At 52.0% G+C, this 69,769-nt stretch overlaps 4 protein-coding genes and 1 long non-coding RNA gene across 6 annotated transcripts in view; 2 read left to right on the top strand and 3 right to left on the bottom strand.

Moving 5' to 3' along the window:
• Window positions 1–2,092, top strand: part of LOC117639969 (gastrula zinc finger protein XlCGF57.1-like) — a 2,552-nt gene extending 460 nt beyond the window's left edge. The window contains exon 3 of the mRNA XM_034376088.1: window positions 483–2,092. Within this exon, the coding sequence (XP_034231979.1) occupies window positions 511–1,917 (1,407 nt within the window). The 5' untranslated portion in view covers window positions 483–510 and the 3' untranslated portion in view covers window positions 1,918–2,092. The remainder of the gene's footprint in view (window positions 1–482) is intronic.
• A 9,143-nt stretch (window positions 2,093–11,235) lies between these two features.
• Window positions 11,236–51,899, bottom strand: LOC117640889 (secretin receptor-like). 2 transcript variants are annotated; one of them, XM_034379112.1, is made up of 12 exons: window positions 51,812–51,899; window positions 31,063–31,171; window positions 26,211–26,338; window positions 25,902–26,024; window positions 25,108–25,214; window positions 22,877–23,042; window positions 18,564–18,720; window positions 17,564–17,694; window positions 17,150–17,241; window positions 13,899–14,043; window positions 13,081–13,290; window positions 11,236–12,835 (listed from the first exon to the last, which is right to left on the bottom strand). In XM_034379112.1, exons 2-12 carry the CDS (start codon window positions 31,166–31,168, stop codon window positions 12,644–12,646), a joined length of 1,557 nt encoding a protein of 518 aa, XP_034235003.1. In that variant the 5' UTR covers window positions 31,169–31,171; window positions 51,812–51,899; the 3' UTR covers window positions 11,236–12,643. The 2 variants fall into 2 exon arrangements, with proteins under 2 accessions (XP_034235003.1, XP_034234168.1); XM_034378277.1 differs by lacking the exon at window positions 51,812–51,899 and adding an exon at window positions 45,603–45,725.
• A 1,398-nt stretch (window positions 51,900–53,297) lies between these two features.
• Window positions 53,298–55,091, bottom strand: LOC117643483. The gene is made up of 3 exons (XR_004587643.1): window positions 54,739–55,091; window positions 53,589–53,705; window positions 53,298–53,499 (listed from the first exon to the last, which is right to left on the bottom strand). It is a non-coding gene; the product is annotated as an uncharacterized LOC117643483 (long non-coding RNA).
• A 2,354-nt stretch (window positions 55,092–57,445) lies between these two features.
• LOC117642091 (arf-GAP with dual PH domain-containing protein 1-like) lies at window positions 57,446–62,699 on the top strand. The gene is made up of 7 exons (XM_034380364.1): window positions 57,446–58,042; window positions 58,390–58,615; window positions 58,703–58,892; window positions 58,978–59,208; window positions 59,547–59,681; window positions 59,770–59,992; window positions 60,070–62,699. Exons 1-7 carry the CDS (start codon window positions 57,961–57,963, stop codon window positions 60,132–60,134), a joined length of 1,152 nt encoding a protein of 383 aa, XP_034236255.1. The 5' UTR covers window positions 57,446–57,960; the 3' UTR covers window positions 60,135–62,699.
• Window positions 62,700–65,284: 2,585 nt separating this feature from the next.
• Window positions 65,285–69,769, bottom strand: part of LOC117642728 (zinc finger protein rotund-like) — an 11,838-nt gene continuing 7,353 nt past the window's right edge. Inside the window, exons 2-4 of the mRNA XM_034381613.1 lie at window positions 67,634–67,714; window positions 66,761–67,309; window positions 65,285–66,604 (exon numbers count right to left, since the gene is read on the bottom strand). Of these exons, the coding sequence (XP_034237504.1) occupies window positions 65,831–66,604; window positions 66,761–67,309; window positions 67,634–67,714 (1,404 nt within the window). The 3' untranslated portion in view covers window positions 65,285–65,830. The remainder of the gene's footprint in view (window positions 66,605–66,760; window positions 67,310–67,633; window positions 67,715–69,769) is intronic.

Genomic DNA, 69,769 nt, shown 5'->3' with positions numbered 1-69,769 from the left:
CTTAATTCAAGACCTGGACCTCGCAGGTGAATTCTGAATTTTCGCATTGTTTTCCCGATGAGCTAAGCAATTCTTAGAACATACGACCGGCTGGTACCGGTAACACAATTGTAACACCGGCTGGTACCGGTAACATAATTGTAACACCTACCTTATGGGACCAAAATGCCACATAACAAAGTGTATAAGCCGTGAAACTCTATTCTGTTTTCAAATACGTTCGTGGATTGAACCGATTGATGACATAGCTTGTTTGTTTATTGATGGTTTTAGTTGTTCGTCAAAGTAGTAGACATTCCTGGAAGCGATGAATTCACATTCGATGAACCCTGAAAAAGAGAGCAGAAAAAAAAACTGTTCATGCCTGTTTTGTCAACAAAGCTTTCACCCCAGGAATCGAAGCTTTCACCCCAGGAATCGTTCCGAATCTTGTGTCCTTTAGATTTTTCGAAAACTGATTGATTTATCTGTGTGTATTGCAGGAACTTCTGCCGACTTTCGCAGTGCATCATGAGTGACATAATTTGCACAGTTTGTAAAAAAGAGCTGGCATCGGCATCGGCGTTAAGGGTTCATCTCCGAACGCACACAGGGGAACGGCCTTATGCGTGCACCGTTTGTGGTATGAAGTTCAGAGATTCAGGCACCCTGCAATCTCACATGTGGACCCATGCAGAGGAAAAGCCTTATAAGTGTACAGTTTGCAACAAAACGTTCGCTCAAGCTAACTGCCTTAGAAGGCACCTGCGAACTCACACAGGAGAAAAGCCATTCGAGTGTGCAGTATGTAACAGGAAGTTTGCAGGTTGCAACAACCTACGCAAACACATTCGCATCCACACAGGGGAGGAGAGACCCTTTGAGTGTACGGTCTGTAAGAAGAGGTTTCTAACTAAGTATTGCCTGCAAAATCACAGTCGGGTACACACAGGGGAGAAACCTTTCCAATGCACAGTTTGCGACAAAAAGTTCGGTTCAGAACAACAGCTCGTAAAGCATGTGTGGACACACGTGGAAGCGCGCTTTGGTTGTACAGTCTGCGGCAAGAAGTATAGAACGAGTTACTGCCTGAGAAGACATGTCAAGAGCCATTTAGGAGAGGAATTACTTAAGTGTGAAATTTGCGAGGAGAATTTTGTCAATAGGGATGATTTAAAAGCACATGCTATTCGTCCTCACACAGGTGAAACCTGCTTAAAGTGTGGTGTCTGTAATGAAACATATCCGACCTGTACCGACTTCAGAAACCACCTCCTCGTCCATGTTCGCGAGAAAAGCTTGAAGTGTGCAGTTTGCGAGAAACAGTTTACGAGTTTAGCGTCCCTCCTGAAGCACGTGCTATGCCATTCAAAGGAAGTCAAGGACTTTAATTCAAAAGATCCAATCACAAAAAATTCTGAAGGCAATCCGGAGGATAAGCCTTTCGAATGCGCTCTTTGCCAGCAAACGTTCGCCCAAAGTAGTGGCCTTCAAGAACACCTTCAAAGTCATACAGGAGAAGATTCATTCATGTGTGATTTCTGCAACAAGAAGTTTGCACAGAGAAGCACTCTGCAGGAACACATGCGTAGCCACACAAAGCCACATGAGCGCTTAGTCAAAGGGGTCAGGGGCTTGGGTGACCTGGAGGCCCACGTCTGGACCACTTCAGAGAAAAAGCGCCTCACGTGTTCCTTTTGCGATAAAACGTTCGCCCAAAGCTGTTCTCTGAGACAGCACCTTCCAACTCATACAGGAGAAAAGCCGTTCGAGTGTGAAGTCTGCAACCAGAAGTTTGCACGCGCTATCAATCTACAGACCCACATGCGCGTACACACTGGAGAGAAGCCCTATGAGTGTACCGTCTGCAGCAAGAGGTTTGCTCGCAGTGACAATTTGCGAACCCACTGTCGCAAACAACACCTCAAAGCAAAATAAATGACAGCTTTGGCACAATGACGCTGAATAATTGTGCGATTCTATGGGAGAAATAAATATTGGCGTTGTTACAAATCTTCCTGTTTTAACCCATGAACAAATTTTATCATTTGGTTTTTATATTATTTTGTTATATTCTGCGAATAGAGCCTTCGGTGTCGCGCCTTAACTTCATACAACGTTATCACTTGTAAAAAAACCGTTACTTTGTGTTTCAGTGCTAAACTTTCATATTTGTAAAAAATAAATACAATCAAAGAAAACAAAGAATTTTTTTATTGACGTTTTGCCCCAACTTGAAAATCACAGACAATTGCATCAATCCATACAATCATGATTGAGCAAAGTCGTAAACACCGTATACCATTCGATACCCCCTGATATTGAGACAGCTTCGCTGCTCATGTTGAACAGGGTCGTTGCGAGCATGGTCGATATCTCACAAAGTTCCGAGCAAATGTAATGCACAAAGAATTAGTTTTTTTAATTCCGAAAAATTTAAATTACAAGCTTCTGTTTGCTCAAAATCGTTCTATACGGCAAACTACCTTTGTTTGAAAGGCTTAAAATAGTTTGTAAGATTTTGAGAGTGAGGGGGCGGCCTCATGACGGCATTTTGACGCCTCCGTATACAATGATCCTGAGTGCCATAGCGGATCAATGACAATCCTTACTGCCAGATTCAAGAAGTCATGGGCCACGATGTTCTGCACAGGCTGATTTCATGTCCTCCGTGTCTCTCCTTTTCTCGTGGGTTGCCCCGCCAGGAGTATGAAAGAGGCAGAGACCAAGCTTTGAAATGACCCAGCCGCACTGAAAAGTCAAAGGTCAGAATTCATTCCAACCTAGGGGAAAGAAAAAAAGTCTCGCCAATTTTTGGCGAGAAACAAAAGTCTCACCATTTTTTTGGCGAGAAACTAAAGTCTCGCCATTTTTTGGCGAGAAACAAATGTCTCGCCAAAATATGGCAATAATTGCAACCCCACTCTATTTGATACTGGGAAATATATCCCAGTCAAGATCACTCCGGTAAACACATCACTAACTACAGTCTTTCAATTACTCAAGTTGAAAATAATACAGGAAGCTATCACTTTCAGTTATTAAAATATTAATGTAAGGTTATATTATGTGAATTTGGTTTGCGTCAGCAAAGCGTTGCCCAACTATTTACTTTTTTTGTAATCGTTTAAAAAGACATTGGTCCAGTGAGTCAGATCCTAAAAGGTCTCTTTCAGTGTCCATGTAGTTAAAGATAATGTCTTTAATAAGAGGCCTAAACAAAGCGACATCCATGATGACACAAGTTCTTACTCACTCCTTTGACTTATTCCAATCCCCAGCTAACCTTGCTGCACTTGGGCATTGTTGGAGGTTCCATGGACGGACAGAACTCGGTTAAGGGGAGGTTCTACTGAAAATCTTACTTTCTTCAAATTGAGTCCCATTATCAATATTCATTGTAAATTTAAAGTATTTCATAGTAAATAGTTAAATTTGAAGTTTGGAGAGCAATACCTAGCCCCCAACCCAGTCGAAGAGGAATTTTCTGCTATTTCCAGTCGTAACTTGAAAAACTCTCCTACGCAAAGTATTTCAACGTAAACTGATGTTCTGGGCATTTTTCACTTCTTTGGTTCATAATTGATAAACCGTGGCATTAGTAAGATACTGGGACCATTACAAAACCGTAAGCTGTGTTTTTAAGACAGCATGTCAATAAAATTTCAAGAAAATGTTAAAATTTCTGATATTTTAGTGACTTTTTTTCTGAAAAGCAGCGACAAAATAAATTTGTTGGGTCCCATGTCTTGGTGATGCCATGCTTTATTGCATATGAGCCAAAGAAGTGAAAAATGTCGAGAACATCAGTTTACGTTGAAATGCTTTGCGTAGGAGAATTTTTTAAGATATTGCTACAACAGGCTGAAAAAACCTCTTCGACTGGATTTGGAGGGAGGTATTGGGCTCTGAATTTCATGTTTGACCATTAACTATGTATTACTATACATCTGCAACAAATTTTTACACTGGGTCTCAATTTGAAAAATGCAATATTTTCAGTAGAACCTCCCCTTAATAAACTCGAGTTAAGAAAGTTCTGTGCACTATCTAGCACTCTCCGTTTCGCCGTCTCCACTGGACAAAATGCCAAAGTACAGCAGCAGCACTTTAAATCGCCAACACAGATATAATAAAGAAAACATTTTAGTGTACAGACAAGCAACACAGCAACAGGACCAAACAGGACTGCCATGTTGTGTCGTCTGCTACAGTAGCATTTGTTTTGCGGTAGTGCCAACCTGCACTGCCTTCCAAAAGTAATTTTACAAGTAACGAAAAAAATGTATAGGTTGGCACTACCGCAAAACAAATGCTACTGTAGCAGACGACACAACATGGCAGTCCTGTTTGGTCCTGTTGCTGTGTTGCTTGTCTGTACACTAAAATGTTTTCTTTATTATATCTGTGTTGGCGATTTAAAGTGCTGCTGCTGTACTTTGGCATTTTGTCCAGTGGAGACGGCGAAACGGAGAGTGCTAGATAGTGCACAGAACTTTCTTAACTCGAGTTTATTAACCGAGTTCTGTCCATGGAACCTCCAACAATGCCCAAGTGCAGCAAGGTTAAGCTGGGGATTGGAATAAGTCAAAGGAGAGAGTAAGAACTTGTGTCATCATGGATGTCGCTTTGTTTAGGCCTCTTATTAAAGACATTATCTCTAACTACATGGACACTGAAAGAGACCTCCCACTGGACCAATGTCTTTTTAAACGATGACAAAAAAAAGTAAATAGTTGGGCAACGCTTTGCTGACGCAAACCAAATTCACATCATATAACCTAACATTAATATTTTCATATCTGAAAGTGATAGCTTCCTGTATTATTTTCAACTTGAGTAATTGAAAGACTGTAGTTAGTGATGTGTTTACCAGAGTGATCTTGATTGGGATATATTTCCCAGTATCAAATAGAGTGGGGTTGCAATTATTGCCATATTTTGGCGAGACATTTGTTTCTCGCCAAAAAATGGCGAGACTTTAGTTTCTCGCCAAAAAAATGGCGAGACTTTTGTTTCTCGCCAAAAAATGGCGAGACTTTTTTGTCTCACCAAATTTTGGCCATCAGTCTTGCCATTCAATTTTCAGTGCGGGGCCGGGGCCCTGGGCGGCCTGGGCCAGACGAGACGGGTGGTGGTGACCTTTCAGGGCCCAGACACAACCCCCAGGCCCGCGCCGCCCGCGCCCCGTCCTCAGGGTCACTCCATTCTAAGGTGAGATTCGCTGGTTCTGGCGAAAGGCGAGGCGCCCCGGTGTGCTTGGCGCGGCAATCCTGTTCCGCGGATTACCCGCCCCACCCCGCCCCGCCCCACCCCGCCCCGCCTTGCCGTACCGTCTCCGGTGCGTGAGTACGACTAGGTACCCGGCGAGCCGTGCAAGTGTGGATGGAGCCTCCTCTCTAATGAGCGACTTAAGTTTCCACATTACTCCGCTAACGAACAGAAACACGGCAGCAGACCCATTCCGAGAGTCTTTTTCGTCGCTCCGTCTCTCTCGCACTCACAGGGCGTCCCGCATGGGGGCGAGAGGGACGGAGTGACGAGAGCGACTGAGTCTGCTGCAGTGCCGCGCTATGAGAGTCTTGCCTGTCGCGCTCCGCTGCCGCTCCGCTGCCGCACGGTGCCGCGGCCCGTTAAATTCCGCTGCTCTGGGCTTTGGGACAAAGTAGCCACACACTGGCAATCTTTCTTCGAAAAGAGTGTCCGTTCAGAAAATAATTAGGAAAAACGCGTCGACGGCCGCCTGCAGCGGAGCGGAGCGCCGCGCGTTATTTAATGGGATATTATTATTGCCCGTGAGGCCCTCCTACACTATGAAAACAACAGCAGCAACAACAACAAGTTTTTGTGACCCGAACTCCATTGACACCGCGGCGTTCGCTCTGTCTCTCTCGCACCCCAGCGCCACGAGTGCGAGAGAGACAGAGCGATGGCGGCGAGGCGTGGCGCAACCGAAGTGCAACCTTCGAGCCCTTCCCTTCGGAATGCAATTTATTCTCATCCAGTCGCAAGGCGAGGGCGGGGCGGGAAGTGGGTCAAGTCTCGGTGGACGCGAGCGACGCGAGGCACACCGGAAATTAGCGCGTTGCAGCCGTGGCGCCCCCCGGCGGTCACTTTCGGCGGAAATGCACCGCGGCAGTGACGTCAAAGTCGGCGCACATAGTGGGCCGCAGAAAACCGGCGCCGGTGTAGGAGGCGAACACTGAGAAAACCTTACAAACTATTTTGGGCCTTACAAAGAAAAGTAGTTTGTATAACAAAGTATTTTGAGCATACGTAAGCTTACAAAGAAAATACTTCGTAATTTACGAACTATTTCTTTGTATAACAAAGTATTTTAGTTTGTTATATGTATGCTCAAAATACTTTGTAAGGTTTTAAGAGTGAACTGTACCCATCGGCGCAGACTACCCCCGGGTACACAACGCCCAGGGCCAAAGTACCCTGGGGTACATGACGACTAGGTTCAATGTACCCAGGGGTACAGTGCGCCTAGGTGCCAGGCGAATTGTACCCCGGGTACAATGCGGCTAGGCGAAATGTACCCCGGGGTACATTTTGCCGAGGCTTATTGCATCCCCCGCCGGCCGGAGGAGGATGCACGTCGCCTAGGCGCAATGCATCCCCCCGGATGCAAAGAACCTAGGCGAGGGGTATCCCCTCGGCCGGCCGGAGGGGGATACAAAAAGCCTAGGCGCAATGCATCCCCCCCCCCCGGGATACAAATATCGAAAAAAAAAGAAGAAAAAAGGGGGGCCCTTCTCCCACCTCCGCACACAGGTCGGAGGGCCGCCTGCAACTTCGGTGGATCGGGGGAACCGGTGCTTTACAGGCGGCGACCCCAGGGGTTCTCATCTGTATATGGGCCGGGCTTGAAGGGCGGGTTTGACAGTCTCTCTCTGCCTTGAGAGCCTTTGCTTTTCGCGGGGTGGTCTGTACCAAGTGTACACCCGCTGTCCGGCGCTCTCTACCAAACATACAGCTTGTTTAAGGGCCAGCTTCAAAGGACTTATCATCTCCTCCCGACGAATCAGGAGGACCCACCCGCGACCAATTACGGGTGGCTGGATTGACGGATCAAATACTCCGTCACTCCAGTGCCGAGGCCAACCCGCCGAAGCGCAGTTGCTTTTTAGACACCCCAGCGGAGTGGCCAGGTGAATGTGACTCTGACCACTACGCTATCAAGCTTGTACGTCTGGCGTCGTGTTGGACGACGGGTTTGAGTTGCAGTGGACGGAAGCCAGTCGAAAAATGTAATGAAATGATGGGAGTCGATCCCAGGACCCTACTGCCGGGACCGCACGACTTTTGCCGCTCGGCCACCACGGCCCATGACGAATGGAGCGGCGTGAGGCGGGCTCTTGACGCGACAGGAATGGACCGACCCGGTCAAAATTTAACAAGAAGTTTGGGGAGTCGAACCGCCGACCTCAGCACGGAGAAGCGACGCCTCTACTCCCTAGACCACCACGGCACGTGCAGTTCGTTGGCTGAAGTCACGGTTTTCAACCACACTGGGCGAGGCAGTAAAATTAAATGTTAATGTTTGTTAGGAATCGAACCCCCGACGTGTGGGACTGTTCTACACGGCTCCGCTCTGATGGCCCCGAACCGTTCCACAAAAGAAAGGAAATCGAAAAAAAAATTGAGATGCCGGTATTCGAACACCGCACTGTGCAAATGCGATCGAACGTCTGTAACATTTGCACAGTGCGGTCGCGTCAAGAGCCCGCCTCACGCCGCGCCATTCGTCATGGGCCGTGGTGGCCGAGCGGCAAAAGTCGTGCGGTCCCGGCAGTAGGGTCCCGGGATCGACTCCCATCATTTCATTACATTTTTCGACTGGCTTCCTTCCACTGCAACTCAAACCCGTCGTCCAACACGACGCCAGACGTACAAGCTTGATAGCGTAGTGGTCAGAGTCACATTCACCTGGCCACTCCGCTGGGGTGTCTAAAAAGCAACTGCGCTTCGGCGGGTTGGCCTCGGCACTGGAGTGACGGAGTATTTGATCCGTCAATCCAGCCACCCGTAATTGGTCGCGGGTGGGTCCTCCTGATTCGTCGGGAGGAGATGATAAGTCCTTTGAAGCTGGCCCTTAAACAAGCTGTATGTTTGGTAGAGAGCGCCGGACAGCGGGTGTACACTTGGTACAGACCACCCCGCGAAAAGCAAAGGCTCTCAAGGCAGAGAGAGACTGTCAAACCCGCCCTTCAAGCCCGGCCCATATACAGATGAGAACCCCTGGGGTCGCCGCCTGTAAAGCACCGGTTCCCCCGATCCACCGAAGTTGCAGGCGGCCCTCCGACCTGTGTGCGGAGGTGGGAGAAGGGCCCCCCTTTTTTCTTCTTTTTTTTTCGATATTTGTATCCCGGGGGGGGGGGATGCATTGCGCCTAGGCTTTTTGTATCCCCCTCCGGCCGGCCGAGGGGATACCCCTCGCCTAGGTTCTTTGCATCCGGGGGGATGCATTGCGCCTAGGCGACGTGCATCCTCCTCCGGCCGGCGGGGGATACAATAAGCCTCGGCAAAATGTACCCCGGGGTACATTTCGCCTAGCCGCATTGTACCCGGGGTACAATTCGCCTGGCACCTAGGCGCACTGTACCCCTGGGTACATTGAACCTAGTCGTCATGTACCCCAGGGTACTTTGGCCCTGGGCGTTGTGTACCCGGGGGTACTCTGGGCCGGGGGGGGGGGGGGGGGGGGGGGTACACTTACACGCCGCACCGGCGGCCAAAACTCTAAACGCGTCTACAGTTTGAACCGCCACGGACCGCGCGGCGCTACCCCGGCACAGCGCAGCGAGTATCGCCGGGCTCCGCGGCGTGACGTCAACCGGAGCTCCAGCAAACAGCTGTGCCGTCGTCGCTCCGTCTCTCTCACTCGCGGGGCGAAAGGGTGCGAGACAGACCGAGCGACGGCGCGCTGCGACGAGAGTCTCATTCTGCGTCACGGCGGTGGCGAATGGGAAACGCGGAGAGGTAACTCACCACCGAGAGAAAATCGGCCACACTCGTAAACCGCCTTTCGTTTCCGGAGGTCATTCCCTTCGCTTGTTCGTAGAGCCGCCGATCTTGATTCGCCGTTTATTCCGGTTTATCTTAATTCCGATTTGCCGATTTTTCAGCGTCGGTAATTATACGAGTGACGCACGTCCCGTCCGGGAAGACTCATTTCGAGAGCTGTTCTCGTCCGTCGCTCTGTCTCTCTCGCACCTACACGGGTCGCCCCGCGAGTGCGAGAGAGACAGAGCGAGACTGTGCTGCACGCGTGCATCCGCGGCTCGCCTCATTACTGCCTTCCAAATGCGGTTCCGGTCATGTTTTTCGGCTGTCTTTATACGCTTCTCGCTGTCAGCAGACGGATTCCGAGAGACGCTCTGATCGCTCTGGCACTCTCGCACTCGCGAGTGCCCCCGTTTGGGCGCGAGAGAGGCAGAGCGACGAAGGCGGGACTTTCGAATTCTGTCTCCAGGCCGTCTGGAAGAAAGCACCGCTGCGCTGCGCTCCGGGCGGGACAGGCCCATGTGCTCGACGCACACCTCCGTGCGTCACACACGCCAGCTTATTGCCCCTCCCCTTTTTCTTTTTAGGCACGAAGTAGCCTTATAGTATACCCAGGATTCAGCCGGCCCGAGATTCAATTTGTGTGGCCCTTTATGCATTTCGGAAATTTTCTATACGATTTTAATGAGACTTTGCAGACTTGTAGAACTTTGAACGCTGATTCTCATGCTGAAATCTGGTTAAAAAGTTGGTGGCCAATTTTGAGAAATTTGCTGTCAAAATCGCCGTTTCCATGGCAAAACTCGACTCGTCAAAGGAAAAAAAAGGGAGTGGGGGGAGCCGAGCCGGGGCGGACCAATAGCTTCTTTTTGGGTCTGTACAGCTTACTCCAAAAGCTGAAATCAGCACGTTCGAAATGAAAAATTTCTTTGACTGCAGGTAGACAAGATGCAACAATAGAATTGGTGTCGGTTCGAACGCAGTTTTTCGGGTAGAACTATCCAATAATACTTCTTGATTGGAGTGTTTTTGGACATGCGCAGTAGGTTTGCAACCTGTTAACAGTTTCACCAACTGTAGCATTTGAAATCTGTATTAATTTTGCTCTCTTTCTTGTTTTTTCTTTGTTTCCTGCTCATGAAAATTCATATTAAACAAATTTTCAATTTTTGTGTGATGACTTTCTAAAAAAATATTCACAGAAAATTAGCAAAACAAAAGTTCTTTTTTTCTGACATACAGTTTCTCAAATATTCCTTTTTTTTCTGTCAATAAAACAATTTTGTTGTTGTTGTGATTCAGTTAGCACTAGGACCACTTCGCTCCACCTCGCGACTTGCAGTGCCCATGTTCCTCGAACAAGACTCACCCGCGTTTCGAAACCATCCCTCCCGAGTTTATGAAGTTTGTCAAACCAACCGTCGTGGTGTTGATACGTTGTAAGGGAGAACTATTACACAGAATTGAAGAAAACATGACTAGAGAACCATAGACTTTTGAAACAAGCCAAACAATTCAACGTCAGCAACAATGGATGGGCAGTTTTAATGCGCGACTGCTGGTGCTTTCAGCTTCGCGATTTTCGCAAGGGCGCAGACGCCGAGAAACTAGTTGCCAACCCGTGAAAATTAATTTACTGCCTTCTTTCTGCAAAGAACATTTTAATAATGATGGACTTAAAGATGTTCCATTGTCAGAACACTGCGGAATACATGAGCATTGGAATTTTTTGAATTTACCAGCATTTTGATTTCTATTTTGTCAAGTTTAAATTTCGACGGGTGGCACATCGACCACATTGGTACCACTGCCATTGGTAGTCGCCTGAGCCACAACTACACAACACCACTTCTTTTCTTTCTCCACACTCTTTCACAATAATCAAATTGACTTCGTGACTCCTAGGATTCCTTGAAATCGTATTTTTTACGTCTCACACGTAGACACGCACACTGGAACGCATTCGCCCCGTTGGCAACCGTGACCATCCCGTGGCAGACTGAAGGGACAGCCGCTTTAGATTCGGGCACACAAGATTTCTGCACACGGCAGGCGCTCAAGGAGACACCAGATTTGGTGAATGGCTCTTTTCTTACACCAGACTCGGCTGGGCTCCTTGATGCCTCTCTCTCTTAATTGTAACAAAAAAACCCCAATAAATACTTTAAAAAACTTAAAAACCCTGTGTGAGCAATTAGTGTGTGGTATGTATAGGAATTCGAAAAAAAAAATGAAGAGGGGGGAAAACGATGAAATACTGTATTGAGCGACGCAAGTACAACACCACATCGAACGGGAAACACGAAATGAACTATGACAATGAACAAATAGGTCAGGAATGGCAATCTTCAGTTGTCGTGATCAAATACAAAAATACGCATATCATCTGCTAGCAATTAGACCTCTTTTTAAAACATGATTCAGAGTTATAGATAGAGGGTTGTCAAAAGGTAAAAACAGAGGAAAAAAATAAAATGGACCCAGAAATAGCTGGGTGCGATAAATTGCGATACTAACTGTGAAAATTTTAGTTGTCACTTGATGACCATTTAAAGGAAAATTTTCCTGACGAGGCTATCTATCATCAAACCATTAGCTAACATAGTTGTCACACCCATGCAATAAGTAAAGTAATGACACTGTCATCGTTTACATGTGATGAAAATGTCATCCACGAAAATTTGCCATAAAGTGACAACAAATTTTTACAGTGCACGCAGACAAACATGGAACATCAATCAGGCACACATCTATAAAGAAGAGAAGAGGGTCCCTGAGAACGGCCTCCCCGCGAAATCTCACATGAGAGAGTATTACTTTAAAGAAACGCACACACCATAAATAATTTAACATCATAACAATATTGGGTAGAGAATACATATAACACGGAAATCACCACACTCTAAAGTCAGTCATAACTGTGAGATCTGTGTCCCGCCTTCCAGGGACTCGGAACTTGCGCCCGAACGACGGCGTTACACTAGGATAACCACTGGGGTGAAGGCATTCACGTAGGAAACGTTCAATGAAAGGCTCTTGCCTTCTTCTGCGACGACGTCCACCCTCCTAACACACACACACAAAAAAATGAACGAACTTGAAACTGAGAGCTTGTTTTAGAGGAGGCCACGACAGCATACGCGTCCTTCCTCGCAGAAATGAATCGAATATCTAATAACACGCAAACAATCTCTACAGGAAGAGAGCTTTGCATTGTCGCACTGAGTGTTCCGATTGCCTGGAATAGAGGATTTTCACTCTAAAAACCTTTCTTACTCTTTTAGTCTTTACACAGAAAAGTGACCAGTTCAATTTCACCAGGACCAATTCCTTTACACACAGGAAGACTCAGCACTTGGGCACCAAGCGCGGATGCAGCAAGGGAAGGGGACAAAAGGACAATTGCCCCTCCCTTGAACGCTAGATTGTCGCCTGAAAGGTAGGGAAAAAAGCAACACTTAGCCCCTGCAAGAAGTGCTACTTTGACCCCCCTCGGGCCGTCGCTGGATCCGCCTCTGTTGACACCCTTCTGGCGCTGCGTGAGGCGCTCGGAGTGCGACGCGGGCCGGCGATACCCCACGCCAGCAGGGAAGGCGGCACTCCTCGCGCTGCAGATACTCCACGCGCCGGCGGCGCTGGCGGCGCGGGGTATTCACACCCAGCTCTGCGCGTCGCCCGCCTTGGTCCTGGACGCAACGGTGAGCCCGGCCAGCCCCATGGAGGCCATGGACTGCACCTCCACCTCCACGTCCCTGCTCTTGGCCTTGTCGTCCAGCACCACGTCGATGAGGGCGTCGTCGATCACGTCGTCGGGCAGGCGGTTCAGCTCCAGGCGCCCCGAGATCTGCGGACAGGAAGACGCGTTCACGAGGGTACACTGTGAGAAAAAAGTACGGAAAAAGTACGGAACATGTCAGCGGTCGTTGGGCATAAGAACGTAAGTCACATGGGAAACCCATTGAAAATAGGTTGTTCCGTGCAAATTTGGCTGTAGTTATTTCCCCTTGAGCCCATCAACCTCAGTGCCACACATCTCAAGGCTCATGCTTGACGGAGCCGTTGTAGACAGACCCTCTTGAACGGGCTTACCTGGCACGGCAGGTCGCTGGGCCGGTGGTAGGGCGGCCCCGACTGCTGCCCGGGTCTGGACAGCGAGGGTGCGGACTGCAGCAGCGACCCCGGGCGCCGCGAGGACCCGTGGTGGCGGTCGCCCCACATGAAGCCTCGCTGCCAGCGGCGACGCACCTCCACCCGGACCTCCTTGGTGAGCAGGCAGTAGAGCAGGGCCACCAGGCAGCCCTGCGGCAGCAACACAAAGCACTCACTTTTGAAGCTGGCAAAGAACAGAAGTTCGCAGGGATTGGGGGGGGGGGGGGGGGGAGCACGCGACACTAGCAACAGGTGGCGCAGACTGGCCGGCAGGCTCAATCCGAACGGAAACAACGTCGCCTTCTCTCTCACGGACTCGTGGGGCTCCCCGGGCAAAGCGAGGGAGAAAGGGCGACAAAGCACTCCGTGAAATCATATAGCCAGCCACGCAGCCCTGTGATTTAGAAGAAAGGCTGTCTGGCTAGGATCGATGCGGCTCTCACAGCGACTTGACGAGTTTGCCCGCCGCAAACGGGCGAAACGGGCGTCCGCAGCGAGGCTGGGCAAAGAAGGAGGAGTTCGCGGCTCTAATTTCCCCAGGGCCCTGGGGGGCTCGCACCCATTCAGTCATTGGACCCAGGAAGGGGCGAAAAGGGCGTATCTTGGCTGACGAGTCAAGATGGGAGGTAAGTAACCAAATTGAGTTTAAATCTTAACTGGTCCCACGGTCTAAATTTTAGCGGAAAATGGACTATACACGACTCCGTTGTCAAAATTTGTGACGCGATTTACCAGTGAGTGCGTTCCAAGAGACTGACCTGGAAAGAGGCGAATGTCTGGTCCAGCATGATCCACACCACCTCGAGCGCACCGTGCTGCTTGATGCTGGCCGAGAAGACGAGCGACAGCGCGTACTGCGTACCGAACAGCGGCACCAGCACCATGGTGGACCGCGCCCAGCGCCTGCGCGAGGGGAAAATGCCTTTCAATTACAGTGTACACGTTTAAAATTTCCACATGGATTTCGAATGAATTTCAATGAACTGCAGACAAATTTCCAAATATTTTCCTATAAACTTCGCTGATATGTTCAGAACTTTACTTATATAGGACTAAATTTCACGACTTTTGAAGAAATTTGACTAAAATTTAAGAATTTCGTGGCTAATTATTGGTTTACAAAGTTTATTGACGATGATTCCCCTTCCGATTGTCTAGTGAAAAAATTATGGTTGTCACTTTAGGACATTTACCAGGATACTTTTCCTTACAAGAAAACTATAAAACTTGCTGATTAAATTGTTATCACGCCCATGCGATAAGCACAGGAGCAACTGTGACGAAACTGTCGTCATTCTAAAAATGAAGAAAATATCGTCTACGGTTTTTCCATCAAGTGACAACAACCTTTTACAGTGTCGCCAGGCAGGCGCGGAATGAAATGCAAATACGTCGCAAATCCCCGACATTTTTCCGCCGGCGGTGCCAAGAAAACAAAAGTAAACCCGGCAGTAAGCGCGCCCTTGCCGGCGGGGTTACGACCCTGGGAATTGTGTCAGCGGGGAAGTCCACTGTTGCGGCGCTGTGGCGAAAGGCCCGAGAGCCCTCCCTCGGTTTTTCGTCAGATTCGTTCAGGAAGACGCCTACAAGGGAGAGCAGGGGGTGGGGCGACAGTTGGGGCAGAGGGGAGGGAAGGAACCAATCATTTCTCACTAAAGGTGGCTTAACTGGGAAAGACGTGAAAATTTACGGACTTTGTTTTTACCGCTGGGCACACTTCCTCCCATCCGGGCAGCAGAGGAAACAGCGTAATAAAAATACATAAAATAAAGAAGAAAACGAACGAGAAACAACAGAGGGACGTCTTGTAAAGAAAAGAACCGTTGTTGTAGTAGCTCAAATCCAGGAAAACATTGACCAGTCTTCGAAAGCTTTTATTTACGAAAAAGTAAAGATTTTAGAGCTTTCCTTTTTAAAATAAAACTCAAGGCTTTTAATCCTTCGAAGTGCAATCTGCACCTAGCGAGCAAGTCCCACCAGCCCCTTACAACGGGGTTTGTCTCCCATGCCTCGAGGCGGTGGTGTTGGCAGCACATCGCGATACGGAGCTCGGGACTGCTTCCTCATTTCACCAAGTAGGGGGAGGTTTGTTGTCTGGCTTGTGAGAGAAAGGGGGTGGGGAGAGGGGGGAGAGGGGGGAGAGGGGGGAAAGAAGGGACGGGAGGGGACTTGAATGTCAACCACAGAGAGGCGCGGCCCAACGGGGAAACAATTAAATTCCTCCCAATACTGGCGGGGCGCTTGCAGTGTACTTGTAGTGTGCTGGGGCGGCAAGGGCCAGGGGCGGCGCGACCAATAATTGTTGTTAAGCCTCCCAGTAGACTGATTCCGAGAGTCGTTTTCGCCACTCTCTGTCTTTCTCCCACTCAGGGAGGCTCCCTATGGACGCGAGAGAGACAGAGCGTCGCAACCGGCTCTCGGAATCAAACTCCCAGGGCCCTGCGGAGAGCGAGGGGATCCCCTTTCACGTCACCGGGCAGACGCGGCCCGGCCACATGCCGGGCCACCGTCAAAAGCGATTCAAGAAGAGGAAGAGGCATTTCAAAAACACAACAAAAGTCAATCACTTACGTTTATTTTGGAATCTCGTCCCCTTCACGAATTTCATCGAACTGAAAATTTCCCTCTTGTATTCGACCCACGGTAAGCCAATTTCCAACCAAAAATAAACAATAATTAAAATTTGGTTGGTAAAAAACTTTTTTTTTGCGGAAGCAACCTATGCAGGTCCAGCAATCGAAGCTTTTTCACTGTCCCCTTTTAATACAAGTAAAATCAAAATGCACCTTGCAGGCCTGAGTGCCCGACCCGTCTACAGCCACCTTTTTGATTGGATTTTTCTTTCACGGGGAACAAAGAAAGGGATGGGGTCCTCCGAGTGCGAGAGAGAAATGTGATGAAAGTGCAGGAGGTGGCTGCGAGCAGGGAAGGCAGCACACTGAGAGCCGTTTCCATGACTCTGTCTCTCTCGCACTCACGGAGCGTTCCGTACAAGTGCGAGGGAGACAGAGCGAGACTCTCAGTGTGGCGCTGCAGGCAGCAATATGCGACCTGTTTTGCTGCTGATTAGGTCGTATTCAGTCGACACATGTGGCGCCATGCCTCGCTGCCTCGGTCGCGGCTCGGGGCCTCCGCTGGTAAAAACGCTGCCGAAATTAGATTCCACCCGGAAAGCAGGGGAGGGAAATGTACCCGAGGGCCACACTGGAAAGGGTTAGTGGAAGTGTCACCCGTCGTCCCGAATAATTAACATGCTGCAGTGCATTTCTCAAAAATCGAAGTCGCATTTTACAAGGTATTTCTAGGAATTCCTATAGTCCTACTAGTCTGAGAAATGCGACGAGAACTCATGAGTAACTATGGGATGTTCTTTAAACTGAATTTCTGGGAGTCGTCATTTGAGCATCTTTCTTTGCAAAGTAGTGTAACAGTGAGCGAGGCGGGGGCGTTGGAGGGCGTGTAGTGAAGTGGGGGTGTCGGCGTGAACTGGACCGCGAAGGTGAAGGCCATTCAGGTGGAACGGAGAATCGCCGAGTTGTGCTGCCCTGCAAACTGATTCCGAGAGTCGTGTGGGTGCGCGACGGACAGCGACCAAACCGAGGCTCGGAATCATGCCGCCGACCGTGCCACCCTGGCGCACCTGGCGACACGCCGAGTTCGGACTGAGCGACCACTCGGAGTTTATTGGTCGCGCGTCCTTTTCGGGGAAAGTGTGTATGGCGGAAGGTTTTACTTTTTTATGTCGCTCGTGTTGTTTTAAATAATTCCAGCCTGGACCAAAAGAAAAACAATACTTCAGCGAAGAGTGTTGTTTTGAAAGCTAGTCCCCGGCGTCCCTCGTTCGGTCGGAGAGCAATTCATTGGTGAGCATACACGTTGGAAACGAATGCCGAGCTCAAGAAAAGCGACTCTGGAGCTCAAAACCCGCCTGGGCTTTTTGACCACCCCAACCGGTCACCGGGCCTTGAACTAACAGTGCCCACGGAGCTTTTTCTTACAGTGGGCTTACTTGTAGCGGTAGCTGCGTCGCTGCACCTGCACCGAGGACTGCATCTTGACGAGCAGCACCCTGGCTATGTTGACAAACAGGGCGAAGCTGATCTGCAACACCAGAGCGATGCGTTCAGAGTAGAACACTCCACAACGCAAGCATTCTCCAACTGTGAAGAAGAACTCCTACACTTCACGGCTTCCACAAATAATGCACTTCGGAAACCGTAAAAACTTTTTTTTGAGTTTTACTAAGAGAAGTATGCTTCAGTATTTTGCACACAAACTTCAGTATGCACAAAAACGGCCATAGTTATGGACATTAAGTCCATAAGCATTTAGTGTGTGGCAAGCTTCTTTTGTCTGCGAGGCTAAAAAATCGATTGCAAGGTTTTGATAAGGCAGGGTGCGGGTATTCGAACCCCGGACTCACGGTGACTGTGAGGATGGTGGGGATGCGGACGAGGTAGTACACTGCGTCGTGGGTGTGGACAGTCCAGCAGTAGTCGTCGTCCAGGTAGCGGCGCCCGATGGCCCAGGGCAGCACCACACTGGCAGGGAGCCCTGAACAACACAGTCGTTCAGTGAGGCCACGGCGCCTGCGAGCCCCACGGTAGGCCAGCCCGCGAGACACGCATGCATGGTTGCATCAAAATTGCCTACCTAGCAGGCGCTCTTCGTTGGGACTGCCTACCAATTTTCAGGCGACCAGACGATACAAATTATGAAGTGAAAGAACATCTTGCAGAGGGCGAAACAAAAGTGCATCACGGTCGGATGCGCTTGGAAGGACCGAAACTGTCCCATGACAGTTCGGAAGCCGTTGGGCGTGAAGGCATACAATCAGCACGTTACTGACTTTTTGGTCAGTACTTCAGCAAGTAGTTTGTGCGACCATAATACGTACTTTTCGTTTCTCAAAGAACTACTTAGAAATTACGAAATAATGTACCAACAATTTGTTTTCATACATAATTCTACCAAGAAAATTAGTCAAAAACAATACGTATTCTCCTTGCTTAAACGAACACGTACACAGTAAACTTCTTACGGATACATCCTATCTGTATTACGGACATTTTTGTGCAATTGCAATTACGGATAGATTTTGCTTGTAATACGGATGAAATCATCCGTATTACAAAGAGTTTTACGTCCGTAACATACAGACGAAAATATCCGTATGGTACGGACGTAAAACTCTTTGTAATACGGATGATTTCATCCGTATTACAAGCAAAATCTATCCGTAATTGCAATTGCACAAAAATGTCCGTAATACAGATAGGATGTATCCGTAAGAAGTTTACTGTGTACTAAATGATTACAAAATGGTTAGAAAGTCAGTAACGTGCAGCGAATTGGGACACCGGACACACACTGAAAATACGTGGCTCTGTCCAATACGAGCTCGTTTCATGCTGGAGACTCACCCCATCCGAGCGCCACGTACAGGGTGATGGCGCTGTTGTCGCTGAAGAGTGCGAGGAAGATGAGGTTGTGCAGGTAGAGCCCCTCCATGAGGATCCAGGAGTAGTTGGCCATGATGGAGTACTGCCACAAGCTGATAATGAGTTTGCACTCCCAGTTCTGCAAGGAGAGCACCCAGGGAACGATTTACTTGCATCGATGCTCGATTTTGTCTCACCTGACTTTTGATAATATTTGATTCGAATCAAACATTTTATTCTCAAATTGAGCATTTTTCTCACGCCTTTTGTCTCATGGATGAGACAAATGTTTGCTCAGGTTTCGAGAGAACTGACACAAAACGCTTGCATGTGGCAAGGTTCGAACTCGGAACCTCTGACGTGGGGTGCAGTAGCCTTGCCCACTTCGCCACGAAGGTGGAACGACGAAGGAAAGTGACTGGGCGCGCGGCTTTCTTAGTTTCGCGATGTAGGCACTCCCTGCCACTCAACTCCAAAGAAGTGCCGCCTTTGCGTGCCAAGCTGCCAACCCGTTCCATAGAGCAACGGATACGGTTCCCGCGTTTGACTCCGAAGGATCCGGGTTCGACTCTCAGCTAGCTAGTAGTTCATTTTTTTAATGGTGTCGAGTGTCGAGCCTCCAAATCGATACCACTGTGTCCGAGATGCTCAGGCGGCGTTCCACGGCAAGCCTCGAGCCGCGAACCAGCTTCGAGTCCCGGCACCGCGGTAATTTTTTCCCGTGTTTTGAGCGGCGATGGTGACTACATTAATCGTATACCTCAATACAACACGCGCCCGCCTCGTCGACAGCCATTCACGCCGGGAACAAGTTGCCTCTGCTAGGATTCGAAGCAAGTGCTTGTGTTATGTGCAGTGCGTGAGGCAGCACGTTTCCGCATGTCCGGCAGTCTTGGGGGTTAAGGCCCACGTTGGAAAGTCACAGGTCCCGGGTTTGGTTCCGCCAGCCTTATCTTTTGCCAGTGCCCCTTCTCCCCCACCAAAAAAACTAAAAAAAAACTGCTCCCCCTCCTTTTCGGAAATCTTGACACTCCCGTCCATTCTCTGGGTGGCTACGTGATAAATTGGCCAGTGAAAACTGGTGGCGCTTCGGTGGGAACCGAACCCGGGTTACTATCCAGGAGGGCTGGCACTTTACCACTGTGCTACGAGAGCAGTTGCTGCTCCGACGCGTTTGAGAGAGAGCCATGGAACGCGCCGCTCCTCTTCAGTATGGCAGGCCACAGCCAATCAGGGACCGGGTTACCGTTCGAAGCAGTTCCCGCTCTGCTTGTCATTGGTCGAAGAGATCAGAAGTGCGCAGGCGCAGCAGAAACAAGAATGTTAGTCTCAGACTGAGAAAATGTTCTTTTCTCACTACTTGATGCAAAAAGCAGCATTGTGCCGAGCAAAATTCAGAGACAAAAATAGCAAGAAAATATTGCTGCCTGACGTCACATCGCTGATGCTGGGTCTGAATCAAATTGATTAAAAACCTCTTGAGACAACGTAATTTTGTCTCGAACAGAGATAAATTTTGCATAGCAGGGAGACAGAGAACATACTTTTAACAATCACAACACCTGCATTGCCCAGCCGTGAGACAAATTTTGTCTTGTGCTGATGCAATTTTTTTTGTAACAAGTAAATCATTCCCTGGGTGAGCGAGAGAGAGCGCGTGACGTGAGGCGACACCGTTTGTAAAGCCATGTACCATCTCATTAATTACGTATTCATATAAGCAACAATCAAGAACCTATAAAGCCCCAATCCGACTGACTCACTCACTCACTGACTCACTCATAGAAATGTTTGGGGTCAAGGAGTGGTCGTAGAGACTTGCGGTTTTTTCCATTCGATTCCAAATTTTATGGGAAAATTGGGAAAAATCCCAAAAGTTGAAAAGTCCTCACCGTTTCCGAGCAAACCTACTTTATCTTCAAAAAAGGGGAACAAATTCCTCACCGTTTCCGAGCAAACCTACTCAATCTTCAAAAAAGGGGACCGACCGACTAAAAATTTTTATTCGTCCCATCGGTAGGTCTGGTCGAGACATTTCCGAAACTGTGCCGCAATCGGGTCCTCGTCACCGGCAACATCCCCAAAAACGATTAAATAGGCCTAAATTTAACAAAATCCACTCTATCTTCAAAAAAGGGGACCGACCGACTAAAAATTTTTATTCGCCCCATCGGTAGGTCTAGTCGAGACATTTCCGAAACTGTGCCGCAATCGGGTCCTCGTCACCGGCAACATCCTCAAAAACGATTAAATAGGCCTAAATTTAACAAAATCCACTCTATCTTCAAAAAAGGGGACCGACCGACTAAAAATTTTTATTCGCCCCATCGGTAGGTCTGGTCGAGACATTTCCGAAACTGTGCCGCAATCGGGTCCTCGTCACCGGCAACATCCCCAAAAACGATTAAATAGGCCTAAATTTAATAAAATCCACTCTATCTTCAAAAAAGGGGACCGACCGACTAAAAATTTTTATTCGCCCCATCGGTAGGTCTGGTCGAGACATTTCCGAAACTGTGCCGCAATCGGGTCCTCGTCACCGGCAACATCCCCAAAAACGATTAAATAGGCCTAAATTTAACAAAATCCACTCTATCTTCAAAAAAGGGGACCGACCGACTAAAAATTTTTATTCGCCCCATCGGTAGGTCTGGTCGAGACATTTCCGAAACTGTGACGCAATCGGGTTCCTGTCACCGGCAACATCCTCAAAAACGATAAAATAGGCCTAAATTTAACAAAATCCACTCAATCTTCAAAAAAGGGAACCGTCCGACTAAAAAATTTTATTCGCCCCATCGGTAGGTCTGGTCGAGACATTTCAGAAACTGTGCCGCAATCGGGTCTCCGTCACCGGCAACATCCTCAAAACGATTAAATAGGCCTAAATTTAGCAAAATCCACTCAATCTTCAAAAAAGGGGACCGACCGACTGAACATTTTTATTCGCCTTTTCGGTAGGTCTGGTCGAGGCATTTCCGAAACTGTGCCGCAATCGGGTTCCCGTCACCGGCAACATCCTCAAAACGATGAAATAGGGCTAAATTGAACAAAATACAACTGTTTCCGAGCAGTAAAAGCCATGTAATATATTGCCGGAGAAATCAGAAATGAAAGACGCAAAAGAGGCCCATTAGATTGGCCTTCGGTCACATTGACCATAATGAACACAGATCTTATTCTTGTCAAAGCAGTCTTCAATATTTTCCGGACCTTGAATGCCGTTGACTGCCACAGTAGCCAATACAATACAAGCTTTTTTTTTGGGCAGTAATAGTGCCTTATAAATTAATGGTCAAAAGCAGTTAAATAGACCCTTCCAAAAAGCAGTACAGTTACTTCATTAGAAAATTTCCCTTTGGTCACCACGGACTTACTAAAAATACTTCGGTACGCGCCCCACACATGCGGGGGTCTGGGGGCGGAGCCCCCAGCGAGCAGCGCGAGTAATTATTTAAAACAAGAAAAGTACGTATTATGGTTGCACAAATTACATGCATTAGTACAGACAAATAGCAAAAAGTCAGTATCGTGCTGACTCGAAACGAAAGTGTGACCCCACGAATTACTCTCCGATCGAGGAATACATTGGTTCAATCGAGCACACGAAGCACAGCGAGTTAAAGTGGGTGAGATCTGGCCAGCCTCGCTGTATGGTGTACAACCACCTTACTGCCGCGCTGCCGCTCCACAGAAAGCCTGCAAGTTGAACACCTGGCTCGCCGAGTATTTCAGCGCAGTTGGCGTGCCACGAAATAGGAGAGGGGAATCTAATTAACTTTCCGCGCAGACACGGCCGAAAAGAAACCCCCGACGTCCAGACAGACACCTCAGGCCGGCGGCGAGGCAAGGCGGGCAAGGCGCGCCGACTTCCCCGCCGGATGGATGTCTCCGATTCGCGAAATGTGAGAGCGGTTTCTCGCGAGACCGTCTCGGCCCGCTACGAGGAATGATGCGCGATTCCGGCAAGAACGGCGGGCGTTTTGGAGGGAGAGGGAGGGGGAGGAAGGGAGGCAGAGGGAGGGAGAGGGAGAAGAGAGGGAGAGAGAGGGAGAGAGAACAACGATGCAACTCGGTCCGGGGGTACATTGCGCGTGAAATTGTTCCGCTGTGGCGAGGAGTGGCTCTGTTGCCGGAACGCCAATGCAACGCCCGCATCGCCAAGGAGGCCTCGTGCCTCCTGACTGTCGCAGACCCTTGGATAGTCTAGGGCACGATGGGATACGAAAATAGAGGACTCTCAGATGGGAGGATGTAGGATAGGAGACTCTAATAGGAGACTCTCGGAGACTCACAGTGCGTCCCGGGAGGAAGAAGACGGTGCCGTCCACCTCGCTGACGTCATCGGGCAGCCCCACGCCGCGAACGAACAGCACGTCCTTGAGGAGGTACATGGCGGCGCGCAGCATGAAGGAGGCGAACAAGTGCATGTGGAGGTTGTTGCGCGGACACCGAAGCCTCCTGCGAGTCACAGAGAAAGCAGCTCTAGCAGTGTCGGTCGGACACCTAAGTACTATGTAGGTTTTTCTGCGCGCCATGCCCCTGACAAACTGAGGGCCAGGTCAACTCGGGGGTAACTCAGGGGTAACTCAGGGGTAACTCGGGGGTAACTCGGGGGTAACTCAAGGGGAAGTCGGGGGGAACTCGGGGGGAAGTCGGGGGGAACTCGGGGGGAAGTCGGGGGGAAGTCGGCGGGAACTCAGGGGCAAGTCGGGGGGAACTGGGGGGGAACTCGGGGGCAAGTCGGGGGGAACTCAGGGGTAACTCGGCGGCAAGTCGGGGGGAACTTGATCGACTCGCCCAAACACTAGAAATACGCTCCAAACTAGCACCGTTGCCTTTGTCTCGTTGCCCCGATTCCAAAAGTGCCCCTACTTGCCCCTCTAGCTCAGCGGTTCCCAACCTTGGGGTCGCGACCCCAAATGGGGTCACGAAAAAATTTTGAGGGGTCGCGGCGAGGTGGCTGGGTTGCCTGGGGTCGCGGTGGTTTCCCGGCTGGCCCACACGCCGAGCACTGGCTGCTTAAATGCCGCAAAGTTGATCAAAACGGTCACAAATGTGTGTAAAAGATCGTGTTTTGGGTCGACTTTAAGCATCCACTGCTTCTGATCCGAGGCGGTAAATCGCCCTCCCTCAACGGGCAATTGGTCTTTGGACCTTCCTTTTGCATGCCTGTGTTACGGAGTGCAATTATCTGCCTTAGTTTGGAAGCAGTACTGCCGCAAAGTTGGTCTAAACAGTCACAAATGTCTGTGAAAAATCGTGTTTTGGGCCGACTTTAAGTATCCACTGCGTCTGATCCGAGGCGGTAAATCGCCCTCCCTCAACAGTTAATTGGTCTTTAGACTTTCCTTTAGCATGCCTTTGTTACGGAGTGCGATTATCTGCCTTAGTTTGGTAGCAGTTTTGCCGCAAAATAGATCAAAACGGTCACAAATGTCTGAAAAATCGAGTTTTGATCAACTTTGTGGCAAAACTGCTCCCAAACTAAGGCAAATAATCGCACTCCGTAACAAAGGCATGCTAAATGAAAGTCTAAAGACCAATTGAGCGTTGAGGGATGACGATTTACCGCCTTGGATCAGACGCAGTGGATGCTTAAAGTCGGCCCAAAAAACGATTTTTCACAGACATTTGTGACTGTTTAGACCAACTTTGCGGCAAAACTGCTCCCAAACTAAGGCAGATAATCGCACTCCGTAACAAAGGCATGCAAAAGGAAGGTCCAAAGACCAATTGCCCGTTAAGGGAGGGCGATTTACCGCCTCGGATCAGAAGCAGTGGATGCTTAAAGTCGACCCAAAACACGATCTTTTACACACATTTGTGACCGTTTTGATCAACTTTGCGGCATTTAAGCAGCCAGTGCTCGGCGTGTGGGCCAGCCGGGAAACCACCGCGACCCCAGGCGACCCCAGCCACCTCGCCGCGACCCCTCAAAATTTTTTCGTGACCCCATTTGGGGTCGCGACCCCAAGGTTGGGAACCGCTGAGCTAGAGGGGCAAGTAGGGGCACTTTTGGAATCGGGGCAACGAGACAAAGGCAACGGTGCTAGTTTGGAGCGTATTTCTAGTGTTTGGGCGAGTCGATCAAGTTCCCCCCGACTTGCCGCCGAGTTACCCCTGAGTTCCCCCCGACTTGCCCCCGAGTTCCCCCCGAGTTCCCCCGACTTGCCTCTGAGTTCCCCCCGACTTCCCCCCGACTTCCCCCCGACTTCCCCCCGAGTTCCCCCCGACTTCCCCCGGAGTTCCCCCCGACTTCCCCTTGAGTTACCCCCGAGTTACCCCCGAGTTACCCCTGAGTTACCCCCGAGTTACCCCCGAGTTGACCTGGCCCTCAGTTTGTCAGGGGCAATGCACGAAATTAAACATGCACGAATTTAAGCGCGATAATGCACGATTTCATGCGCAAGTATGCAGAAAATCGTGCATTGTCGCGCAGAAAAACCTACATAGTAATTTAGTGTGCTGATTAATGCATACTCGTGTATATTTCCATACTTGTTGACCTGCATGCAGTACTCACTTGATGGAGAGGAGGACGAGGAAGGCAAGGATGAGTGTGCAGAGCGACACGCTGTACCCCAGCTGGGCCACCTTCTTCACGACGGGTATCCACAGGTCCAGCACCCACTGGACAACAACAGACAGATTACCAAACTGCAAGAATAGTACACACTAAAAGACGTTGCCATAATTTGAAAGCGGTCTCACATATTTGAATTTAAAACATGCAGATTTGTTCATGAAATTTCAAATCGTCACGAACACGGATTCCAGGCAGCGCCCCGTTAAAATCTTTCAGCGTGAAGGTCTCGCGCTCGGACTCCCGCGGAGTTTTATAATTAGTTGACCAGGCAGCTCACGGTAAAACTGACTACATGAATTAGACGCCGCATGCCCCTTCTTGAGGCGGGGCAGCGCAGCGCCCGGCACTGTCAAAAGACGTTCCGATCGCCGCCCCACCCGATGCCACACTGTTGGAGCCTCTCGCAAAGAGTTTTGCTGCATTGAAGCAGCGAACCATGGGGTACGTATTCCCGCGAAAATGGAAGGAAGACGAACACTTCAACTTCCGTCCCCTCGCCTGCGAGGAAGGGGTTCAAGGGGCAGCCATCTTTAACCCCTCCTCGGGCGAGGGGACGGAAGTTGTGCCGTTACTTGTGATCTTCTTCCTTCCGTTTTAAGTGTTGCGAAAATACCCTATTCAGATATTATTCCAAGTTCTTTTCACAGTGCGATCAAAACTATTCGCAACTTCTAGTGCAGCTAAATCCGTTGATGACCCTGTGTTACGCAAGATTCGACGTGTGCACTCACCGCTCCGCCGGCCGGGGAGTCGTTGACCCGAAGGTCGCCGAAGCATTTTGAATAGTTGCTGTACGTCCAAGAATCGTTCCCGACCCAGACGCCCGCTGGAGAACAATGTCTGCTGACTTCGACCTGCAACAGGAAACAACTGCTTTTCAAAACATCGATTAACAATAATGTAAGTAAGCAGTCTGAGAATCCACTCTTTCAGTTGGAGTGAGGAGCAAAAGTAATCAGAAAGCCGGGAACCACTTGGGAACCACATAATAGCTTGAGCAAAAGCGTTTCTTCGCTCGGCGACTAGTGGCACGTGCTCACCGTGTTGTTGAAATTGCGGATGTAGTCGGGACACGGCTCCCACGCCGTGAGCCCCGCGGGCGTGGAGGGCCAGCAGTTGACGGCGTCCCAGTCCACAGGGCACTGCACCACGGCCACAGGCTGTGCCTCTGCAACACCAAGAGCATCGTGCTTCAGCGAAACATGGCACTGGATTTCTGGAGTGGTTGCCCCTTCACCCACCTCCACTAACAGACTTAACGACGCCACATTAATAAGTTTTACGTCCGGAAGCTGTGAATTTCATCATCAACATTTTCCCCCCTAGAATTGTATGTGGAGTTAGAAATCCCTGCGGCGTCCTTGCTGGGCCTAGCCCAGACAATGAAGCAGTTTGTCGCCCCTTTCCGCCGCGAGTCTGTGTTGTTGCTGCACTGCACTATGAAGGCAGGCGGTCTGGCAGGGGCCGGGGGGAGGGGGGGTGCTCCAGGGCCGCGGCTGGCTGCATGTTGCAAGGCTGCACCGAATACCAATGAGGGGGCAGGCGGGGGTAGGTTAGGCAGCTGGCACAGCACACAACCCCCCAACCCCACCCCCTTTTCTCGACGCTCGACTCCCAGTTGCGAGTTTCCCTCAGCGAATGCCGCCGGCTGCGGAAAAGGCCGAGGACGAGACCAGTCTGCGAAAAATGCGAAGCCAAGCGGGAAAAAGGTTGTGTGTCGTGGTGGAAGGCTGCCGGCGGCGGAGATAGCGTCCGAGTTTCTACTTCGTCCACACTAAATGTTATGTACACTTGTGCACGAAACATCACAGTTGTTTGTGCACCGTCACATACGATATACGACTTTCGAGATATCGTCCTTTAGGAGGTCTTGATCTCATCAAGATATCGAGCTCATAGAGATATGAACCTTAATAAGGTGTATCGAGATATCAAGGTGTCGACGTGTCGACCTCAATTAGGTATTGGGATATCGCCTATTGTATCAGCGGCCTCAATAAGGTATCGAGGTATCGACCTCAATAAGGTATCGAGGTATCGACCTCAATAAGGTATCGAGGTATCGACCTCAATAAGGTATCGAGGTATCGACCTCAATAAGGTTTCGAAGAATCGATCCCAATAAGGTATCGAGGTATCGATCTCAATAAGGCATCGAGGTATCGATCTCAATAAGGTATTGAGGTCGACCTCAATAAGGTATGGAGGTATTGACCTTTCCAAGGTATCAGGCCCTTCGAGGCATCGACCTTATCGATGTATCGACAACTACGCCCGCTCGGGGCGTAGCGGGGCGCGAGCGATCTCGAAATCTTTATTGCCCAGAGATGAGTGCGGCGGGCAGATTGCTTTCGTGTTTGGCCGAGCGGCCGCATGAACGGCCAAGGCGTCCAAGGCGATCCACGTAGTATGGAAGGGGTGCGAGGAAGGAGGTGGCCAGGCCGCGATTTGGAGGCAGAGCAGGCGGCCCCGGCAGACAGGCGGGCTAGGCTTTTACTTTTCACTTTGACGCTGGGGGAAAAGAGGGAAGGGTGGGGGCGGCTTTCAATAACTGCAGCCAAATATAATACCACGGCTCGTTGGGGAAGGGGAGAAGGGGAAAAGGGGAGAGGAAAAAGAAGGGGCAGAAGTCAGTCACAATGCGTTCTCCTCATGTGTAAACACCAGGTGAGGAAGGTCTATTGTGATGCTCTTGCTTCGTCGGCTGCCGTTTTCAGTAAACACCGACACCTTGGAATAGAGCTGCACAGCAAAATGTCTACGAAATCTTAGAAGCATCACTTCGTGATACGAAGCAAACTCCTTCGCTACTACGATGTTTCACCATGTACCATAACGATAACCACGCCGTTTTCAGGGGCGTAAACTGTTAACGCCTTGTACGGATACATCTTATTTACCTTTGTTTCACCACTGCTCTCTCTTTTTCCTCATTCGCAAACTGGCCCCTGAAAGCGGGGCACTCTTGCCATGGCACAGCACATTACAGATTGTGCCCGCATGCATCGCTGCAAACAGCCACGGTTGTGGTCGTTGGTTCCGCAAAGCGTCCCGCCAAAAGCTGGTCTATATTCGCGGGGCGCTGGGCCTGGCTGGGCCCTCTGGGGCAAGGTCAATGACCCACTTACACGTGTCGATGCGGTAGTTCCACGTCAATGTTTGCTTCATCGGCCCGCTTTCAACCGCCAAACAGCGAAAGCCTCACTCTCAGAACCTTACGCAGGCCTTAAAAAGGAAGGTTGCTTGTCAAAGTATTTTGAACATAAGATAAATTTTCAAAGAGAATACTTCATCGAACTATTTCTTCGTATAACAAGTTAAAAAGTTTGTGCTCTAGATACGCTCGACATACTTAGGGCTTTAACCGTGCAGAAGTTCAACCTCTCAATTCTTGACGGGAGATTATTTTCGACCCCATCTGGTAAGTAATTGTCATCGCTCTCAGCCAATCAGCTAATGACTCATACAGGAAATAGACATTTCATTGTAAGGTTTTCTTAGAGGCTGCTGGTTCGTTGGACACCAATTTATTACCTGTATGTGTGTGTCGAGGGAGAGGAAGGGGCACGTCATCATTGAACCTTGATGGCCTAAGGGGACTTCTTACACAGCACATTTAGAGGGAGAGACGGGGTTCAGAGCTGGCGTAACATTTTAACAGAATAAACAGGAAATTAAGTTAGTCAACTCTTGGTGGATCTTTGAACTGCGAGTCGAAGTGCCTCTGGGGTTCCGCGCCTTGCAGCAGCCTCCGGGGACGCGCGGGCCGCACGGAGGCGGAACTTGTCCGGAAGAATGGTCGTGGAAGGAGGCATCCCGGTGGGAGCGTCCCGGGGGCACCAAGTCCGACTCGCCCCAAACAGATTGAATTTAAGACCGTGCCCTCTCATCTTGATTCGGCCATCCTCGACCGCCTCGAGCCAATCGGGTTGCAGCGGGCTGGGGAACCGCCGGGCTTATAAGGATCAATGCCATTTCCCTTGAATGCCTTTTACGTGTTGCTATGTCCGGTGAACCTCAGAGATTGCGTCTTCCGCAACAGTGGAACGGATCAGGAACCGAGAGGACTCTTTTCGTGGCCCCGTCGACAGCCAGCGCTACGGGCGGTAATCTTGCGTGTTGTTTGTGCGCTCTTGTCCAGATGATACGGTTACTGCCCGCGGCATGGCCGGGCATGGCCTAGAATACTCGTTTACCATTTGCCATTCGTAACGCTTTCGGGGATACAGGCATACTGCAAAGACGGTGGCAAGTTAGCTCGACACGAACAAGCCGTTGCATGCCAACTTTTTGTACTTGACGCACTCGATGCGCAGGTGTCAGTTGTACACAGGAACCGTTTTTACTGTGTAGCGCCGGAAGGGGTTCCCACGCCGCGGCGCGCCGCACTGCCGACAGCAGCCCCCGCCCTTGCCAGGCCAGCGCGGCCTGCGGCCCACGCACGCCGTAACTGCCGTGCGAGCGTGGGCCTCCACTGCGTAACGAGAAGGTCAGGAGACGGCAACAAAACAGTCTCCCTCTGCATGGCAGCAGCATATTCCAATTAGCGGACTGATTCCGGGAGTCGTGTTCCTCTCTCTCTGTCTCTCTCGCCCCCTTGAGGAAGACAGAGCGACGGAATCAGTCGGCAGGTCCCAATATGGACTCGCACGGAACAACAACAACACAAAGCCCTCCACTCCCCTCTCTCGAGTTGGCGGTACTTTGTGAAGAATGGCACACTGCGGAACGGCGGTATAGCGCGGCAGCAAACACTCGTCGTCTGTTGACGGTGCAGACACTGGGCAGCAAACACGGAGAGCTTCATGTCCGCCAGCACGCCACGGTGGCCGGGGGGACGCCGAGGGGCGTAAGTGGTTGTGGCGGGGCCCGGGCCCTGCATGACAAGGGCCCAGCCAGGAAGCTGCGACAGGGGACAGCCCGCCCTTCAGCCCTTGGCCCTGCTGGCCCTGCTGGCCCGGGGCGCTAAGCCTTGCAGGACGCCGGCGGGATCCCCAACCGACAGGGGCGCCTTTGTCAAGTCCCAGTAATTGCACTCCTCGGCACACTGTCAAAATTGGTTGTCACTCGATGATTGGCTGAGCGATAGCGAAGCCTGTTACTCCAGTGGGGTTGAAAAGTTTTGTCTGTCTGTCGGTCTGTCTGTCCGCACTACTCCTCCTGAACGGCTCGGCCGATCTCGGTGAGATTTTGCACACTTCTTAGGTATGTCCTTGGCTCGGCACACGCGAAATTTCACCATCCTAGCTCAACTGGTTCAGTTTTTATAAGCGAAAAACACCTAAAAAACGGCGAAAAATAGAGATTTCTGCAGATAAACCACTTCTGTCTTGGAGAAAGGGGGGTCTGGGGGGCGGAGCCCCCCAGCCTTGACAAGTTAAAAAGTGACAAGGGTCAAGATCGTGTTACCTGTAGATAAAACAACTCTATTTACAATGTAGAGGGGTCTGGCCCCCCAGCATTCAACAAGTTAAAAAATAACCGACAACGGACAAGCCATTGCCTGCCGCAGGCAGGCTAGCGCCGCAGGCCAAGGTAGGTACGCCAGGCGTGGATTGGAGGAGCAGGCAGCGAGACATCGCGAAGCCTGTTACGACAAGGCGCGGTCTGGCGTAAACCTACCTTGTACGATATAGTAGATAACATTTCCAAGACTTTCAAACAATGATAACTCCATCTCAAAATAATGGCATTTTTCATCGAAAGTTGGAGGGACCATTCTAGGACCAGGCTAGTCAATTTTCTTTATTCAAAATGGCTTGCGAATTTTGTGGCACGCAAACTTGCCACTGGCTTTGCAGTAGTGTGGTGGTAGACGGGCCATGAGTTGCTGGGCAAGCATCTTTGCGGCAGGTGGCAAGCCATGGCTTGGCCTTGGCTTGGCCGGCTTACCCTCCAGAGCGCGCTGACGCTGCATCTCGGCCTCGCACGCGGCTTTGCGCTGCTCCAGCAGCTTGGCGTCGTCCACCTGGAGGCGGCCCAGCAGGATGTAGTACATAGCCTGCAACAGGGGGGCATGTTTGAAAAACCGACACGCACACAAGCACACAATTGCTTGAAAAAAATCTCATTCAACGAACGTTAATGAAAGCAGATGATACTCGTTTGGTTTTCTTCTACGGGGTAGTATGGGCTCATTCCAAAGATATTATTTAAAAACTGAGCCCTTTGTGCCTTGGCCTGCACCGCCGCGCCGTGTCCGTTGGATTGCGAGCACCCGGTGCCCCTGGGCTGTAGCGGGGAGGGATTGTCAATGTTGCTCGCAGGCCGTCGCGCGCGAGGGGGGTTCCATTGTCGCGAATTCCGCGCAGGCTGCGCCGCAGCCAGCCACAGACAGCCGCACCATCCCGCCCCGGCAGCCAGCCCCTATTATATTGTTAGGATATGTACTTGGTTTTTGGACTCTCGAGTAAAAGCTAGCTGACACCTTTATGTATCTTGCAGTTGTAGTTTTAGGTATGTTTTTAAGTAAAGGTATCATCTGCTAAAAAATGAAAAGGATTGGAGAATGGACAGGGGCCAGAAGACCGGTGGAGACCTGTTCTGGCTGGAGGTCTTTACGAGGGTGGGAAGGGATAGGGGCAGTACGTCGGTGTTGCAAAGGGCAAGGGAGCACTACTTGGTCGAGGTTGGAAAGGGCGGGAGGGCACCGCCCCGCCACGCCCCGCCACGCGGCCGGCGGGACGGGAGGAGCCCCGCCAGACGAAATGATAGCAGCGGTATCGAATGTCGACAAGACAAAGCCCTTGTGGTCATCACGAAAAACGAGGACCGCTGCCTGGGGCCGGGCCGCTGGCCGCGCAGACTGAGATCGTGTTTGCTCGCGTCTCTCTGGCTGCTTCACGGCGCAGTGGGCCAGAAGACCGGTGGCGGCGGTCAAAATCCCGGACGCGTTTTGAGCTCCCATCGGTCCAGCTATTCACCTATGCAGAGGTGGACGCAGGGAGTCGCAAGTTTGGCTGCTGCAACTATTGTCCGTGCGCGTGCCGTGTGTTTGCGTGTCCGCGTGTGCGTCGAGGGGCGGTCCCCGCCGACCGCGTCCCGGCTGCGGGTCGACTAGTTGACTCTGGCGGCCAAGTTGGAGGCACGGCAGCCACGGCAGCCCACGGCACAGCGCGGCACGTCCCAGGGGCCAAGGAGCCGGCCGAGACCCACGCGCACGCCACGCGCACGCCACGACAAGGCGCCCAGACTCGCCTCTGGCCAGCACCCCTGGGTCGTGTCCGAAGGTTCGCTCTGTCTGTCTCGCACCGCGACGGGCCACCCCTTGAGTGCGAGTGAGACAGCGCGCCGACGGCCTCCGCCGTCACAGCCTTCACCGCTCCATTACCGTCTCGCCCGTAACCTCCAGCGCGGCCCCCAGCCGCCACTCCGCCACTCCGGGCGCGGAAGGGTTCGGCAGCACCTTGCCGCCCCCTGGCCGCCCCCTGGCCGCCCCCTGCCGCCCCCTGCCGCCCCCTGGCCCCCGCCGCCCTGGCCGCCCCCTGGCCGCCCCCTGGCCGCCCCCTGGCCGCCCCCTGGCCGCCCCCTGGCCGCCCCCTGGCCGCCCCCTGGCCGCCCCCTGGCCGCCCCCCTGGCCGCCCCCTGGCCGCCCCCTGGCCGCCCCCTGGCCGCCCCCTGGCCGCCCCCTGGCCGCCCCCTGGCCGCCCCCTGGCCGCCCCCTGGCCGCCCCCTGGCCGCCCCCTGGCCGCCCCCTGGCCGCCCCCTGGCCGCCCCCCTGGCCGCCCCCTGGCCGCCCCCTGGCCGCCCCCTGGCCGCCCCCTGGCCGCCCCCTGGCCGCCCCCTGGCCGCCCCCTGGCCGCCCCCCTGGCCGCCCCCTGGCCCCCCCCCTGGCCGCCCCTGGCCGCCCCCTGGCCGCCCCCTGGCCGCCCCCCTGGCCGCCCCCTGGCCGCCCCCCTGGCCGCCCCCTGGCCGCCCCCCTGGCCGCCCCCTGGCCGCCCCCCTGGCCGCCCCCTGGCCGCCCCCCTGGCCGCCCCCTGGCCGCCCCCCTGGCCGCCCCCTGGCCGCCCCCCTGGCCGCCCCCTGGCCGCCCCCCTGGCCGCCCCCGGCCAGCTCCCTGACCTCCCGCCGCCTGCGCCGCGACACTCGCAGGACAAACAAGTCTCATATTGCCGTTCGTTTTTCTATGCCGCCTCCTCGCTGCTTTTTTTTTGCGAGTTGCAGAAAGTGGTGTCACTTTCGGCCGCCAGTCGCGGCGCCCGCCCCGCCGAAGGCCGCCCTGCTCGCCCGGCAGTGGGCCAGAAGACCGGCGCCGGCAGCCAAAACCTCCACAAGTTAGGGGTTCAACTAGCAGCCTTGGGGTGGCTTCACGTCCATAACTTGGACGCGTTGGGTCCTTAGGAGGCCCAGACGAGACGTCCACCTTTTCCCAAAATATACTGGAAACATTTTTTCCAGTTGTGTACAACTGTGTAGGCAGTTTGTTTACTCTCGACTTCTGAGCGTAGGGCGCCACGCCACGCCCGCCCTCAAGTGCCTCAACGCGCCGCCCTTCCGTTCCAGCGCCCTGTTCGGAATGAGCCTCGAGGCGGCCCGGAGCGTTCCCTTTGTCTCTAATATCCGCTGAACGGCCGCTCGGAGGGAGCCCAGGGCACGCAGCACGCACAGTGGGCCAGAAGACCGGTGGAGGTGGCCAAAGTTCTAGACGCGTTTTGAGCTCCAGAGTCACTAAATAGGACTCGAACCGAACGTGTGACCCCACCAATGGATGGCTCTTCGGACGAGGAATCCATTGGTGGGGTCACACGTTCGGTTCGAGTCCTATTTAGCGATTTTGGAGCTCAAAACGCGTCCAGAATTTTGGCCGCCTCCTACAGTAGCTGCTTACTCGAACGCTAGAGGTCTGCTGAGGCCTAACAGCGCCGATGACGATGACCGGTCTTCTGGCCCACTGTGGCACGCCACGCCCCGCCACGCCCTGCCACGGCAGGGGGAAGGCCACGGTATGCCTGAGGAAAGTCAACGCTACGCCTGCAGACTGATTCCGAGAGTCGCGTTTTCGTCTCTCGCACATACACGGGACGCGCCATGAGTGCGGGAGAGACAGAGCGACGAAAACGACTCTCAGTCTGCTGGGGACCGCCTTACAGCGGAGCGCGGCGCACGGCCCACCTCGCGGGCGTCGCGTCGCGCCCATTGAATGAGAGTCGATTTCGCCGGTCTGTCTCTCTCGCACTCATGGGGCGTCCCGTGCGAGAGAGACAGCGGCGACAACGAATCAGTCTGCTGTTGCCGCGAAAACCGAACGGAACAAGAAGACGTCGCGATGTCTCATAAATAAACATGAACTGAACAGATGAGGCGTGGCGGCGTGGCCGTGGCGCGGGGTGGGCCGGCGAGACTAGGCGAGATGGCCGTGGAAGCCCCAAGCCAGACGTGGCCAGCCAGCCCCGCCGCGCAACTGGTTGGTGTGGCGCACCGCGGACCTCGCTGCGTGCTTTCGCCGTACACTGAGAATGAAAGAGTCATCATCATGACTAAAATTTTGGGCGAGGAATTCCTTATCAACCAAATTTGGGCGAGGAACGTTTCCTCGCCCCCTCCGTGAAGGGAAAGTGTGGCTAACCAAGCCATTACTGTGACGCGTAGTATCAGGGACCCGTGACCTGATTATTTCCATTACTCGAAATGCTTACCCCTTAGGGGAGGGAGAGGGAGGGGGGTTATCAAAATAAGGAGCGAGCAGCGGGATGAGGTACACAGCACGATGATACTTCCGGCCTGCCCGCGGGGACTCCAGCTTCTTCCGGTGTGAGGAAGCGAGGGGAAGGGGGAGGAGGGGGGGGGGGTGCAAAACCCTGTGCGCGAGATCTGCGCCCTTGAAGGGCACACGGTAAATGACGAGTTAGCGTGAATGGGCTTACGGTGTGCGGCAACACGCTGTCAGGGACCAAGGGGATCACATTAGAGCGCCGCAGCGGCAGCGCGGCAGCTCAGTGCGGCGCGATGCGGTGCCACCGCAGCCTGCCCGGCGTGCCCCTGCGACGTCACTGCCAACAATGGGATGTGGCAGTTCTCCGGGAATGACGGGAGCACTGCGTAAATTTTGGTTGCCTCTTGGTGACAATGTCAAGGCTAATTTTCCTCGCAAGTATGTCATCAAAACATTTGATGATATCACCCCCATTCCAAGTACGTGACATCACGTTGGAACAAAGGTGACAAAATGTCAGAAAATGTCACGTTCGTTTGAGCATTGTGTCACATTCGTTTGAATGTGAACTAGGTAATTTTTGGGTGATTTGGCAGGAATTTATTGCACTCTTAAAGTACAACAATTGTCGTACAACAATCGAACCGCGAGTGGTGGGCAGTCTTGGTCTCTCGTCGTACTTTATACAATCCCTGTTGTACTTTTTTGTACAGTTTTTGTGGTACTTTTGTTGTACTATTCACACTTTTTCTTGCAGTGTCCCAGTGCAGCAAAAACACGAGTGGCGAGCCATGGCGCATGCTTCTGGCCAGCAAGGAAATGCATGTGTGCGTTCATTTAACATGGTTACCAATGTGGGACGAGGCAGGAGCATTTTATTTTATAAAATACAGAGTGCAGACCTTCACGGACGTAGAAGGGTGCTGCCAGCAAGTGTTGGTGTAAGTGTCGGCGTGTGTGCACTGTGTGTTTGTGTATGTGTGTGCGCGCGTGTGTGTGCGTACACACACATGCGGTGCGCTGGGACTGCAGCAGCCAGAGCGCATCGAACATCCGCAGATGCTCCGGCCCATGTTGTGGCAGTGCGTCCCAGATGACGTTATCCACTGCGAGTGACAAGATGTGGTGACAGCTAGGCCTGCGAGTCTGTGACCCTCACACCGCTACTCACACACACACACACACACACACACACACACACACCTACACACACCTACACACACACACACACACACACACACACACACACACACACACACACGTGTACACTGATCACGTGCGCGCTCAACTCTTCCTCCCTTCCAGGCAGAATCGTGCCACCACGATCGCGATACCGCCACGACTACGCCCCGCCACTACGCCATGCCCTGTGTGTGACAAGCCCGCCACCATCCATCAAGCGGATTCCAAAGTGGGCGACCCAGTTGGTTTGAGTTACTTTTACCTATTACCAGGGATGGCCGTCATCCGGAGTGATTCGGAACGTATTAGTCTTTGACAGAATTTGAGGGGACACTTTTTTACTCGGCAAGAGTTTCGACAAAAATGTAAATTTAGGCAACCCTCCGTTCCATTGATGGTTATCATTTGACATTCATTCTGCACGAAACCGAGAGGGGAACCACTCCTGGAACGCCGTGTCCACTTGAGTGCATGAAATCTTTGGAAATCTGAAATCTTCTTTAAAAAAAAAGACCAAAAAGAAAACGACTTTTGGGCGTGAATGCGGTTGGAATCTTGCGAAATCCGACACCTGAAAAGTGGTTGCCGCGCCTCGCCCGAGGCACTGCACAGTAAATGTCTTACGGTGAAAGGCTGCACCACCATAATATGGAACATTTTCACCATAATATGGAGAATCTTCACTGTACAACATTTAGAGTGTGTAACGTCCCCAACAAAGTTTGCACACAAACATTTAGGGTGTATCTCGCCCAACGCGGGGCAACGCGGGGCAGCGTGGGAATAACGAACAGGCAGGCGGGAAAACAGTCCTACCACAAAGCAAAACAGCGCAAACAAAACATTTTGGATAAACAAGCAGGAATCAAACCGCGGAAAACAGTGTTCGCCGTTCCGCCGCCTCACGTCGCCGGGTAATGGGAATCCAAGGCGGAATTCCACGGCGGAGATTTTGATGAAACCGCAGATTGCACAAGCAGCGAGGGGCGCCACTGGTAAGGGGTGGGGGAATGGCAAGGGTTGGTTGGTTCTGGAACATCAGAGACGCCGGCCGTCCTGCTGATAGGCCGAACCGTACCATGCACCAATGACTGCCAATGAGTCCCAAGGGGGCTTTGTCCATTTCTATTCATATCGAGGCAAACTATTTCGTCGATACAGTCTTGTTCTGTGACGTTCCATTTGCACCGAAAAAGAAAAAGAAATGCCGTATGGTATGAATGTTACCTTTTTTTCGGTGCCCTTCTTTCGCGGTAACACTTTTACATTGTTTATTTCAGCAAAAGGTTATTTATCATGCAGCTTTGGAAAATTCACTTTTGGATCGGAAAATGCCCCAAAATTATCATCGTGGTTCGTTTTCTTTGGTTATCCTCGCGTTACTCGTTCAAGCCTAAGCGTGCGGCAATTGAGCAGTTTTTAGCAATGTTTTGATAAAAATTCTGCTTTATGAAATTTGAAACTTTTAACTCGAGGAATCTCTCTCTCTGAACGCCGTGCCTGCAGAGAGCAATTCGGAAGCCCCGCGTGGCACACTGACCGCGATCCCTCATTTGGGTGCCACCCAACACGCGCTGTCTCGACACTCTACAAAAAATGTCCTGTCAACGCCGTTAATTTATTACCAATGTTTGCTGTTATGCAATTCACGGCGTTTGCTGAGAACTAGTTCACGGCGTTCACTGTGATCTCGGTTACAGTGTTCACTGTGATCTGGCCACAGTAAACGCCGTGAATTGGAGCCTGATTTGCAGTACTTCTGTGCTTAGCGGCGTCAAACTCACAGTGTTTACTGGGGACCAGATCTCAGTGAACACCGCGAACAAGATCACAGTGAATCCCGTGAGCAGATCACAGTAAACGCTGTGAATTGACCTACAGTGAAAACTGGTAATAAATTAACGGCATTTACAGGACATTTTTGGTAGAGTGGAGCCAAAGCAGCCCCGCGAATACGGTGGGGCCACGTGCTCGAGCACGATGCAGAGCACGCAGTAAATGTCTTACGGTGAAAGGCTGGGTGGAGATTTTCTCCATAATACCAACGAAATTCGTCAAAATCTCTATAAGGTACAGTGAATTCTCAATGGTATGTTACGAAGTCAGCTGCACCACCATAATATGGAACATTTTCACCATAATATGGAGAATCTTCACTGTACAACATTTAGAGTGCAGACAATGGCATGAGGAAGCGGGACCACTGTCGCAGTTTACTTCTTAAGCTGATCAGCGGGAACCACGGACACTAAATGCACTTGCCACGGAAAAATCAATGTCAATTTCGGTGTACAATTCCAATGAATGCACCGTCGCGCTTCCCGCAACACCGTCGCGCTTCCTCTGCCGCGACACCGTCGCGCTTCCTCTGCCGCGACACCGTCGCGCTTCCTCTGCCGCGACACCGTCGCGCTTCCTCTGCCGCGACACCGTCGCGCTTCCTCTGCCGCGACACCGTCGCGCTTCCTCTGCCGCGACACTGTCGCGCTTCCCCTGCCCCGAGGCCGTCGCGCTTCCTCTGCCGCGACACCGTCGCGCTTCCTCTGCCGCGACACCGTCGCGCTTCCCGCGACACCGTCATTTCAAGCGAAACGTCTCTAAGCATAACTTTAGGCTTGACTCAAGCATAGAATTACGCTTTAGTTTTACCAGTGAGTTTTTCAGCAATTTATTCATTTTGTTACTAACTTTTACATGTAAATACCAAAAATTGTGAAACGATGCAATTCTTAAAAACATGATGTTTTTTTTTTTTAAACTGCGTACAAAATTGTACAAATGACTTAGTGAGGCGTCAATGAAGACCGAAGTTCGGAGACTGACTGTCTGGAGGTCTGCCGGCCTGCACTCTCGGTGAGCGTAACAAGAGCCCCTCCTGCCGCCGTCGCGGCGCGCTCGAGTTACGCCGGCCTATACTTACGCCGCGGGCCGAGCGCCGACGGATCGAGAATAGAAATGTATTCCACTCGCCGGTCCTGGCCGTTTACACGGGCCGCGGCCGGGAACGGAATGGACCGACTGGAATACGAAAGACTGATTCCGAGAGTCGTTTTCGTCGCGCAGTCTCTCTGGCACTCATGCATGCCCCCATGGGGCGTCCCGCACAGGTGCGAGAGAGACAGAACGACGACAACGACTCTCGGAATCACTCAGGAGCCAGCTCGCGTGTCCTTGAAGGGAAAGTTTACCCGTAAAACGCGAACATGGATTACACCGCCAGCCCGTTCCAGCCCCCCGACATGGCGAATTTCAATCTGAACCGCGCGCACCGTAATAAAACCGCCTCGCGGCCCTCGCGGGGGCAGGATGGACCGGGACGGCAGGGTGGCCGAAGTCGTCAAAGCGCCTTTAACGCGCCTTAAAGCCCCTCAAATCGCAGCGCCGGAGCCTCAAGGGTAAAGGGGAAAAGAGAGGGGGTGGGGTTGGGGATTTGCGCTGAAAGTTCGCGTGTTTAAAATTGTGTGCGACAACCGTGGACCGTGCCAATAAATACATTTAGTGAGTGCATTATTATGAAGGACCTTGTACATGCGGTGACGAGGTTCAGTGGGGCATTGCGTTGCTACGCTTGTCTGGTTGGGAACGAACCTCTCTATTTCTCCCATCATCGGTGTGTCCAAGTTTTGAGCTGCCGCCCCAGCCCGTCATCCTGAGGGACGAGACCGAGTGGACGCGGAGGGACGAACCCTGTCAGGGAAGTAAGCAAACAGCGAGCACCCCAATCCGCAAACATGCAGGCAGGGCCGTGGCGCGGCTGGGTGGCGCACAGTGGGCCAGAAGACTGGCGCGGGCGGCAAACTCCAGACGCGTTTCGAGCTCCAGAGTCGCTAAACAAGACTCGAACCGAGCGTGGTGACCCCACCGATGGATTCCTCGTTCGGAGAGCAATCCATTGGTGGGGTCACACGTTCGGTTCGAGTCCCATTTAGCGACTCTGGAGCTCAAAACGCGTCTGGAGTTTTGGCCGCCTCCACCGGTCTTCTGGCCCACTGTGCGGCGCGCAGGGCCAGGCCGTCAGGCCCCAACGCCGCCATCGGAACAAAAGCCATTTGTTGGCGTCCACCGGCCTGAGCCCTGAGCCTGCCTCTCGAAGCGGTGGCGCCCAGCACACTCATTCCGAGAGTCTCGCTCTGCCTCTCTCGCGCCCATGCGGAACGGAGTGCTAGAGAGACAGAGCGACGAAAACGACTCTCGGAATGAGTGTGCAGCCCGGGGCAGCGCTTTGCCCCAAGGGCTTTCGAGCTTGTCAATCTACTCGCATCCCCTCGCTTTGGTTCAATATTCGGTCACACATGACCGGCGAGGGGGAAAACAACTCTCTGAAAACAGGTGTGCTCAACGATTCGACACTGCAAAGCCAGTGGCAAGTTAAGTTTGGTCAGTTTAGTGTAAACACAAATGTTTTTCTTCAAATTTTGAACGAGACACCACAGACCACAGGTTTTTTTGTGAGCTGATGAACTTTTCTTACAAATTTGAACGCGATTTTGTTCAAAAATGAGGAAATATGTGCAGTTTTTCGTACGAAGTACAAAAAGTGCATCTGCTCAAAAAACTGTGATTTCTCGTCTCGAAGAAAAATTGAACATATCATTTGGTGTGCGGTGTGCACGCAAGTCCTGGTAAATTTGAGTGTCGTGATTGAAGTTTTTCCTGTTTCCGCGGCTTTGGCCGTCACACAGCACCGTCGCCCTGCCCTGCCCCGCCCCGATTCGCAGCGCAGCCCACGCCGCTGGAGTTCCGGCCGACCCCCCGATAAGGGATTTCCTTCGTATTGTGGGACATTTCTTCGTAAGACATTTAGAGTGAGAATCTTCACGGTACAACATATTTAGAGTGTAGAGTACCCCGCCCCTCTGCAGTGGCGTGGCGTGGCGTGCCTTGGCGTGCCGTGGCCCTTTGATAAAGGTGCGGTCGTCGGCACAGCCGCGCGCCTTTCGACGCCTTCACCCTTGAGTGAATGTCAGGTGAGGTTAGCGTCTGCCGCGCGCCTCGGCCTTGCCTGGCCTTGCCTTGCCTGCACTCCCAGCCCTTGGCGCCACGGCACCACCTCGGCACGCCACGCGAGGGGCCTGCCATGGCCTGCATGGGTTTCTCAAGGGGCGTCGCCGACACCAATATACCGGCAGTGGCTCCGAAATGCCATGCCATTGCCGTCGGTTCCATCTCCGTTTGAAAAGTGCAGAAAGTGCAGAAAACTGTGTATGTACCGAAAACCACAAATTTCCGGGGAAACCGAGTTATGGCGAGAACCGGCAATGCTCGGGCTGACACTGCACCGCCTAAAAGCGACCAGTGGATCGCGGACAAACTTTTAATTAAATCGCCATAGTTCGGAACCGGCGGGCCGTGACAGACAGCGTGGCGGCGTGGTTTGCGGGACGCGTCCGTGGCTTTGGCTTTGCAGGCAGCGGCAGCCAGCCAGTGGAAAAGCCGCGCTCTGGGGCCACTTTGGGCGTTTGCTTGCACAGGACAGGTGGCCCGAAAAAGATGCACAGTGGGCCAGAAGACCGGCGCAGGCGGCCAAAATTCTAGACGCGTATTGAGCTCCAGAGTCGCTAAACAGGACTCCAACCGAACGTTATGACCCTAGTAATGGATTCCTCGTTCGGAGAGCAATTCATTGGTGGGGTCATGCGTTCAGTTCAAGTCACATTCACTGACTATGTAGCTGAAAACGCGTCCGGAATTTTTAACCGCCTCCGCCGGGCATCTGGCCTACTGTGCTGCGTGGAGGGGACGCAGAACCACCGCGGGCGTAAACAGAGACCAGACGTCAATGCAGTTGCTGCACTGACAGCCCGACGGACCGCGACACTTGAGTCGCCCGGGAAAGCACCATTAGCAGCGGGACGAGCGAAGAAACGAAAAACGCCAGGAAATAGCGGATATACATAACAAAAGACAAGCTAATTCAGAAATGCGAGCCACGGGGTAGAGCAGAAAAATAAGTCTACGAAGCATCGGTTCGAAGTTCACTCTGAACGTCTAACAACGAAATTTGAGCTACGTTACAGTCAATTCGTTGCCAAGTAAATATTTCTTCGTGAGGAACCTTCCTATTATTCTCACTGTAAAATAAAATGAAAACCTTCGACCTTTTTTCTGCGATTGCGAGCTGGCGGCGTATTTGTTGATTTCGAGCACGCGTCTGAAATGTTGCGTTCGGCCTCCGCATACCCGCTCCGCTGTTTCTGGGGCTCCTTCCATCGCTCTGCCGTGAACGCGCCAGGCCCGCTTCCCTGATGCTTTTTCAGGGAGTGTATTAAATAAATTCCCGGCACCACCTGAATTCCGCGACGCCCGTCCCGCCCCGTCCCACCGCGTCTCGTCAACGTTGGCAGCGGAGAGTCGCTTTTCGTCGCCCTGTCTTCGTCGCCCTGCATTTCTTTGTAGATTTTTCAATGCCTTCATATTCTTCGAATTACGAAGGGATTCTTAGTAGATTTTTTACTGTGTGTCAAGGCTGCCCGAAATGTAGGCAGAGTCGCCAGAGTCGCACTTTGCCTCTGTAAGTAGCTTAACTTTTGCTACTACTACCGCCTCCCCTCTTGTTGCTTTCCCCCTGAACTTCCCTCTGGGTCCGCCGCTGCCGTCAGTACCCTCCCCACCTCACGTGGAGTTTGCCTCGTCCTGCCTCTTATCGGGAGAACCTCACTCAGCCGAAATCTCAAGTAGCCGAATGCCCACAGAGCCGAAATGTCACTAAGCCGAAATGCCACTGAGCCGAAACTCCGACACGACAATACTAATTCATTTACTGTTCCACTGAGCCGAAATCTCACTTCGTCGAAATGCCACTGCGCCGAAAACGAGTAAAAGAAGACTGCGATCTCATTGAGCCGAATTCTCACTCAGCCGAATTCCCACAGGGCCGAAATTATAAGCTTGGTGATGTTTGTGCATTGTGTCTCACTGGGCCGAATTCACATTCAGCCGAAACCCTTCTGCGAATAACGTCAGATCTGTCGCGGGTAGCGTAAGAACTCGCACGGTAGCGTAAGATCTGTCGCGAGTAGCCTAAGATCTGTCGCGAGTAGCCTAAGATCTGTCGCGAGTAGCGTAAGATCTGTCGCGAGTAGAGTAAGATCTGTCGCGAGTAGCGTAAGATCTACCGCGAGCCCGTTAGGTTAGGTTAGGATGGGTGGCAACCCATTAGTTTTAGGTACTGCTCAACGCCAGCTGTGTAACTTTCGGCTCTGTTAGACAACCATACGAGTGAGCCTTTGAACTAGTGCTACTCATCGGCTCTCCATCTGCAGCATTCGGCTGAGTGGGATTGAGGCTGAATGGGATCGACATTTTTTTTCGCTTGCTTTCGGCCAAGTGGGATTTCGGCTCCGTGAGCATTCGGCGGAGTGACACGAAACGCTCACATTTGAAGATGGTCTGCACATTCGGCCAAGTGAGAATTCGGTTCTGTGGGATTTCGGCCGAGTGACACGTGGCTAGAGCACAAGCATGATCATATTCGGCTCTGTGACAATTCGGCCCAGTGGCATTTCGGCCCAGTGGGGATTCGGCCCAGTGAGAATTCGGCTGAGTGAGAGCGACTCCTCTTATCAGTGCTCCACTTTTGAGCTCCCACAGGGGCAAGGTTACGGACCGCCTCGACGGAAGTCGATTGTTCAACTATTTTTAGCAGATGATACCTTCACACTTGAAACATACTTAAAACTACTATACACAAATGAAGGTGTCAGCGTGCTTTTACTCTCGAGTCCAGAAACCAAGCGCGTATCCTAACAATATAATAGGGGCTGGCGGCCGGGGCGGGCTGGTGCGTGTGGCTGGCTGGCTGGCTGGCAATGAGGCGCAGCCTGCGCGGAATTCGACAATCCCTCCGCGGTACAGCGCCAGCGGCACCGGGCGTCAACAATGGCACCTCCTCCTCGCATTGACAATCCCTCCCCGCCTGCCACGGCGCGGAGTATCGCGCAACAATGCCTCCCGATTCGGCCCGGCCTGGGGCGCTCGCTGGGGCTCGGCGGCGTGCGGTGCAAGCCACAGCTCGGCACGGCTAGTACCAACACCGGCCAGCTCACTCGGGTCTGTGTATTTTGTTTCATAAATACTATCTATAAATAAATACTATCTACACTGGTAGCCAACGAATGTGACATCACATTCCTTTGAACGTGAAAACTACGATGTCAGATTGAACGTGACAAACAGAGAAAATTCATACTCAAACGAATGTGACATGCCGCACCGCTTTGTCACATTACTTCGGGTGTGACACGAAATCAGCAGGCAAACTGTCACATTAAAACGAATGTGACATATGGTACCCATTGACATACATCGTGTCACATCCAAACGAATGTGACACCCATATGCTGTCACGTTCGTTTGAATGTGACATGCCCTATGTCACATTAAAACGAACGTGACACGCCCCGGACACGCCATAAGTGTCAGGTTATGGCGTGTCACGTTCAATTGAATGTGACAATTCGGGCATGTCACATTCAAAGGAACGTGACAGCGTATGGGTGTCACATTCGTTTGGATGTGACACGATGTATGCCAATGGGTACCATGTGTCACATTCGTTTTAATGTGACAGTTTGCCTGCTGATTTCGTGTCACACCCGAAGTAATGTGACAAAGCGGTGTGGCGTGTCACATTCGTTTGAGTATGAATTTTCTCTGTTTGTCACGTTCAATCTGACATCGTAGTTTTCACGTTCAAACGAATGTGATGTCACATTCGTTGGCTACCAGTGTATAAATACTATCTTTGGAATGATCCCGCGTACTACCCCGTATAAGAAAACCAAACGAGTATCATCTGCTTTCATTAACGTTCGTTGAATGAGATTTTTGTGACCACTCAGGCGCACTTCTGGGCGCTGCAGAATAGACCGCGCCTGTACCACTGATAACGCTCTCCCGAACACACACACACACACACACACACACACACACACACACACACACACACACACACACACACACACACACACACACACACACACACACACACACACACACACACCGAAAACCCGTCGGTTACAAAAATGCACATTCTAAAACAAATATGACGTTATAATATTCGTTGAATGCTAGTTCATATTTTTCAGTTGAGTACCGCAGGTCCTTAAATATGATACTGCATGTGCTCTGAGCTTTCAACCGTTTCTCTTGCGACGGTAGTCCACGTCCTAGTTTTGATCCGCCCCTCTTCACATCATCCAAGATATGACTATGTCTGCGAGTCAAACTGACAGAAGCCGTCAGTTCAATTCGGGAAAACTGTCGGGGCGCCTGGAGGAAGGTCTCCTCGGCCCGACGACGGGCCACCTGGGCCTGGGCCACCATAGTATATTGGTGCAGCCTTTCACCGTAAGACATTTACTGTGTTACAACAGTGCTGCGCGAGACGACACTGAAAAACCAAACGTGGCCTAACCCTCACCAACCGGTGTGGTCAAATGGGTGCCATTTTGACCACACCAGTTGGTGTGGTCTAGACCACATTTGGTGCGAAAGACCAACGTTGTCTAGACCACACCAAACGTGGTCTTGACCACACCAACTGATGCGGTCAAAATGGCACCCTTTTGACCACGTTTGGTTTTTCAGTGAAACTTACCCCGTCTTTTTGTCACGTTCTGCGGCGTAAGAGCGGCGGCGCCCACAGCGCTTCAGCCTCGGCGGGCCGTGCTGGGCGCGTTGCTGGCCGAGGCCGTGCCCCACGCCCGCCTGTCCGCGTTGCTGGCGCTGCCGGCCCCCCGAGGGGCCTCGGCGAGGGCCTCGGCGAGGGCCTCGGCGAGGGCCTCGGCCTCCCTGCGCCGCGGCGGACGCTGGTCGGGGCCGAGGCGGCCGAGGCCGTGCCGGGCCTCCATGCTTCACGCCGCACCTGCCAAACAGAGACCCACTTTACCGTCGCGTTCCGGGAAGTCCAACTCCCAGCAGACTCCAGGGCAAATCTTTCATGGCTTTCGCGCATTTCTCGGCCGCCTCGTTTCATTCGCACCGCCCGCTCGCTTGTTCGCTACCAGGCCTCTCTCAATTATTTCCCTCTACACTGCAAAATTTTGCCGTGTCACTTCACACTTAATGTTTTTGTAAAAATTTTGTACGAGACATCGCAGTTTTGCGCACGAACTTTTCGTACAAATTTGTAAAAAAAATTGTACAATTTTGGACAAAAATGGCGGAAAATGTGCAGTTTTTCGTACGAAAATTGTTTCAAAATTTCGTGTGCGCAAACAACTGTGATGTCTCGTACAAAATTGTACATAACTTAGAGTGTGTGTGTGTGTGTGTGTGCACGAAAATTGTGCTACGAGATTGGAAGCGGCGAGTGAAGTCTGACGCAGCCGCGGCCTGAGCCCCTGCGGTCCAGCAGGTAGGCCACAAGCGCACACAGCTGCACTGCAGGCGGGAAGACCCCAGGCGTTGAGCCCGGCCTAGCCCGGCCGGGGGCGACCACGTGACGTGGAGAGTGATGCACTGCAGCAATGATGCAGCGCGGGGGGGGTGCAGTGGGGTGGTGGTGGTTGGGGGGGGGGTGCAGTGGGGTGGTGGTGGTTGGGGGGGGGTGCAGTGGGGTGGTGGTGGTTGGGGGGGGGGTGCAGTGGGGTGGTGGTGGTTGGGGGGGGTGCAGTGGGGTGGTGGTGGTTGGGGGGGGGTTGCAGTGGGGTGGTGGTGGTTGGGGGGGGGGGTGCAGTGGGGTGGTGGTGGTTGGGGGGGGTGCAGTGGGGTGGTGGTGGTTGGGGGGGGGGTGCAGTGGGGTGGTGGTGGTTGGGGGGGGGGGGGTGCAGTGGGTGGTGGTGGTTGGGGGGGGGGGGTGCAGTGGGGTGGTGGTGGTTGGGGGGGGGTGCAGTGGGGTGGTGGTGGTTGGGGGGGGGGGGTGCAGTGGGGTGGTGGTGGTTGGGGGGGGTGCAGTGGGGTGGTGGTGGTTGGGGGGGGGTGCAGTGGGGTGGTGGTGGTTGGGGGGGGGTGCAGTGGGGTGGTGGTGGTTGGGGGGGGGGTGCAGTGGGGTGGTGGTGGTTGGGGGGGGGGTGCAGTGGGGTGGTGGTGGTTGGGGGGGGGTGCAGTGGGGTGGTGGTGGTTGGGGGGGGGGTGCAGTGGGGTGGTGGTGGTTGGGGGGGGGTGCAGTGGGGTGGTGGTGGTTGGGGGGGGGGTGCAGTGGGGTGGTGGTGGTTGGGGGGGGGTGCAGTGGGGTGGTGGTGGTTGGGGGGGGTGCAGTGGGGTGGGCCGGCCCTGCAGGGCGCTGCAGAGGCCGCCCCAGGCAAGGCAATCGTCCCAGTCTCAGCGAGCAGACTGATTCCGAGAGTCGTTTTCGTCGCACTATCTCCCTCGAGAGCGGGTCATCGCATGAGTGCGAGAGGGACAGAGCGACGAAAACGACTCTCAGTCTGCTGGCGGCAGGCCCCGGCGTCAAGCCGCTGGAGAGGAAAATAAAGCAGAATTCGATAAGTCGTGCCAAATTGCAACGAAGGGTGTGGCGAGGCTGGGCGAGCCACTTAGTTTTACCAGTGTCGAGGCAAAGGGGACGATCGCTGTGGACGAAAGCGCATGGCGCCCCGCGGGTCGACACGGCCCCGACCGCGGTCGCCGGCGCGCCGGCCGCGCCGCCATATGGAAGGGCGGGGGTGGCGGGGGCGCCGAAGAGGAGGGGGGTGATGAGCGCAATAATTCGGCGTCGTCTCGCCACAGCCCGCCGCGTCCGTCCGCCCCGCTCAGTCCGTCACTTCGTCAGGCCCAGACTGATTCCGAGAGCTCTGTCTCTCTCGCACTCATGGGGCGTCCCGTATGGGTGCGAGGGAGACAGAGCGAGACTCTCAGTCAGCAAGCCGTCAGGCCGAGTGGGCGGCGAATTATGCCGATCGGCGGACAGCGGAAATAACGCGCTGATTGGCGGGCCGGAGTTGCCGCGAGTTCAAGGGCGGGCCGAAGGGCAGTGGGCCAGAAGACCGGCGCAGGCGGCCAAAACTCTAGACGCGTTTTGAGCTCTATAGTCGCTAAGCTTGACTCGAACCGAGCGTGTGACCCCACCAATGGATTGCTCTCCGAACGAGGAATCCATTGGTGGGGTCACACGCTCGGTTCGAGTCTTGCTTAGCGACTCTGGAGCTCGAAACCCGTCTGGGGTTTTGGCCGCCTGCGCCGGTCTTCTGGCCCACTGTGCGGCAGGCAGGTGGCTGAAAGCAGGGCGGCCGCACGAGCCGGAACGGCCAAGGCGGAGTGGCGCTCCCTTTCAGGGCAGAGCCCCGCGGAGAGCCCCGCTTTGTGCATGCACACTGTGGCACACTGTGGCACACTGTGGCACACTGTGGCGCACTGTGGCGCACTGTGGCGCACTGTGGCACACTGTGGCACACTGTGGCACACTGTGGCGCACTGTGGCGCACTGTGGCGCACTGTGGCGCACTGTGGCACACTGTGGCGCACTGTGGCACACTGTGGCACACTGTGGCGCACTGTGGCGCACTGTGGCACACTGTGGCACACTGTGGCACACTGTGGCACACTGTGGCACACTGTGGCACACTGTGGCACACTGTGGCGCACTGTGGCACACTGCGGCGCACTGTGGCACACTGTGGCACACTGTGGCACACTGTGGCACACTGTGGCACACTGTGGCGCACTGTGGCACACTGTGGCACACTGTGGCACACTGTGGCGCACGGCGACAGGCGCATTCCGGAAGAATATTGCCGCTTTCGGTTGCGGGGCCCACGGGGCGCACGGGGCCCACGGGACGCGCCGAGGGACGGGCCCTCACTTCGTTCGGCTTCGCATGTACGGCAATATGAGCGCCCACAAATTTATTGGCTCTCTTATTTTGCGTTGCTTCCCTTTTTCGGAACGAGAGAAAAAATATTTCATGATCACACGATCCGCAAAAGGCCCCCGATCATCATTGTTTTTACCCTTCATGACCAACTTTGTGAGGCTACCGCTCCCAAACTAGTTGCGGTCAAAAGCCTTCCCGATACAGGGCATGAAAGAGGACGGTCTTGAGAATGCTAGCACGTTGAGGGAGGCCTTTTGCGGCAACTAGATTGGAGACAGTGGCCGCCCAAAGTCAGCAAAATCAGCAAAGTTCCGAGATTCAACCACTTTTTGATCAACTTTGGTCCCGAAATCGTTGCGGTCAAAGGCTAAATCGTTGTGGTCAACGTCTTCCCGATACAGGGCATGAAAGAGTAGGGTCTTAAGAATACTAGGACGTCGAGGGAGGCCTTTTGCGGCAACTAGATGGGACACAGTGGCCGCCTAAAGTCAGCAAAATCAGCAAATTTCCGAGATTCGACCACTTTTTGATCAACTTTGGTCCCGAAATCGTTGCGGTCAAAGGCTAAATCGTTGTGGTCAACGTCTTCCCGGTACAGGGCATGAAAGAGTAGGGGCTTAAGAATACTAGGGCGTCGAGGGAGGCCTTTTGCGGCAACAAGATTGGACACAGTGGCCGCTCAAATTCAGCGAAAACGGCTACTTTCTGTGCTTTCGGAGATTCAATCACTTTTTGACCAACTTTGTGACGTTACTGGTCCCAAACCCGAAGGCCCCGGCAGATTTTTCTGTCTGTCTGCCCTGGCCAGTCCGAGCCTGGTCACACGTTTAGTTCGAGTCCTGTTTAGCGACTATGGAGCTCAAAACGGGTCCAGGGGTTTGGCCACCTCCACCGGTCTTCTGACCCACTGTACGGAGTAGGGTTGTTCGCACGAGGAAGCGCGGTCTCTCTCGCCTCCACGTGGCGCTTGCACGTGCGGCGTTCCCTCCGCGAGCCATGTAAATGCATAGGGGCCCGATAAGCTCGACCGCGCACGAGTCCAATGACCGCAGCACTGATGTGCGGTCAGGATATCGACGCGACAAATTTGACCGCATTATTTAGTGCGCGCAGTTATCAGTGACTGGCGGTGCAAGGGCCGCACACACTCGAAATGTTTTCGTGCAAATTTTTGTACGATACAATTTTGTACGCCCCAGGGGGAATCAGCGTGGGCCGCGTGGGGGGGCTGGTGCGAGGCTAGTCTAAAAGCCTCGGAATGTCTCAGCGATAAAGTAATGCTTACTGTCGGCCCCGCCAGGCGAAGGGTGAAGGGTTCGTTTGGCCGGAAAGGAGGACGCCCCCGGGCCGCCGGGCCGCCGGGCTTAAAAAAGCTGCAATAAGCCTCCGTGTTTTGCCCCCTCCCCCCTCCTCCCTTCCAACACCGTCTCCCCTGGCCCCGTTTTGATGAAGTACTCCACTCCGGCCGTTCCCGGCCTCGGCCTGCTTGCTGACGCCCCTGAGAAGGGGCGGCCGGTGCGAGCAGGCACACTCTCAACAAAATAAAAAAAATGAATGAGTAATTAAACTCGGGTCGCAAAATTAGGGTGTGACAGCACGTTGCGCAAACTTTCGGCCCTTTCAGACACATTTCGTCGCGGTAACGCAAGCCGTCATCGCGAGGGGGCTTTAACACACACACACACACACACACACACACTGCCACACACTCAGCGCGCCTGATCGAGGCAATGACCGCCGTCGTCCTTGAGGAAGGTGCGGGAAGCGGTGCAGGGCTGCGCGGCGTCCCGAGGAAGCGGGCTGGCACCGCTGCACACCGATTCCGAGAGTCGTTGTTTTCGTCGCTCTGTCTCTCTCACACTCACGGGGCATCCCGTATGGGGGCGAGAGAGACAGAGCGATACGAACATGACTACTACTCTCGCTCACAGTGTGCTTGGCACCGCTGGCACTGTCCCGCTCTGACCCCTGCAGGGCCGTGCCAGGCCGTGCCTGGCCCCGCCACCTACATTCTACAGTCTGCGTTCGCAGATAAGATACGGAGGGCTTGATTTAATTCGCTGCCCCCCCACCACTCGCCCCAATCAGGGGCTTCGGCACGCACTGTAAAATAATCCGTACTTTTGTACGGGAAATGTACAGACGAATAGTACGGAAGTACGGAAAAAAGTATGGAACGTCCGTACTTTAGTCCGTACTTCCCCTCCTTTTCCCGGGGCAGCCAGTCGACTGTCTCGCGTTCCTACTGAAGTGAGGGCCGGGGCCACCCACTGAAAACGGTCGAAACGGATCGTTTACACCGCGACGCTCTTCCCTCGCTCTGTCCCCGTCGCTCTTCACGGGTCAGTGGCCCACTGACAGCGAGTGCGAGAGAGATCGACCGAGCGCGTCCGCGTTCCGTTACGTGAAAAGTGAACCGCCCTTGAACCAGCGAGGCGAACCTGTAGCGCGTCGAGGGTGGCGACACTGTCGGCCGATTTCGCCGCCGGCACTTCTCTAGCTGTCTCTCTCGCACTCAAGGAGAGTGACGGAGGAGTGCGAGAGAGACAGAGCGAGGAGTGGCGGTGCACAGTGGGCCAGACGACCGGTACAGGCGGACAAAACTCTAGACGCGTTTTGAGCTTTTGAGTCGCTTAACAGGCCTCGAACGGAACGTGTGACCCCACCAATGGATTGCTCTCCGAACGAGGAGTCCCAGGAGCCTATAGCAATGACCTAAGCTACTTTCAGGAAGTTTCCTGGGAGAACCAGGAACCATTTTGTTTTTTTGCCGTGTAGATGCCCTGCCCCTGCTGGACTATAAAACGACAGCGAAATGTAAACAGCGCTATTTTGATCACAATTTTGTTGGTCTTTTATTGATTTCTTTTGGCAGGCAGGACCGGATCCAGGGAGAGGCAATGGGGGCGCCCCCCCCCCCCCACACACACACACTCACACATTGGAGGCGGAGAAAGGTATGCCTCAAGGTAGGCAACAAGTCGCAGCGTAGGCAACATCGCCCCCCCCCCTCCTGGATCCGTCCCTGGACCCACCCTGGTTTGGCAGCTTACAGGTGCTTCTCTTCAGGAGGTCCGGCCGGCCTTCACGACGGCGGCGACACACGCGTCCAGGGCGGTTCAGGGTCTCGCCCGAGGTCTCGGCCCGGGGGACGCGGCGTGGACGCGGCGTGGACGCGTCGCGGCTCGCACCGTGTCAGGTTTCAGAGGTACCACGTGATACCAACGATCAATCACTCCGGGACGGAGGCGGCCACGCCAGGCAAGGCCGGCGTCGAAGGCCTGGCTCCGCCACTGCGCGGGGGGCGTCGTCGCCGAGGACTCGACGCGCGACGCGGTGCTGCGGTGCGGCGCGGCGGGGCCCGGCTGCTCTGCGACGAGCGGGAACGACGCGACTGGGGCGGCGGCCGGTGGGAGACTGAGAGACGCGAGAGAGAGAGAGAGAGAGAGGGAGAGAGGGAGAGGGGCCGAGCGAGGACGAGGGGCGGGGCGGAGGGCGAGCCGGGCGGGCGGCGCGTGCGGCCGGCCGGCCGCGTGGCTCCGATCCGAAGGCTCGTTCGGTCGCTCTGTCTCTCTCGCTCCCCTACGGGCCAAGGCACGCTCCATGAGTGCGACAGAGACAGCGAACAAACGATCCTGCGGAATCAGACGGCATTGGGGCGAAGGGTCTTAGCGCGACAGAGACACCAACGCGTCTCTCCAGTCCGCTCTAGCCACACGCCGTTGGACTGTACACGACAGGCAACAACCACGAGCGTATGCCAGGTTTGACTTGCGCTTGGACGAGATGGGAAAATCGGCAACACCCCAAGATCCACCAGTACCACTCGCCCCTGGGGTAGTCAGCGCGCCAGTCCTGCTCGTAACGCGATCGTCTTGGGGGCTCGCCGGACTCCGAAGAGTCCTGTCTGTCTCTGTCGCACTGGCAGGGCACCGCGTGGGGTGCGAGAGAGACGGAGCGAGATCCTCCGGAAGCGCTCCGCTGGTACCCATCCCAAGCGTCACTTCAACTTTAACGGCCCGTCCGGAGCGGCGAGCGAAGCTAGCGAAGCGCCCGCGAACGGGAGGATAGGCAACCCATGCGGCACCACTGCGTGCCACTGCGTGCCCAGAGAGGACGGAACAGAGAGGTATAACTCCCATGCTAAGCCGCTCCGCCAATTTCGTCGGGCCCGGCGGCCGCGCGCCGACGGTAGCGCACCTAGCGGTGCGTTCGCGCGCTTTTTGGCTGGAGCTCGACACGGCCCGGTCGGCCCGGGCCGCGCCGTTCGTTTGAATGCGCGTTCGCGCCGCCTGGCGGCCGGGCGGCTGGCCCGGTACCCAGGTTTTTGGACTGAATTGTGGTTGATCCTGGCCAATTAAACTGGTTTTGGTGTTTGAGATGCATAATGGGCTGCTTCGATTGTCAGTTGGTCTGGTTTTCAAATCTCTATTGGTCTTTTTCACTGTTCTATAGGAATGAGAAAATAGCTTGTAAGCTTACTCCCCTTTTTTGGGGGGGGGGGGCGCTAGGGCAGGCTTGTGGAATGAAAATGAGATATTTAACCAAAAAGGAATGTTTAATGAAAACATTAGTCACAGATACATCACAAATCATTAACCGAGTCAAAATTTTAAATTAAATACTACATGTCAAATGAAAACATTTATCACAGATTATATCACAGATCACTAATAGGCAATCTTCAGTCACAAGTCAAACGGAAGGATCAGTTGGGGAGCCCGCAAAACGCATCATCGATCTGAAAAGAAATAAGAGACAGAAATTAGCAAACGTACGATGGGGAAAAGAAAGAGCCAGTGAGAAAACTAAGTCCATAATGGAACGTACCACTTAGAGCAGATTGGTGGATAGAATAATAGAGTCAACAGCCTCCAGTAACACCTTCATCCCCTTGGAGTTAGGGAAGGTGATGACATCGCCCCAAGCCTTAAAATCAAGAGCCATCTGGAACAAGAGATAAAAAAATATTAAGTATTAAGTTAAGTTCTACAAATACTTGTGACAGGAAGTTCAATGTGTGGCTAAAATTCAACCATTAATAGATGAATTCAATCCCTGAGTTGAGGAACCCAGCTCATATTGGTCTTTGTGCTATGGAGCTTTACGCAAACTTTGAGTCGATTTCTTCCAAAGTCTCCCTATGACATATGGAAAGGTACGCAGTTTGCAGATTCTGGCATTTTAACCTTTACATAGAAAGGAGAAAGATTTGGAAATATAAGCCCAGTACAAGGTGTGACAGCCACTTTCCTACTCTTGTTTTTATTTTCTTCAAATTTGAGATATCTTGTCACATTTTGTTCTTATTTGTTGTTTTTCAGGAAAACAAAGGAGGGTATAAAAAAAGGGCAGCACCACCTTTATCTAATACTAAAAGAGATATAAATGCCTCAATTGAAAGGCTGGGGACCATTTTCTGTGTCGTTAGGAGAATTTGGGGGAATCGACTAAAAGTTTGCGTAAACATCCATAACTCAGAAACTAAAAAGAGGTGGGGCCCCACACTTTGAGAATGAGTCTTTGCAATAGAAAGCAACTTTTGTTCACAAATTGATATGTTTGGGACACGTATTTAAAAAAGCGAAATGATAACTTTTTTCACTTAGGAAAAACAAGACACCAACAGGGCACAGAGTTGAGGTTATGAGTTTAGGCCACTCGGCCGCAAAGTCACTTGAGGCCGCTACACACTTCAAAAAAGTTACTATGATCATAGATAATGCACTGAGGAGGGACTATATAAGATAAAGGAAACACCACGGAATTGAAAAACTCAAAACATATCACAAAATGTTCAGTACAAGATGGACGCCATCACTAAGCAATGCCGGCTGCGTAGGCCTGTTTCGGCAATCGCCGAATTTCATTACATAACGAGTTAACCGGGGCGCCGAGGAGTGGAGAGGGATTCGCAGTACGGCAGTTTCAAGAAAGGAAACTAAGGACTGAATTCTAAAGAATTTAAATATTTACTTACCGCAACAAAAATAAACAAGTCCAACGACGAACACAACACGGACGACACGAGCGCACTACTGCTGCAACGAAGTGGCGGTCGGCTCGGAGCCGAAGGAACTTCGGGAGGCTCCGAGCAGGGCTGGCTCAACGAATATTAAACTAATATTTCATGTCCCCTTATTTTTATTAAACTAGCATTCAAGCTTTTTTCCCTGTTTTGCCAAATGTAATAGCTATTAAGGCATTTTAAAAATAATGGCGAGTTGGGCAAAAGGCGCCAACAAAAATGAAGTTTTTTGTGTCGTAGGTTGGCTACCGTGTTAGTTCGCGCGCCCCGCGAGGTTCGGAAATTGGCGGAGCGGGCCCTATCCCAGTTATACCTCTCTGTTCCGTCCTCTCTGTGCGTGCCACTGCGTGGATTGCCTACGCCCCGCGGCCGCGACTTCTCACCAAAACTCAGCGCATTCTCTGCAAGTCACGAGTCTACGACGGAGCCTAACCTACTTGTAAGTACACGCCGAACAGATCCTTCTTGTGAGTACTCGCCGACAGTGTACTTGTGTACTTGTGAGTGCCAAGACCCCAATATACACACCAATCAGAGTGTCCTGAGTGCACTGTTGAGCTGGCAGGGTTCTTCTCCGCGACCTCGTCTTCGCGGACTTACAGTGCCTCCTCGATGCAGAATCCCTCGTAACAAATCCCCCGGGCGCCTTGAGTCGCGCACGTCCCGATTCAAGTTCTCTCTTTTTTTTTCAGAACCCTCGGCAGGCCGCGCTCCGCGACTGCGCTCCGCCGGAATCCCTCGCTTTCGTCCGATCCCTCGTCCGATCCGCGAGCCAGCAGACGGAGAGTCGTTTTCGTTGCTCTGTCTCTCTCCCACTCACGGGGCGTCCTCATGGGTGCGAGAGAGACGGAGCGACGAAAACGACTCTCGGAATCAGTCTGCTAGCCCGAGACTGGCCGAGGGATTTCCTTGGACTCGCAGCGAGCGGGCTGACTTTTTGGCGCTGTTCGGGACGCATTTTCCGGTACCATCGGTCCAAACTCTAGACGCGTTTTGAGCTCCAGAGTCGCTAAATGGGCCTCGAACCCATTGCGTTCCCTCCCTGCGTTCATCGGATCCTCTCCCCGGGCTGCCGAGCGATTCAGAACATCGCTTTGTCGCTCTGTCTCTCTCGCTCACTTACGGAGAGTCCTACAAGTGCGAGAGAGACAGAGCGACGAAACGACTCTTCTGAATGGCTCGGCTGGCAGTAGAGCCGGTGCGTCCCGTCCCGCCCTTGTCTTCTCTAACAGCCCTGATGAGCACCGCAATTGTGTCGGTTCGATCTGGTCGGTGCGGACCGACGGGACCGACGCGTCCCCGAGGAGTAGTGGCGGACCGTGGCGGACGGCTGGGGCGAGAGAAGGAAGCGGCACAGTGGGCCAGAGGGCCGGTGGAGGCGGTCAAAATCCCGGACGCACTTTGAGCTCCAGCGTCGCTAAATGCGGGACTCGAACCGACCGTGTGACCCCGCCAATGGATTGCTCTCCGAACGAGGAATCCATTTGGTAGGGTCACACGTTCAGCTCGTGTCCTGTTTAACGACTCTGAAGCCCAAAACGCGTCTAGAATTTTGGACGCCTCCACCGGTCTTGCTGGTCCACTGTGAAGGGTGGGGGTAGTTCGAGACGAGCAACCTTCACTACAGCCGCCCGTGTGAGCCCTTGGACTGACCCTCCCCCCCTCCCGCCCCCCTTTCCCCTCCCACCCCTCGCCAGCTAATCTCCGCCGGGAACGAGATTACTGCCCCTTTTAAATCAGCCCCTCGATTTGCAAAGGGACCTGCTACCGGGCGGCCGGGCCGGTGAGATGGTGTCCTTGGAGGACGACAAGGTGACGGGGAGTTGGAGGGAACGGTGGGACAGGTCGGGGAAAGGGGGAGGACAAGAGGGCGGATTCAGGGGGTTCAGGGGGAGGGACGTCGTAACAGTTGCATAACCTGCAGACTGATTCCGAGAGCCGTTTTCGTCGCTCTGTCTCTCTCGCACCTACTGGACGCGCTGCGTGAGTGCGAGAGCGACTCTCGGAATCAGTCTCCCCACCGATGGATTGCTCTCCGAACGAGGAATCCATTGGTGGGGTCACACGTTCGGTCCGCGTCCCATTTTGCGACACTGGAGCTCAAAACGCGTCTAGAGTTTTGGCCGCCTCCACCGGTCTTCTGGCCCACTGTGCCCTCCCCCCTTTCCTGGATCCGCACCTGCGAAGCAGTCGGGAGCAGTCTCGGGGGCACAGCAGCAACAGCAGCCAGCACGCTGCATTAAATATGTCATCCTCCTCGGCACTGCAAGGCACTCGGAGGCCGAGGCAGGTGCCTCGCGTAGCACGCGTAGCTCGTTCCCAATTTCGACGCTGTCTCTCTCGCACCCTCACGGGTCGCCTCGCGAGAGGGAGAGAGACAGAGCGACGAAACGGAGCGAGGCGGCAGATTTGCTGGCGTGCTGCCGCATACGTTCATTAGAATACAGGGCGCCGGGCCTCCTCATTTAAATCCCGCCGAGTGCTCAACTAGCAGATGCAAACTGATTCTGCCGGGCTGTCGTCGGTCTATCTCTCTCTTTCTCGCTCTCCTACGCCTTACCTACTCACAGCATAACGTGTGCAGAGAATACCCCATGTCAGTATGTCAGTCCACGCCGATACCCCGCGCGGCAGGGTGCCGTTCGCCCCGCAAAGCAAAAGTGGCAGCTCTGGCGGCGACCGTCGGAACTACGTCGCCAGCTCCCTGGGCCGGGTTTTCTGGACAATGACGTCACGGGCCAGGCACGTGTCTGTGCCGCTACCTGGGCTACCTCACGGCCTCCACCACCACGGCTCATCGCCCCCACCACCACGGCTTGTCCCCCTACCACCCGGGTTTGTCGAAAAACCCGTCTCACAGCCGCGACTGTGGTGCCATCTCTCGGTTGCTTTGCGGGGCGAATCATGCCCAGCTCTGTGCTCTACTCTGTGTGTACCCTGTCCCTGTCGCTGTTTCTTCCCAATTTAACATCGCTCCAGCAACATATCGCTCTAATTATTTGCAAGCCAAGCTTGTACATAACTACGTGTTCTGCCCTCTGGAATTAAATGATCGCGATGCTGGCGCAGTTCGTATCCCGCTCCCTTTGGGCTTTGAACCCGAAGCGTAACGCTTCCAGCAAGAGCTGAGGTTGGACTTTCCTGCACATCTTTTATCGAGATCTTGCCTTTACCATGAGTGACAACAACATTAAGTACCTCCTGGAACTGTCGAAGCGTCCAGGAAATAACTCTTGTGCAGATTGTGGCAGTAAAAGTAAGTGTATTGGCTTCGACTTTCTCAGACGCAGACGAATTTTGAGGTTCTGTTTACTTCTGTCATATTATCACAAAAGCAACCTTTGTCAGTGTTTTGCTCCTGCCTCGCTCAACCTCTTTCGCGTTTAAATTTGATGAACTTGCTCCAAACTAGGAGTGAGGAAACAATCTCATGTTTGTTATCTGGTTACCTCTGATGTTATGAGGTTATGGTTTTGATGTTCGTCTTGTCAGCATTTCTATAAATTATCTTCAAATTTCTGTTGTTATTTGATCTTTCTGCATTTGTTGGTAATATCATATTTATCCTTCGTGTATCATATTCCAAGTTTTGTTCTGTTGCAGATCCGGAATATGCATCTTATAACATTGGCATATTTGTGTGTGCACGTTGTGCTAACATCCATCGTTGCATGGGTGCCCATATTTCCAAAGTGAAGCATTTGACAGTTGATCGATGGGAGGACAGTCAAGTTCAACGTATGAAAGATGTTGGAAATTTGGCAGCTAAAATGAAATATGAAGAAAGAGTCCCTCCTTGTTACCGAATTCCAGATGAAAATGAGAACCAGTCAGTTTCCTTTAACCCTTATAATTGCAGCTTTTACTTTTCTTACTTTGATTAACTGGTTTATCACAAATATCTTAATTTTCTCAGGGTTTTACTAGAGCAATGGATATTTTCTAAGTACCATCGTGAAGAATTTATGCATCCTGAACGTCAGTCATACAGCTCAGGATATATGGAAGGCTTTCTTATGAAAAGAGGTAAAGAAGATAGCAAATACTTGCCCAGAAAATTTGTTCTCAGAGAAGCTGATGATACTCTTAAATATTATATAAAGGAGGTATGTACTACGATTTTGCCTTTGCTGGAAGTCTTCAATATTTATGCCATTGTTTTCTATATGTATTTGACTTAATTAATTGCAGACAAAAGAACCCAAAGCCGTTTTAAGGATATCAGAGCTGAATGTAGCATTTGCCCCTAGCAAGATTGGTAACTCTAATTCTTTACAAATCACATTTTTGAAGGATGGCTCTACAAGACATATATATGTTTACCATGACGATCCAGAGACTGTTGTGAATTGGTACATGGCTATTCGCAGTGCAAAGTTTAACCGACTTCATGTAGCATACCCATCTGCCAATGAATCAGAGGTAAGTAAAGTGGAGGAATTGTTTAATTCAGTGTTTGTCTTGAAGTAAGCCTCATGTATAATTGGTTTTGGGGAACTGAAACATACTAAAACAGTCATACAACACCCTACTTTTTGCTTGTATATTGTCCTCAAAACTAGATTTTGGTTTTTTAGACTATGGATCCAGTCACATTTTGACCGGCCATAATGATTTACATCAAAGCTTCCCGTTTTAGGAGATAGAAACCGGGTTTAGCTGAATTTCTGAGAGATGCTCTATACTTGTTTCAAAAGACTTGTCTGTATCTGTAAATACTTAACACAAATTGGTTTTATTAATGTTTTCTTTATTTATAGCTTGTAAAGAGGTTAACTCAAGATTTTGCAAGAGAGGGTTGGCTGTGGAAGACAGGACCACGTAACAGTGATGGTTACAAAAAGCGATGGTTCACTCTCGACAATAGAAAACTTATGTACCATGATGAGCCATTGGTGAGTGTGTTACCTATATTATAATAAATATTAACGGCCCAACCATGATCATGAAAGATTGAAATAACTCTGAATTTCAAATTTTTAGGATGCATACCCCAAGGGAGAAATATTTTTGGGCAACATGATGGATGGTTATGGAATAAGGGTTGGTGTTTCCCCTAAGTCGAAGGACCAAGGGTATTCATTTACCCTGCGCACACCAGATAGATCATTTCATTTGTCAGCTGAAACTGAAGAGGAAAGAGATGAATGGATTCAAGTAATAGATCAAGTTCTTGAAAGACCTCTAACGCCACAGGACAATGCAAGTACGTTTTGTCTTACTTTAAAAACTGTCAATCTTCACCCCTTCACTGTCTGACTACCAATGCGTTTTTGCTTTCAGTTGCTGCTCGCCTGGTGCGGAAACGAAATGCTAACAGTAGTATCAATATCTTTTCTGCGAGATAGAAAATGATTTTACATGTATTCAACCAAATAAGAATTTAGCCTTAGTAAGTAATAGCATATTCTTATTCGTAATTATTTTGCATTCAAATTTGAAAGAAAAAAGGAAAAAGAAACAGTTTTCTCAGTGTTGCCAAACTATGCTTGCTCCTCTCTCCCTTAGCTGTCATAATTTACAGCTGTACTGAAGTCTTGAGTTTAGAGCATTCCTTGCTTTTGTTCTCCACCCATTTCTGAATTGTGGAAGCTGTGGTAACTATTTTCTGCATTTTATGATTGACATGGCATATCATTTGGAGACAGAAAGCCAATGTCTGTTGTTGGAGATGGAGGCAAGCAATACTATGGTTGTGCAAATTAATGTTAGGTTTCCTTGATCAAACGTAACCACTTATTAACTGTTGGTTAGTGTTTAATACTTATGGTAACTTGCTTTAAAAGCAGCCTTTAAAATTGCATTTAATGTGATACACTTTTGTGATGAAATGTCTCTTTTGTGCAGAATCTTGTTGAAAATGAGGTAGATTCCCTGATTTTAGTTCATCTAGCAAAATGTACATGTTCTCATTTTTTGTGAAGTACAGTATGTGACAGTTTGCGTTGTGCTTTTGTCACATTTTTTAAGTTCCTCTGTAGTAATAACAACTACGCTATTTTAATGTTTGGAAAGTAATATTACCCTTTGTTTGGCATATTCCGATTTTAGGATTAGCTACAAAATGTACCAAAACTTTTAATGTCACGGTTTTGTTCAGCAAGACTTAAAGGTGCATTTTCTGTTTGTTCCTGAAATTTGAAGTCCGTGCTTAGGTGAATGATTTCATCTGAGCGTTCATAGTGCTCCTGCTTATGAAATCGCTACTGTTGATTGAAATATTAATGAAACATCCAAATGCTATATGGAAATATTTTTTATCTTAAGCATTGTTTGGATTGTCAATTTATTTTTGTGAATGCTGAATGCATATTTTCTTGGGCTTTGTTTTTTAACTCGTGTTAGTTCCATGCTGCGAAGTCTTGTCAAACCTGTTTATCAAACTTTCTTGTGTATTTTATTTTGTGTGATGTTATCAGCCTGCTCCTTCAGTCTGACAATTGGAAAGAAGCTTGACATGATCCTTTCACGTCCCCAGCCACCATATCTATGGGGGTAGGGAGCAGATTGAAGTATATGTTCTTCAGTTAATGAACCTGCTTGATTGCTTTTTACTTCCATTTCAAAACAAATTATGAAAAGACGTTTAAATTTCTTAATTTTCAACAGACTTGATATTTCTTGGTAAGGTTTGAAAATTTCTTACTGAGCCAATCACATAATTTTAAGAATGGTTCTGCTAGCTTCTTTTCAGTGTCAACAGACTATAATTCAAACACCTATTGTGACCCTTATTGCCTTGCAGACATCCAACTTGTAGTGCTTGATGAATCAATGATTGGCTCACTCTGTAATTTTGGTATCAGCATATCCTGCTAACATGATGATCCTGATGATTACTCAGTGAAAAATAATGTTATTTAATTTGTTCTTCTTGTGTGAATCATCATTTTATCATTAGTTTTAAAAAGAATGTTCACTAAAATTAAAATTTGGCAAATGAATTCACTTTGATGTTTTGACATCAAATTTTATGACTAGTGATTTTACTTTATTTATTAAGTTTGTGAGTGAGATTTTCCCCTAGTATTTATCAGGATTATTGTTGTTTTGATTTGTTTTTGTATCGATGTACTGTATCTAATTCAATTGATTTATGTTATTGAGTTCAAATGTGATGAGATGGTTAATGCTTTGTAGTAGCATTTATTTCTGGCTCTCATTCAGGTATAGCATTTGTTTAGTTCTTGTCCTGAGGCTGGGGCAGATTTCTTTAACATGGTTACAGTAATGTTAAACTTTGTTGACCTGTCTATAGTTTAATTCAACGCCCGAGATGTTGTCAGGTTTCAATTTAACTCCTGCTTTCCTTGCTTCCTCCCTCTCTTTCCCTCTTATATTTTGGTTTAACTATGTCATATTTGTGCATTTTTCATCTAAATGTAAATGAGGGTCCAGATTTAGCAATACATATGTAAGCAGTAGTTGAGCTGTTGTTGACATTGATGATTTGTTTTGATTTTGTTCATAAGAAATGAAACTATACTAATCTCTTTAACCATTAAATGATTACCTACCTGCCCATATTTGTCATGAAGGCATCTTAAACATATTTAAAGTATTGTATTTTACCTTATGCAAAAAAAAGCATGTTGTTTTCATGGCAGGAGGAGGGATCTTGAAACTCCATAGTTGGTTTGATTTCGTTGCTTGCCTCACTGAGAGTTGTATATTCTTGCCACTTACTCCAAATTTAACTTGTGACCTGAAAATCCACCTTCTTGCCATCACTGTGGTACAAGTATGAATTTCTGTTTACTATGCCTGTGGTAGATATTACAAGAGTAAATGAAGGATGTATTCACTTTTGGCAGCTTGTAATTGTGCCTTCAGAACTTCGGTACTCATAACCTATCTTGTTTTATTTCATATTCTCCCTGGTCTTTATAAATAAATTACGCCTAGAGAAAGGAGGAAGGACCCATCATCTTTTATCGTGAACATGTTTGTCCATTTGAGTGGGCGAAGGAGTTGGCTGTCAGGAGAGGAGCTCGGGTTCGAGTCCCGTGGGGCCCAATCTTTTTCTGAGTTTGGTTCCCAAACTCTCAGTTCACTTCTCGAACCCAAAGAATCAGGTAACCACAAGTCTGAGTTTAGGCGAGAGGGGACCATAGACGGCGAGCGACGCGGCGGCTGGTGGAAGCGCGTCCAGAACCCACCCGGGTAAACCATCACTCCCAGATTGCTCGCGCTAGGTACTAACCACGGATCAGCCAAACAGCCCAAACTGGAGAATGTTGTTCTGGAGCACTCTCGAATGACTCCGAACACTATCTCGACGACCATTTTGGCCCTAAACAGTCTTTCTCTAACAAAGAAACCGGCCCGGAAATGAAGTGTGCGCCGGAAGGTAGGCAACCCATCGGCCACAGCCGCTTGGCCGCACCCTGCGTCAAGGGAAGAGTCATTTTCTCTCAAAATAGAATGCGTCAAAGACCATTGGACACCTGGTTTCTGTTTTTTGTCCACAGATTTTTCACATTTAGGGCCAAAACTTTAAATGGCCCAAAGTGGTGTATGTTATGCTGGAGCATTCTCTAATGGTTCCTGATACTTTTGAGAAGAAAATTTCAGTCCTAAACAATCTTTTTCTAGGGAAAGCTGGCATTACATGTGCCAGAAAGGAAGGCAACCCATCGTACACGGCCTGTTCACCGTAAGAATGGGCAAATTTGTGCAAGTGAAGGATGATTTTGAAATGAAAAAAAAAAAAGGTTTGAGTTTCAGATTTCATTTATCATCAAAAGCAAAGATAGGCCTACTTAGTATATTTGTTTAATACCACCAATGACATTCACATACATTTTGGAGACACCCAAAAACGAGCTGGATCACCATTTTGGTATACTTTAAAATAGAATATTCATTTTTACATTGCCAAACATTTATACAAGCGCTTAACTAGAAACAAAACAACATCTTAAATGTGTGACTCAATATGAAATAATGTCAATAGGACATAACAGCAAACTTGCGACAAAAGACTTGATGAACAAAACAACACAATTTAATACAGCTGGTTAAAATATTCAAAATTACAGTAACATAAACAGTTTGGTTGAATCAATAGAATTAATAGAACAACCATGTCATGGTAGTGCCCTCATCTCTATTTTCAAGTATTTGTTTCCAGTCATTTAACAGTTGCAAATGTACAAGAACATTATCACAAACAAATCTACACATGCAACCACTTGAACAATGCTAACATCAAATTGCGACACATTTAATTTGCAGATACTCGATATAGAGAGAAAAATAGGAAAAACGTAAAGTAGCTATTCCTCATTTTGACTGGATCAATTGAATATTAATTAATTCCCATGAAGGTAATAGATAACCAATTGTAACCCAGTAAGTAATTTTAATTGAAGCAAAGTAATACAGATTGAGAACATGTATTTCACAGTGTACAATGTACAATAATAGTCAAAATTACAGAAATATCAGGAGACAGGGATAGAGAGATAGAGAGAGAGGGAGAGAGACAAAGGAAGGAATAGTCTGTGGAGACTTAAAAAGTGAAAAGTAAGACATTGAGACAGAAAATGAGAAAAATATTCTTACAATGTATTAGTTTGCTTCAGGAGATCTGTAATTCCACACAATAAGAGGTTTGTGTTGCATAATTTTTAAAACTCAAACGATCCAAGTTTACAACAGATATCAATATAACATTAACAATTTAAAAATAACATTGCAAGTAATTAATTACAATTACGGATGCAAAGCTCTACCATCAAGTACAATTCATTTCTGCTTATCATGGACACAACTCTAGAAGATTTGTAGGACGCAAATCGGCAGTTTCCCAACAGGTTGGAAAGAATGAAATAGAGTAGAGAGCACGCTCTATTATTGCCTTTGTAATAAAGAACATCTATTACTTCTAGAAAGGTATCCACATAAGTTGATAGCTCATAAGTCACAGAAAAAAAAGCAGGAGATCTGCCATTTACATCTACTCATTGTTACAGAGAAACCGAGACACCTAAACATAAAAAATACACAAAATTGCATATTTTACAATCACAATATGTATTTATTATCAATATTAATCAATTAAATTGAAACGAACTTACTAAAATTACATAATATCACAGATCGCGGTTACCAAAATAAATTACTGTCGCGCAGTAGGTGAGTGACGGTTCCCGAGTCCGTTCAGTCTCGCAAGGATAATCCGAACATTGATGCCCATAGAGTACCAACCGGAGCCTTCAGTGTGGTCTGTGGTCCGAGAATCGCTACAGGGCGTTGGGTCCAGCGGGCGAAATTTCACCGAGACAATGAATAAATATTAAGGCGTGAATTGTACAAGAGCAGCCCCCTGCCCCGCGTAGCGCTAGTCGAACAACAGCCTTATGAGATTTGTGAGATTTCACACTAAAGTCACTCCGGTAAACCCCTACGGCCGCGTCTCGCGATGACTGCGTTGCAAAATAAATACATCAAGAACACAATAATAATCATAATAATAATCATAATAATAACAAAGTATTTTTTGTTTTCAATTTTTATATAAAAAGGGAACATTTTATAAATTGAGGTAATCTGATCATTTTTGGTCTGGTGGGCGGCTTGGCGACGCGCAGCGCTTCCCACTGCGCTGATCTGGCGGCCGGTTCGACTAAACCAGCGTGCACAGTTCCGGGCGGTCACGACACGTCACGCAGCACATTCGCTATCTCACTCACACACACATTCACTCTCACATTCACTCACGCACTCACTCACGCGCGCGCAGGGCGGCGCGGCAAGGTGGAGGGCGCTGGGAGGGCGCTCAGGGCCCTGGTCAGGGCTTGACCCGTCAGAGCTTGACCCGTCAGGGCTTGACCCGTCAGGGCTTGACCCGTCAGGGCTTGACCCGTCAGGGCTTGACCCGTCAGGGCTTGACCCGTCAGGGCTTGACCCGTCAGGGCTTGACCCGTCAGGGCTTGACCCGTCAGGGCTTGACCCGTCAGGGCTTGACCCGTCAGGGCTTGACCCGTCAGGGCCAGCCGAAGAGGTCCTGCTCGTCGGCCTCCACCTTGGGCGCGTGCCACTATTGCGCCTTGTCCTTGAGCCCGGCCAGGAGGTGCTCCCCCACCATGGGCTGGTGCGCGTAGTTGCGGATCTGGTGCAGCGAGATGAGCTGGTTGGGGAAGGAGCCGCCCTGCTGGCCGCCCAGCCCGCCGCCCACGCCCGCGCCCACGCCGCCCATCTTCCCCGACGGGAAGGACAGCGAGTCGTAGGGGATGTAGGCGGGCCGGGCCGCGGCGGGCGGCATGCCCAGCTGGTGGGGGTTGAGGTGCACGCCGCCGAGGTGGTGGTGCGGCGGCAGCGAGCCCATGGACTGGATGGGCGTGAAGGCGGACGTCGACGAGGGCGTCGACGTCTTGATGCTGCCGAGGCCGCCACCGAGGCCGCCGCCCAGCTCGTACCCGTTGGGCACGGACGAGGGCGAGGACACGATCACCTGCTGCGGCGCGGGGGTGGGCGACGAGCCGGGGTTGTTGCTCTGGTGCTGCTGGTGCTGCTGCTGCTGCTGTTGTTGCTGCTGCTGCTGTTGCTGCGACCGGATGACCACCAGGTCCTCGCCGTTCTCCCCGGAGGACGCGCCGCCGCCCGGCGTCTGCTGCTGGGGCTGCGGGGTGCCGTTCATATGCCGGTGGTGCTCCATGAGGGCGCGGTGGTGCGAGCTGACCATGTGGTGGTCGCCCAGCATGCCGTTGTGCTGCTGCTGCAAGCACGCCTCCATGCTGGCGCGCTCGTGCTGGTTGATGGCGTCCACGAGCGAGTTGGCCGTGTCGGGCGACACCTTGGGCCAGTAGGCGTGCTGCGGCGCGTGCTCGGGCAGGTTGTTGTTGTGCTGGCCCTGGTTGAGCGGGTGTCCGGGGCCGTGGCCGGGGCCGGGCGTGTGCGGGTGGCCGGGGTGCTGGCCGAGCTGGCCGTGGCCGGGGCCCTGGCCCGGGCCCTGGCCCTGCCCCGCGGCGTGCATGTTGTGCAGCGCGTTGCGGCCCAGCCCGATGATGGGCGGCCGCTTGTCCGTGCGCTCCGCGTGCTTCTGCATGTGCTTGTTCAAGTACGTCTCCTGCGTGTACGACTTGCCGCAGTACTGGCAGATGTGCGTCTTGAGGTGCTTGGACTCCTTGTGCTTGGGGATGTGCTCCAGCAGCGAGGGCTCGTCCACGAAGCACTTGTAGCACGAGTTGCACTTGTAGGGCTTGTCGGTCTGATGGCAGCGCGAGTGCGACTGCAGGTTGGAGAGCTGCGAGAAGGCCTTGTTGCAGCCCGGGTGCCTGCACTTGTAGGGCTTGTCGCCCGTGTGCGTCCGGATGTGCTGCTGCAGGTGCGACAGCTGCGTGAACTTGCGCTGGCAGATCTCGCAGCGGTACGGCTTGATGCCGAGGTGGATGCGCGTGTGCTGCGACAGGTAGCTCGAGTTGGCGAACGTCTTGGAGCACTGCGTGCACTTGTAGGGCTTGGCCTCGCGCATGTGCAGCTGGGTGTGCATCTGCAGGTCCGCCTTGGAGCCGAAGATCTGCGACAGAGAAAGAGAGAGAGTTAGGTGAGTTCCCCCTCGCACTCGCCTCACAGTGGGCCAGAAGAATGGTGTAGGTCAGGTGGCCAAAACTCTAGACGCGTTTTGAGCTCCAGAGTCGCTAAACGGGACTCGAACGGAGCGTGTGACCCCACCAATGGATTGCTCTCCGAACTAGGAATCCATTGGTGAGGTCACACGTTCGGTTCGAGTCCCATTTAGCGACTCTGGAGCTCAAAACCCATCCAGGATTTTGACCACCTCCACCAGTCTTCTGGCCCACTGTGCGCCTCGGCCTGCTGACCCAGACACGCCTCCACTCACCTCGGGGTTGCCGTGGTCGACCGCGTGCCAGCCGAGCCCGTCCCGTCCCTTGTTGACTCCTGCCCGCTTGCGACCTCGGCCCTGAAAACAGAAGAAGCGCGTCTTATCATTGGACCGTCCACGCCGTCACGCCGTCCGCAGATACAGGGCGGGGCGTTGACCCGCCAAGGGCGCCACGGCCAACGCCGCCACAGTGTGCCACACAGCTGTCCGATTCGCATGACAACGGCACCGGCCACCTGCCTGGCTTGCCCAAGGGCTTGCCTAATCCCCATTATCGAAATGGCGAAAGCGTTCGGGCCACTCCGCCTAGTCAAGCCCAGCCGTACATTGAGGCCCGCTTCCTGGTTGCGGTGCGCGACGCGTGGTGCGCGGTGCGCGATGCACACCGACCGGCGGAAACGAGCCCACGCACAATGTCCTCCGGATAACGGCCGTCTGCCGAGGAGGTCGAGGAGGCAGTGTGCAACTTCGAGAATGCCATTTGGGCGAGCATTTGGCCGTGCTGCCGTCATGCCGGCGGCGGCGCGACGCGGCGCGGCGGCCCAGCCATCAGATAGACGTCCTACTCCGTGCACTCCGTGATGTACTCGACGGGCGCACAGTGTGCCGCACACAATCGCGGCGCCATCTCGCGGCCGCGCACGGCAGCGCGGCAACGCGAGGCGCTACAATCTGTGACAATAACCGGCTTGTTGTACGAAGTACGAACGCTATTTTCATCTCTTTTTTTCGCGTTCGTTATTATTTTGATGACCGCGTTGCACTGCGCACGCCGCCCTAATGCTTCCGGGGCCATGGACCGCTGCCGCCGCGGTGCTCTGTCCTCGTCACACGCACTGCCGCGCCGCGACGCCCGAACTGTGTCTTTATTCAAACCGGGAGGCAGCGCCCCGTAAAAAGAAAGGAGGGACTCGGGATTAGCAGTGCGAGACATCATCGACATCACCATGGGAAAGGATGCGGCAAGGATCCGGACGCGGGGAGGAGTGGGGGGGGAGAGGATTTTGCACGTAAATCTAAATCCCTGCTGAGATGCTGTGCGGCAAAATCAGTCAAGAGTGCGTAAGCCTCTCTTCTGCCTGCAGTGTGTCGCAATGAGAAGGGGTCAACTGACAGGCAGGCAGGCAGACATGCTGACAAACAGACAGACGGCCAGACAGACAGACAGACAGACAGACAGACAGACAGACAGACAGACAGACAGACAGACAGGCAGACAGACAGACAGACAGACAGGCAGGCAGGCAGGCAGGCAGACAGACAGACAGACAGACAGGCAGGCAGGCAGGCAGGCAGACAGACAGACAGACAGACAGACGCCCAGACAGTCAGACGACCAGACAGACAGACAGACAGACAGGCAGGCAGACAGACAGGCAGGCAGACAGACGGCCAGGCAGACAGACAGACAGACAGACAGACATGCGATGGTCCGGACGGCAGTGTCCGGACGTCACCGCGGCTACTTGGCGAGCGGCTGCACACGTGCCCGTTGATAAGGGTGCCGCCCGCCGCCACCTCCCGGCAAATACGGGCCGACGGTAGCGGTAGCCCGTCTCTCTCTCTCTTTCTCTCTCTCTCTCTCTCTCTCTCTCTCTCTCTCTCTCTCTCTCTCTCTCTCTCTCTCTCTCTCTCTCTCTCTCTCTCTCTCTCTCTCTCACTTTTTCAAGAGACGTCCATTTCTTTCTGGCTCCGACGCTCCACCAAGGTGACACACGCCGTCGCGGCGTCGCGGCGCGGGCCGTGCTAAACGGATCCCGTATACGTTTGGCACAGCTACTTATCCTAATTTATTTTCTTTCCATTTCTTTTTTTACGACGCTGGGCCGCACGCTGCGTTGCGCTGCTGGGCGTGTCGCGGCCGTCGAGGCGAGGGTGCCCCCGTCGCACCGCCACACGGTGGGCCGGTGGAGGCGGACAAAACACTAGACGCGGTTTGAGCTCCAGAGTCGCTAAGCAGGCCTCGAACCGAATGTGTGACCCCACCAATGGATTCCTCGTTCGGAGAGCAATCCGTTGGTGGGGTCACACGTTCGGTTCGCGTCCCATTTAGCGACTCTGGAGCTCAGAACGCGTCTAGAGTTTCGGCCGCCTCCACCGGTCTTCTGGCCCACTGTGCGCCACCGGCGTGTC

Source organism: Thrips palmi, unplaced genomic scaffold (assembly GCF_012932325.1).
Source record: "Thrips palmi isolate BJ-2018 unplaced genomic scaffold, TpBJ-2018v1 HiC_scaffold_1, whole genome shotgun sequence".
Lineage (NCBI taxonomy): Eukaryota > Metazoa > Arthropoda > Insecta > Thysanoptera > Thripidae > Thrips > Thrips palmi.
Note: the sequence above shows the minus strand (reverse complement) of the source record. Positions and strands in the feature narration are given on the sequence as shown.

Excerpts from the sequence above, each read along its gene's own strand:
- LOC117640889 (XM_034379112.1), bottom strand. The coding sequence starts at position 31,168 with ATGTACTACATCCTGCTGGGCCGCCTCCAGGTGGACGACGCCAAGCTG. Across the intron at positions 23,043-25,107 it reads CTCGTCCTCCTCTCCATCAA|GAGGCTTCGGTGTCCGCGCA; the intron begins GTGAGTACTGCA and ends TGTGACTCGCAG. Across the intron at positions 14,044-17,149 it reads CGACGCAGCTACCGCTACAA|GCGCTGGGCGCGGTCCACCA; the intron begins GTAAGCCCACTG and ends CCCCTCGCGCAG.
- LOC117642091 (XM_034380364.1), top strand. The coding sequence starts at position 57,961 with ATGAGTGACAACAACATTAAGTACCTCCTGGAACTGTCGAAGCGTCCA. Across the intron at positions 58,616-58,702 it reads CCAGATGAAAATGAGAACCA|GGTTTTACTAGAGCAATGGA; the intron begins GTCAGTTTCCTT and ends TAATTTTCTCAG. Across the intron at positions 59,993-60,069 it reads AACGCCACAGGACAATGCAA|TTGCTGCTCGCCTGGTGCGG; the intron begins GTACGTTTTGTC and ends TTTTGCTTTCAG.